General features: G+C 39.1%; 2 protein-coding genes across 8 annotated transcripts; both read right to left on the reverse strand.

Annotated features, from left to right (window-relative positions):
- Positions 1 to 26,433: 26,433 nt before the first annotated feature.
- On the reverse strand, positions 26,434 to 29,038 carry LOC140110388 (uncharacterized). Of its 4 annotated transcripts, XR_011851446.1 has the most exons (5): positions 28,668 to 29,038; positions 28,407 to 28,596; positions 28,054 to 28,187; positions 26,995 to 27,973; positions 26,434 to 26,680 (listed from the first exon to the last, which is right to left on the reverse strand). XR_011851446.1 is itself a non-coding variant. In XM_072132215.1 (4 exons), exons 2-3 carry the CDS (start codon positions 28,591 to 28,593, stop codon positions 27,052 to 27,054), a joined length of 1,323 nt encoding a protein of 440 aa, XP_071988316.1. In that variant the 5' UTR covers positions 28,594 to 28,596; positions 28,668 to 29,038; the 3' UTR covers positions 26,434 to 26,680; positions 26,995 to 27,051. The 4 variants fall into 4 exon arrangements, 3 of the variants coding, with proteins under 3 accessions (XP_071988316.1, XP_071988314.1, XP_071988315.1); XM_072132215.1 differs by having other exon boundaries at positions 26,995 to 28,187; XM_072132213.1 differs by having other exon boundaries at positions 26,995 to 28,596.
- Positions 29,039 to 39,987: 10,949 nt separating this feature from the next.
- Positions 39,988 to 42,594, reverse strand: LOC140110387 (uncharacterized). Of its 4 annotated transcripts, XR_011851445.1 has the most exons (5): positions 42,224 to 42,594; positions 41,963 to 42,152; positions 41,610 to 41,743; positions 40,551 to 41,529; positions 39,988 to 40,236 (listed from the first exon to the last, which is right to left on the reverse strand). XR_011851445.1 is itself a non-coding variant. In XM_072132212.1 (4 exons), exons 2-3 carry the CDS (start codon positions 42,147 to 42,149, stop codon positions 40,608 to 40,610), a joined length of 1,323 nt encoding a protein of 440 aa, XP_071988313.1. In that variant the 5' UTR covers positions 42,150 to 42,152; positions 42,224 to 42,594; the 3' UTR covers positions 39,988 to 40,236; positions 40,551 to 40,607. The 4 variants fall into 4 exon arrangements, 3 of the variants coding, with proteins under 3 accessions (XP_071988313.1, XP_071988311.1, XP_071988312.1); XM_072132212.1 differs by having other exon boundaries at positions 40,551 to 41,743; XM_072132210.1 differs by having other exon boundaries at positions 40,551 to 42,152.
- Between the last annotated feature and the right edge of the window lie 28,525 nt (positions 42,595 to 71,119).

Consider the following 71,119-nt stretch of genomic DNA (forward strand, 5'->3'; position numbering starts at 1 on the left):
TATCCTGCATGTATGTGTATATATGGTCAGTGTATACTGTATTTGTGTATGTATGTATATATATATTTGTGTGTGTATTGTAAATGTATTATATGTATATAATGTGTATACTGTATGAGTTTGTATATACTCTGTGTATTAGTGTATAAATGTATATGAGTGTATAAATGTGTGTATAAGTGAATGCTTGTATGTATAAGGGTGTGAGTATACGAGAGTAGAACTTTATGTGTGTATAAAGGTGTGTATATATCAGTGTATAAATGTGTGTAATTGTATAAACATGTCTGTATAGGGGTACCTTCCCAAGAACATATGGGGGACGTATATCTGGCCGCAGATTTGCTGCCGGATATACTTCCCCCATAAGCTTCTATACGCCAGGGCTCGGCACGGTGAGCACAACGAGTACTCACTGTTTTGAGCAAAAGAGATAGAGCGTGCTCCATCTATGGCCGTAAGAACGACCATGCGGCTCTATTCTCTATGGAGAGGGGAGGGGTGAGCCGCGCTCACCTCTCCTCCTCTCCAGCGCGCCCGACGTGTGCCTGCCATATATATATATATTTTAAGGGGTAGGGGGGCCCCATGCAGAAATCTGCTATGGGGCCCAGCCTCTCCTAGTTACGCCCCTGGTTGTCTTGTTAGGAAAATGAGTTAGGAGACAAAGTAACGGTGTTCCTACATGAAGTTAGTGAGTCTCTCATAGATTAGAGTTGAATAGCGTCCTAGCTCATTCAGCAACAGAGACAATCACGATCTTAGCTCTTTTAGCAAGAAATGCATTGAAAACAGTGTGCGTCTTATCATTGAGGTTGTCTTGTTAGGAAAATGAGTTAGGAGACAAAGTTACGGTGTTCCTACATGAAGTTAGTGAGTCTCTCATAGATTAGAGTTGAATAGCGTCCTAGCTCATTCAGCAACAGAGACAATCACGATCTTAGCTCTTTTAGCAAGAAATGCATTGAAAACAGTGTGCGTCTTATCATTGAGGTTGTCTTGTTAGGAAAATGAGTTAGGAGACAAAGTAACGGTGTTCCTACATGAAGTTAGTGAGTCTCTCATAGATTAGAGTTGAATAGCGTCCTAGCTCATTCAGCAACAGAGACAATCACGATCTTAGCTCTTTTAGCAAGAAATGCATTGAAAACAGTGTGCGTCTTATCCTTGAGGTTGTCTTGTTAGGAAAATGAGTTAGGAGACAAAGTAACGGTGTTCCTACATGAAGTTAGCGAGTCTCTCTTAGATTAGAGTTGAATAGCGTCCTAGCTCATTCAGCAACAGAGACAATCACGATCTTAGCTCTTTTAGCAAGAAATGCATTGAAAACAGTGTGCGTCTTATCATTGAGGTTGTCTTGTTAGGAAAATGAGTTAGGAGACAAAGTAACGGTGTTCCTACATGAAGTTAGTGAGTCTCTCATAGAATAGAGATGAATAGCGTCCTAGCTCATTCAGCAACAGAGACAATCACGATCTTAGCTCTTTTAGCAAGAAATGCATTGAAAACAGTGTGCGTCTTGTCATCGAGGTTGTCTTGTTAGGAAAATGAGTTAGGAGACAAAGTTACGGTGTTCCTACATGAAGTTAGTGAGTCTCTCATAGATTAGAGTTGAATAGCGTCCTAGCTCATTCAGCAACAGAGACAATCACGATCTTAGCTCTTTTAGCAAGAAATGCATTGAAAACAGTGTGCGTCTTATCATTGAGGTTGTCTTGTTAGGAAAATGAGTTAGGAGACAAAGTAACGGTGTTCCTACATGAAGTTAGTGAGTCTCTCATAGATTAGAGTTGAATAGCGTCCTAGCTCATTCAGCAACAGAGACAATCACGATCTTAGCTCTTTTAGCAAGAAATGCATTGAAAACAGTGTGCGTCTTATCATTGAGGTTGTCTTGTTAGGAAAATGAGTTAGGAGACAAAGTAACGGTGTTCCTACATGAAGTTAGTGAGTCTCTCTTAGATTAGAGTTGAATAGCGTCCTAGCTCATTCAGCAACAGAGACAATCACGATCTTAGCTCTTTTAGCAAGAAATGCATTGAAAACAGTGTGCGTCTTATCATTGAGGTTGTCTTGTTAGGAAAATGAGTTAGGAGACAAAGTAACGGTGTTCCTACATGAAGTTAGTGAGTCTCTCATAGATTAGAGTTGAATAGCGTCCTAGCTCATTCAGCAACAGAGACAATCACGATCTTAGCTCTTTTAGCAAGAAATGCATTGAAAACAGTGTGCGTCTTATCATTGAGCTTGTCTTGTTCGGAAAATGAGTTAGGAGACAAAGTAACGGTGTTCCTACATGAAGTTAGTGAGTCTCTCATAGATTAGAGTTGAATAGCGTCCTAGCTCATTCAGCAACAGAGACAATCACGATCTTAGCTCTTTTAGCAAGAAATGCATTGAAAACAGTGTGCGTCTTATCATTGAGGTTGTCTTGTTAGGAAAATGAGTTAGGAGACAAAGTAACGGTGTTCCTACATGAAGTTAGTGAGTCTCTCATAGAATAGAGTTGAATAGCGTCCTAGCTCATTCAGCAACAGAGACAATCACGATCTTAGCTCTTTTAGCAAGAAATGCATTGAAAACAGTGTGCGTCTTATCATTGAGGTTGTCTTGTTAGGAAAATGAGTTAGGAGACAAAGTAACGGTGTTTCTACATGAAGTTAGTGAGTCTCTCATAGATTAGAGTTGAATAGCGTCCTAGCTCATTCAGCAACAGAGACAATTACGATCTTAGCTCTTTTAGCAAGAAATGCATTGAAAACAGTGTGCGTCTTATCATGGAGGTTGTCTTGTTAGGAAAATGAGTTGGGAGACAAAGTAACGGTGTTCCTACATGAAGTTAGTGAGTCTCTCATAGATTAGAGTTGAATAGCGTCCTAGCTCATTCAGCAACAGAGACAATTACGATCTTAGCTCTTTTAGCAAGAAATGCATTGAAAACAGTGTGCGTCTTATCATGGAGGTTGTCTTGTTAGGAAAATGAGTTGGGAGACAAAGTAACGGTGTTCCTACATGAAGTTAGTGAGTCTCTCATAGATTAGAGTTGAATAGCGTCCTAGCTCATTCAGCAACAGAGACAATCACGATCTTAGCTCTTTTAGCAAGAAATGCATTGAAAACAGTGTGCGTCTTATCATTGAGGTTGTCTTGTTAGGAAAATGAGTTAGGAGACAAAGTAACGCTGTTCCTACATGAAGTTAGTGAGTCTCTCTTAGATTAGAGTTGAATAGCGTCCTAGCTCATTCAGCAACAGAGACAATCACGATCTTAGCTCTTTTAGCAAGAAATGCATTGAAAACAGTGTGCGTCTTATCATTGAGGTTGTCTTGTTAGGAAAATGAGTTAGGAGACAAAGTAACGGTGTTCCTACATGAAGTTAGTGAGTCTCTCATAGATTAGAGTTGAATAGCGTCCTAGCTCATTCAGCAACAGAGACAATCACGATCTTAGCTCTTTTAGCAAGAAATGCATTGAAAACAGTGTGCGTCTTATCATTGAGGTTGTCTTGTTAGGAAAATGAGTTAGGAGACAAAGTAACGCTGTTCCTACATGAAGTTAGTGAGTCTCTCTTAGATTAGAGTTGAATAGCGTCCTAGCTCATTCAGCAACAGAGACAATCACGATCTTAGCTCTTTTAGCAAGAAATGCATTGAAAACAGTGTGCGTCTTATCATTGAGCTTGTCTTGTTCGGAAAATGAGTTAGGAGACAAAGTAACGGTGTTCCTACAAGAAGTTAGTGAGTCTCTCTTAGATTAGAGTTGAATAGCGTTCTAGCTCATTCAGCAACAGAGACAATCACGATCTTAGCTCTTTTAGCAAGAAATGCATTGAAAACAGTGTGCGTCTTATCATTGAGGTTGTCTTGTTAGGAAAATGAGTTAGGAGACAAAGTAACGGTGTTCCTACATGAAGTTAGTGAGTCTCTCATAGATTAGAGTTGAATAGCGTCCTAGCTCATTCAGCAACAGAGACAATCACGATCTTAGCTCTTTTAGCAAGAAATGCATTGAAAACAGTGTGCGTCTTATCATTGAGGTTGTCTTGTTAGGAAAATGAGTTAGGAGACAAAGTAACGGTGTTCCTACATGAAGTTAGTGAGTCTCTCATAGATTAGAGTTGAATAGCGTCCTAGCTCATTCAGCAACAGAGACAATCACGATCTTAGCTCTTTTAGCAAGAAATGCATTGAAAACAGTGTGCGTCTTATCATTGAGGTTGTCTTGTTAGAAAAATGAGTTAGGAGACAAAGTTACGGTGTTCCTACATGAAGTTAGTGAGTCTCTCTTAGATTAGAGTTGAATAGTGTCCTAGCTCATTCAGCAACAGAGACAATCACGATCTTAGCTCTTTTAGCAAGAAATGCATTGAAAACAGTGTGCGTCTTATCATTGAGGTTGTCTTGTTAGGAAAATGAGTTAGGAGACAAAGTAACGGTGTTTCTACATGAAGTTAGTGAGTCTCTCATAGATTAGAGTTGAATAGCGTCCTAGCTCATTCAGCAACAGAGACAATTACGATCTTAGCTCTTTTAGCAAGAAATGCATTGAAAACAGTGTGCGTCTTATCATGGAGGTTGTCTTGTTAGGAAAATGAGTTGGGAGACAAAGTAACGGTGTTCCTACATGAAGTTAGTGAGTCTCTCATAGATTAGAGTTGAATAGCGTCCTAGCTCATTCAGCAACAGAGACAATCACGATCTTAGCTCTTTTAGCAAGAAATGCATTGAAAACAGTGTGCGTCTTATCATTGAGGTTGTCTTGTTAGGAAAATGAGTTAGGAGACAAAGTAACGCTGTTCCTACATGAAGTTAGTGAGTCTCTCTTAGATTAGAGTTGAATAGCGTCCTAGCTCATTCAGCAACAGAGACAATCACGATCTTAGCTCTTTTAGCAAGAAATGCATTGAAAACAGTGTGCGTCTTATCATTGAGGTTGTCTTGTTAGGAAAATGAGTTAGGAGACAAAGTAACGGTGTTCCTACATGAAGTTAGTGAGTCTCTCATAGATTAGAGTTGAATAGCGTCCTAGCTCATTCAGCAACAGAGACAATCACGATCTTAGCTCTTTTAGCAAGAAATGCATTGAAAACAGTGTGCGTCTTATCATTGAGGTTGTCTTGTTAGGAAAATGAGTTAGGAGACAAAGTAACGCTGTTCCTACATGAAGTTAGTGAGTCTCTCTTAGATTAGAGTTGAATAGCGTCCTAGCTCATTCAGCAACAGAGACAATCACGATCTTAGCTCTTTTAGCAAGAAATGCATTGAAAACAGTGTGCGTCTTATCATTGAGCTTGTCTTGTTCGGAAAATGAGTTAGGAGACAAAGTAACGGTGTTCCTACAAGAAGTTAGTGAGTCTCTCTTAGATTAGAGTTGAATAGCGTTCTAGCTCATTCAGCAACAGAGACAATCACGATCTTAGCTCTTTTAGCAAGAAATGCATTGAAAACAGTGTGCGTCTTATCATTGAGGTTGTCTTGTTAGGAAAATGAGTTAGGAGACAAAGTAACGGTGTTCCTACATGAAGTTAGTGAGTCTCTCTTAGATTAGAGTTGAATAGCGTCCTAGCTCATTCAGCAACAGAGACAATCACGATCTTAGCTCTTTTATCAAGAAATGCATTGAAAACAGTGTGCGTCTTATCATTGAGGTTGTCTTCAGTGGCGTAACTACCGCCGTAGCAGCCGTAGCGGTTGCTACGGGGCCCGTGAGGTTCAGGGGCCCGGGGATGCACGCTCCCTGCAGTGCTTTGCCACGGCCTGGGGTAAGTGGTCCGGGGCTGCAGTGCCGGATCGTGCCCCCGGGCCCCTTCCTCTCTGTGCATCTACACGTCTCCTGAGCCCGCCCGCCTCTTTCCGGGATCCCTGCCTGCTCATATCCTTGACCCGCCCCCCAGCCACCTCTCTGACCCGCCCCCCTCATCTCCCTGACCTGCCCGCTCATCAGCCTGCAGGGCGGCACAGTTGATTCTCTGCCCCCCCCCTTCCCCCGCTCGGCCCCCCCCTTTCCCCCGCTCGCCCCCCCCCGCTCGCGCCCCCCCCTTCCCCCGCTCGGCCCCCCCTTCCCCCGCTCGCCCCCCCCCTTCCCCCGCTCGGCCCCCCCCGCTCGCGCCCCCCCCCCCCCCCCCGCCGTCTGAATGCATCTGGACACCTGCCTGAACACCCATACAGCCCCCAAACTTCCTAAAAGGTAAGTATATACAGATGTATTTATCTGTATGTATATATGTATTTATCTGTATGTATATATGTATTTATATGCATATACTGTGTACATATGTATATACAGTGTATATACAGTGTGTATATGTGTATATATTGTATATATACTGTGTATATGTGTGTATATACTGTGTATATGTGTATATATTGTATATATACTGTGTATATGTGTGTATATACTGTGTATATGTGTGTATATACTGTGTATGTGTGTATATACTGTGTATATGTGTATATGTGTATATACTGTGTATATGTGTATATATTGTATATATACTGTGTATATGTGTATATATTGTATATATACTGTGTATATGTGTGTATATATTGTATATATACTGTGTATATGTGTGTATATATTGTATATATACTGTGTATATGTGTGTATATACTGTGTATATGTGTATATATTGCATATATACTGTGAATATGTGTGTATATGTGTATATATTGTATATATACTGTGTATATATACTGTGTATATGTGTATATACTGTGTATATGTGTATATACTGTGTATATGTGTATATATTGCATATATACTGTGAATATGTGTGTATATGTGTATATATTGTATATATACTGTGTATATATACTGTGTATATGTGTATATATTGCATATATACTGTGTATATGTGTGTATATGTGTATGTATTGTATATATACTGTGTGTATATACTGTGTATATGTGTATATATTGTATATATACTGTGTATATGTGTATATATTGTATATATACTGTGTATATGTGTATATATTGTATATATACTGTGTATATGTGTATATATTGTATATATACTGTGTATATGTGTATATATTGTATATATACTGTGTATATGTGTATATATTGTATATATACTGTGTATATGTGTATATATTGTATATATACTGTGTATATGTGTATATATTGTATATATACTGTGTATATGTGTATATATTGTATATATACTGTGTATATGTGTATATATTGTATATATACTGTGTATATGTGTATATATTGTATATATACTGTGTATATGTGTATATATTGTATATATACTGTGTATATGTGTATATATTGTATATATACTGTGTATATGTGTATATATTGTATATATACTGTGTATATGTGTGTATATACTGTGTATATGTGTATATATTGTGTATATGTGTATATATTGTGTATATACTGTGTATACATAAATATATATATATATATATAAATCCTATGTATATGTATATATGCATCTACTATGTATACATGTATATACTGTGTATAAATGCATTGAAGCAAATACTGTATTTTTACATGCATGTATTTATATTAGCATATATATATATATGATGTGTGTTTTTGTATGTGGTAAGTATGAATGCTGTATATACTGAATGTATGTTTATATTCTGTATGTATAGCAGCATGTGTGTATATGGTGTTTTTATCCTGCATGTATGTGTATATATGGTCAGTGTATACTGTATTTGTGTATGTATGTATATATATATTTGTGTGTGTATTGTAAATGTATTATATGTATATAATGTGTATACTGTATGAGTTTGTATATACTCTGTGTATTAGTGTATAAATGTATATGAGTGTATAAATGTGTGTATAAGTGAATGCTTGTATGTATAAGGGTGTGAGTATACGAGAGTAGAACTTTATGTGTGTATAAAGGTGTGTATATATCAGTGTATAAATGTGTGTAATTGTATAAACATGTCTGTATAGGGGTACCTTCCCAAGAACATATGGGGGACGTATATCTGGCCGCAGATTTGCTGCCGGATATACTTCCCCCATAAGCTTCTATACGCCAGGGCTCGGCACGGTGAGCACAACGAGTACTCACTGTTTTGAGCAAAAGAGATAGAGCGTGCTCCATCTATGGCCGTAAGAACGACCATGCGGCTCTATTCTCTATGGAGAGGGGAGGGGTGAGCCGCGCTCACCTCTCCTCCTCTCCAGCGCGCCCGACGTGTGCCTGCCATATATATATATATTTTAAGGGGTAGGGGGGCCCCATGCAGAAATCTGCTATGGGGCCCAGCCTCTCCTAGTTACGCCCCTGGTTGTCTTGTTAGGAAAATGAGTTAGGAGACAAAGTAACGGTGTTCCTACATGAAGTTAGTGAGTCTCTCATAGATTAGAGTTGAATAGCGTCCTAGCTCATTCAGCAACAGAGACAATCACGATCTTAGCTCTTTTAGCAAGAAATGCATTGAAAACAGTGTGCGTCTTATCATTGAGGTTGTCTTGTTAGGAAAATGAGTTAGGAGACAAAGTTACGGTGTTCCTACATGAAGTTAGTGAGTCTCTCATAGATTAGAGTTGAATAGCGTCCTAGCTCATTCAGCAACAGAGACAATCACGATCTTAGCTCTTTTAGCAAGAAATGCATTGAAAACAGTGTGCGTCTTATCATTGAGGTTGTCTTGTTAGGAAAATGAGTTAGGAGACAAAGTAACGGTGTTCCTACATGAAGTTAGTGAGTCTCTCATAGATTAGAGTTGAATAGCGTCCTAGCTCATTCAGCAACAGAGACAATCACGATCTTAGCTCTTTTAGCAAGAAATGCATTGAAAACAGTGTGCGTCTTATCCTTGAGGTTGTCTTGTTAGGAAAATGAGTTAGGAGACAAAGTAACGGTGTTCCTACATGAAGTTAGCGAGTCTCTCTTAGATTAGAGTTGAATAGCGTCCTAGCTCATTCAGCAACAGAGACAATCACGATCTTAGCTCTTTTAGCAAGAAATGCATTGAAAACAGTGTGCGTCTTATCATTGAGGTTGTCTTGTTAGGAAAATGAGTTAGGAGACAAAGTAACGGTGTTCCTACATGAAGTTAGTGAGTCTCTCATAGAATAGAGATGAATAGCGTCCTAGCTCATTCAGCAACAGAGACAATCACGATCTTAGCTCTTTTAGCAAGAAATGCATTGAAAACAGTGTGCGTCTTGTCATCGAGGTTGTCTTGTTAGGAAAATGAGTTAGGAGACAAAGTTACGGTGTTCCTACATGAAGTTAGTGAGTCTCTCATAGATTAGAGTTGAATAGCGTCCTAGCTCATTCAGCAACAGAGACAATCACGATCTTAGCTCTTTTAGCAAGAAATGCATTGAAAACAGTGTGCGTCTTATCATTGAGGTTGTCTTGTTAGGAAAATGAGTTAGGAGACAAAGTAACGGTGTTCCTACATGAAGTTAGTGAGTCTCTCATAGATTAGAGTTGAATAGCGTCCTAGCTCATTCAGCAACAGAGACAATCACGATCTTAGCTCTTTTAGCAAGAAATGCATTGAAAACAGTGTGCGTCTTATCATTGAGGTTGTCTTGTTAGGAAAATGAGTTAGGAGACAAAGTAACGGTGTTCCTACATGAAGTTAGTGAGTCTCTCTTAGATTAGAGTTGAATAGCGTCCTAGCTCATTCAGCAACAGAGACAATCACGATCTTAGCTCTTTTAGCAAGAAATGCATTGAAAACAGTGTGCGTCTTATCATTGAGGTTGTCTTGTTAGGAAAATGAGTTAGGAGACAAAGTAACGGTGTTCCTACATGAAGTTAGTGAGTCTCTCATAGATTAGAGTTGAATAGCGTCCTAGCTCATTCAGCAACAGAGACAATCACGATCTTAGCTCTTTTAGCAAGAAATGCATTGAAAACAGTGTGCGTCTTATCATTGAGCTTGTCTTGTTCGGAAAATGAGTTAGGAGACAAAGTAACGGTGTTCCTACATGAAGTTAGTGAGTCTCTCATAGATTAGAGTTGAATAGCGTCCTAGCTCATTCAGCAACAGAGACAATCACGATCTTAGCTCTTTTAGCAAGAAATGCATTGAAAACAGTGTGCGTCTTATCATTGAGGTTGTCTTGTTAGGAAAATGAGTTAGGAGACAAAGTAACGGTGTTCCTACATGAAGTTAGCGAGTCTCTCTTAGATTAGAGTTGAATAGCGTCCTAGCTCATTCAGCAACAGAGACAATCACGATCTTAGCTCTTTTAGCAAGAAATGCATTGAAAACAGTGTGCGTCTTATCATTGAGGTTGTCTTGTTAGGAAAATGAGTTAGGAGACAAAGTAACGGTGTTCCTACATGAAGTTAGTGAGTCTCTCATAGAATAGAGATGAATAGCGTCCTAGCTCATTCAGCAACAGAGACAATCACGATCTTAGCTCTTTTAGCAAGAAATGCATTGAAAACAGTGTGCGTCTTGTCATCGAGGTTGTCTTGTTAGGAAAATGAGTTAGGAGACAAAGTTACGGTGTTCCTACATGAAGTTAGTGAGTCTCTCATAGATTAGAGTTGAATAGCGTCCTAGCTCATTCAGCAACAGAGACAATCACGATCTTAGCTCTTTTAGCAAGAAATGCATTGAAAACAGTGTGCGTCTTATCATTGAGGTTGTCTTGTTAGGAAAATGAGTTAGGAGACAAAGTAACGGTGTTCCTACATGAAGTTAGTGAGTCTCTCATAGATTAGAGTTGAATAGCGTCCTAGCTCATTCAGCAACAGAGACAATCACGATCTTAGCTCTTTTAGCAAGAAATGCATTGAAAACAGTGTGCGTCTTATCATTGAGGTTGTCTTGTTAGGAAAATGAGTTAGGAGACAAAGTAACGGTGTTCCTACATGAAGTTAGTGAGTCTCTCTTAGATTAGAGTTGAATAGCGTCCTAGCTCATTCAGCAACAGAGACAATCACGATCTTAGCTCTTTTAGCAAGAAATGCATTGAAAACAGTGTGCGTCTTATCATTGAGGTTGTCTTGTTAGGAAAATGAGTTAGGAGACAAAGTAACGGTGTTCCTACATGAAGTTAGTGAGTCTCTCATAGATTAGAGTTGAATAGCGTCCTAGCTCATTCAGCAACAGAGACAATCACGATCTTAGCTCTTTTAGCAAGAAATGCATTGAAAACAGTGTGCGTCTTATCATTGAGCTTGTCTTGTTCGGAAAATGAGTTAGGAGACAAAGTAACGGTGTTCCTACATGAAGTTAGTGAGTCTCTCATAGATTAGAGTTGAATAGCGTCCTAGCTCATTCAGCAACAGAGACAATCACGATCTTAGCTCTTTTAGCAAGAAATGCATTGAAAACAGTGTGCGTCTTATCATTGAGGTTGTCTTGTTAGGAAAATGAGTTAGGAGACAAAGTAACGGTGTTCCTACATGAAGTTAGTGAGTCTCTCATAGAATAGAGTTGAATAGCGTCCTAGCTCATTCAGCAACAGAGACAATCACGATCTTAGCTCTTTTAGCAAGAAATGCATTGAAAACAGTGTGCGTCTTATCATTGAGGTTGTCTTGTTAGGAAAATGAGTTAGGAGACAAAGTAACGGTGTTCCTACATGAAGTTAGTGAGTCTCTCATAGATTAGAGTTGAATAGCGTCCTAGCTCATTCAGCAACAGAGACAATTACGATCTTAGCTCTTTTAGCAAGAAATGCATTGAAAACAGTGTGCGTCTTATCATTGAGGTTGTCTTGTTAGGAAAATGAGTTAGGAGAAAAAGTTACGGTGTTCCTACATGAAGTTAGTGAGTCTCTCTTAGATTAGAGTTGAATAGCGTCCTAGCTCATTCAGCAACAGAGACAATCACGATCTTAGCTCTTTTAGCAAGAAATGCATTGAAAACAGTGTGCGTCTTATCATTGAGGTTGTCTTGTTAGGAAAATGAGTTAGGAGACAAAGTAACGGTGTTCCTACATGAAGTTAGTGAGTCTCTCATAGATTAGAGTTGAATAGCGTCCTAGCTCATTCAACAACAGAGACAATCACGATCTTAGCTCTTTTAGCAAGAAATGCATTGAAAACAGTGTGCGTCTTATCATTGAGGTTGTCTTGTTAGAAAAATGAGTTAGGAGACAAAGTTACGGTGTTCCTACATGAAGTTAGTGAGTCTCTCTTAGATTAGAGTTAAATAGCGTCCTAGCTCATTCAGCAACAGAGACAATCACGATCTTAGCTCTTTTAGCAAGAAATGCATTGAAAACAGTGTGCGTCTTATCATTGAGGTTGTCTTGTTAGGAAAATGAGTTAGGAGACAAAGTAACGGTGTTCCTATATGAAGTTAGTGAGTCTCTCATAGATTAGAGTTGAATAGCGTCCTAGCTCATTCAGCAACAGAGACAATCACGATCTTAGCTCTTTTAGCAAGAAATGCATTGAAAACAGTGTGCGTCTTATCATTAAGGTTGTCTTGTTAGGAAAATGAGTTAGGAGACAAAGTAACGGTGTTCCTACATGAAGTTAGTGAGTCTCTCATAGATTAGAGTTGAATAGCGTCCTAGCTCATTCAGCAACAGAGACAATCACGATCTTAGCTCTTTTAGCAAGAAATGCATTGAAAACAGTGTGCGTCTTATCATTGAGGTTGTCTTGTTAGGAAAATGAGTTAGGAGACAAAGTAACGCTGTTCCTACATGAAGTTAGTGAGTCTCTCTTAGATTAGAGTTGAATAGCGTCCTAGCTCATTCAGCAACAGAGACAATTACGATCTTAGCTCTTTTAGCAAGAAATGCATTGAAAACAGTGTGCGTCTTATCATTGAGGTTGTCTTGTTAGGAAAATGAGTTAGGAGAAAAAGTTACGGTGTTCCTACATGAAGTTAGTGAGTCTCTCATAGATTAGAGTTGAATAGCGTCCTAGCTCATTCAGCAACAGAGACAATCACGATCTTAGCTCTTTTAGCAAGAAATGCATTGAAAACAGTGTGCGTCTTATCATTAAGGTTTTCTTGTTAGGAAAATGAGTTAGGAGACAAAGTAACGGTGTTCCTACATGAAGTTAGTGAGTCTCTCATAGATTAGAGTTGAATAGCGTCCTAGCTCATTCAACAACAGAGACAATCAGGATCTTAGCTCTTTTAGCAAGAAATGCATTGAAAACAGTGTGCGTCTTATCATTGAGGTTGTCTTGTTAGGAAAATGAGTTAGGAGACAAAGTAACGGTGTTCCTACATGAAGTTAGTGAGTCTCTCATAGATTAGAGTTGAATAGCGTCCTAGCTCATTCAGCAACAGAGACAATCACGATCTTAGCTCTTTTAGCAAGAAATGCATTGAAAGCAGTGTGCGTCTTATTATTGAGGTTGTCTTGTTAGGAAAATGAGTTAGGAGACAAAGTAACGGTGTTCCTACATGAAGTTAGTGAGTCTCTCTTAGATTAGAGTTGAATAGCGTCCTAGCTCATTCAGCAACAGAGACAATCACGATCTTAGCTCTTTTAGCAAGAAATGCATTGAAAACAGTGTGCGTCTTATCATTGAGGTTGTCTTGTTAGGAAAATGAGTTAGGAGACAAAGTAACGGTGTTCCTACATGAAGTTAGTGAGTCTCTCATAGATTAGAGTTGAATAGCGTCCTAGCTCATTCAGCAACAGAGACAATCACGATCTTAGCTCTTTTAGCAAGAAATGCATTGAAAACAGTGTGCGTCTTATCATTGAGCTTGTCTTGTTCGGAAAATGAGTTAGGAGACAAAGTAACGGTGTTCCTACATGAAGTTAGTGAGTCTCTCATAGATTAGAGTTGAATAGCGTCCTAGCTCATTCAGCAACAGAGACAATCACGATCTTAGCTCTTTTAGCAAGAAATGCATTGAAAACAGTGTGCGTCTTATCATTGAGGTTGTCTTGTTAGGAAAATGAGTTAGGAGACAAAGTAACGGTGTTCCTACATGAAGTTAGTGAGTCTCTCATAGAATAGAGATGAATAGCGTCCTAGCTCATTCAGCAACAGAGACAATCACGATCTTAGCTCTTTTAGCAAGAAATGCATTGAAAACAGTGTGCGTCTTATCATTGAGGTTGTCTTGTTAGGAAAATGAGTTAGGAGACAAAGTAACGGTGTTCCTACATGAAGTTAGTGAGTCTCTCATAGATTAGAGTTGAATAGCGTCCTAGCTCATTCAGCAACAGAGACAATCACGATCTTAGCTCTTTTAGCAAGAAATGCATTGAAAACAGTGTGCGTCTTATCATTGAGGTTGTCTTGTTAGGAAAATGAGTTAGGAGACAAAGTAACGGTGTTCCTACATGAAGTTAGTGAGTCTCTCATAGATTAGAGTTGAATAGCGTCCTAGCTCATTCAGCAACAGAGACAATTACGATCTTAGCTCTTTTAGCAAGAAATGCATTGAAAACAGTGTGCGTCTTATCATTGAGGTTGTCTTGTTAGGAAAATGAGTTAGGAGAAAAAGTTACGGTGTTCCTACATGAAGTTAGTGAGTCTCTCTTAGATTAGAGTTGAATAGCGTCCTAGCTCATTCAGCAACAGAGACAATCACGATCTTAGCTCTTTTAGCAAGAAATGCATTGAAAACAGTGTGCGTCTTATCATTGAGGTTGTCTTGTTAGGAAAATGAGTTAGGAGACAAAGTAACGGTGTTCCTACATGAAGTTAGTGAGTCTCTCATAGATTAGAGTTGAATAGCGTCCTAGCTCATTCAACAACAGAGACAATCACGATCTTAGCTCTTTTAGCAAGAAATGCATTGAAAACAGTGTGCGTCTTATCATTGAGGTTGTCTTGTTAGAAAAATGAGTTAGGAGACAAAGTTACGGTGTTCCTACATGAAGTTAGTGAGTCTCTCTTAGATTAGAGTTAAATAGCGTCCTAGCTCATTCAGCAACAGAGACAATCACGATCTTAGCTCTTTTAGCAAGAAATGCATTGAAAACAGTGTGCGTCTTATCATTGAGGTTGTCTTGTTAGGAAAATGAGTTAGGAGACAAAGTAACGGTGTTCCTATATGAAGTTAGTGAGTCTCTCATAGATTAGAGTTGAATAGCGTCCTAGCTCATTCAGCAACAGAGACAATCACGATCTTAGCTCTTTTAGCAAGAAATGCATTGAAAACAGTGTGCGTCTTATCATTAAGGTTGTCTTGTTAGGAAAATGAGTTAGGAGACAAAGTAACGGTGTTCCTACATGAAGTTAGTGAGTCTCTCATAGATTAGAGTTGAATAGCGTCCTAGCTCATTCAGCAACAGAGACAATCACGATCTTAGCTCTTTTAGCAAGAAATGCATTGAAAACAGTGTGCGTCTTATCATTGAGGTTGTCTTGTTAGGAAAATGAGTTAGGAGACAAAGTAACGCTGTTCCTACATGAAGTTAGTGAGTCTCTCTTAGATTAGAGTTGAATAGCGTCCTAGCTCATTCAGCAACAGAGACAATTACGATCTTAGCTCTTTTAGCAAGAAATGCATTGAAAACAGTGTGCGTCTTATCATTGAGGTTGTCTTGTTAGGAAAATGAGTTAGGAGAAAAAGTTACGGTGTTCCTACATGAAGTTAGTGAGTCTCTCATAGATTAGAGTTGAATAGCGTCCTAGCTCATTCAGCAACAGAGACAATCACGATCTTAGCTCTTTTAGCAAGAAATGCATTGAAAACAGTGTGCGTCTTATCATTAAGGTTTTCTTGTTAGGAAAATGAGTTAGGAGACAAAGTAACGGTGTTCCTACATGAAGTTAGTGAGTCTCTCATAGATTAGAGTTGAATAGCGTCCTAGCTCATTCAACAACAGAGACAATCAGGATCTTAGCTCTTTTAGCAAGAAATGCATTGAAAACAGTGTGCGTCTTATCATTGAGGTTGTCTTGTTAGGAAAATGAGTTAGGAGACAAAGTAACGGCTTTTCTACATGAAGTTAGTGAGTCTCTCATAGATTAGAGTTGAATAGCGTCCTAGCTCATTCAGCAACAGAGACAATTACGATCTTAGCTCTTTTAGCAAGAAATGCATTGAAAACAGTGTGCGTCTTATCATTGAGGTTGTCTTGTTATGAAAATGAGTTGGGAGACAAAGTAACGGTGTTCCTACATGAAGTTAGTGAGTCTCTCATAGATTAGAGTTGAATAGCGTCCTAGCTCATTCAGCAACAGAGACAATCACGATCTTAGCTCTTTTAGCAAGAAATGCATTGAAAACAGTGTGCGTCTTATCATTGAGGTTGTCTTGTTAGGAAAATGAGTTAGGAGACAAAGTAACGGTGTTCCTACATGAAGTTAGTGAGTCTCTCTTAGATTAGAGTTGAATAGCGTCCTAGCTCATTCAGCAACAGAGACAATCACGATCTTAGCTCTTTTAGCAAGAAATGCATTGAAAACAGTGTGCGTCTTATCATTGAGGTTGTCTTGTTAGGAAAATGAGTTGGGAGACAAAGTAACGGTGTTCCTACATGAAGTTAGTGAGTCTCTCATAGATTAGAGTTGAATAGCGTCCTAGCTCATTCAGCAACAGAGACAATCACGATCTTAGCTCTTTTAGCAAGAAATGCATTGAAAACAGTGTGCGTCTTATCATTGAGGTTGTCTTGTTAGGAAAATGAGTTAGGAGACAAAGTAACGGTGTTCCTACATGAAGTTAGTGAGTCTCTCTTAGATTAGCGTTGAATAGCGTCCTAGCTCATTCAGCAACAGAGACAATCACGATCTTAGCTCTTTTAGCAAGAAATGCATTGAAATCAGTGTGCGTCTTATCATTGAGGTTGTCTTGTTAGGAAAATGAGTTAGGAGACAAAGTAACGGTGTTCCTACATGAAGTTAGTGAGTCTCTCATAGATTAGAGTTGAATAGCGTCCTAGCTCATTCAGCAACAGAGACAATCACGATCTTAGCTCTTTTAGCAAGAAATGCATTGAAAACAGTGTGCGTCTTATCATTGAGGTTGTCTTGTTAGGAAAATGAGTTAGGAGACAAAGTAACGGTGTTCCTACATGAAGTTAGTGAGTCTCTCATAGATTAGAGTTGAATAGCGTCCTAGCTCATTCAGCAACAGAGACAATCACGATCTTAGCTCTTTTAGCAAGAAATGCATTGAAAACAGTGTGCGTCTTATCATTGAGGTTGTCTTGTTAGGAAAATGAGTTAGGAGACAAAGTAACGGTGTTCCTACATGAAGTTAGTGAGTCTCTCATAGATTAGAGTTGAATAGCGTCCTAGCTCATTCAGCAACAGAGACAATCACGATCTTAGCTCTTTTAGCAAGAAATGCATTGAAAACAGTGTGCGTCTTATCATTGAGGTTGTCTTGTTAGAAAAATGAGTTAGGAGACAAAGTTACGGTGTTCCTACATGAAGTTAGTGAGTCTCTCTTAGATTAGAGTTGAATAGTGTCCTAGCTCATTCAGCAACAGAGACAATCACGATCTTAGTTCTTTTAGCAAGAAATGCATTGAAAACAGTGTGCGTCTTATCATTGAGGTTGTCTTGTTAGGAAAATGAGTTAGGAGACAAAGTAACGCTGTTCCTACATGAAGTTAGTGAGTCTCTCTTAGATTAGAGTTGAATAGCGTCCTAGCTCATTCAGCAACAGAGACAATCACGATCTTAGCTCTTTTAGCAAGAAATGCATTGAAAACAGTGTGCGTCTTATCATTGAGGTTGTCTTGTTAGGAAAATGAGTTAGGAGACAAAGTAACGGTGTTCCTACATGAAGTTAGTGAGTCTCTCATAGATTAGAGTTGAATAGCGTCCTAGCTCATTCAGCAACAGAGACAATCACGATCTTAGCTCTTTTAGCAAGAAATGCATTGAAAACAGTGTGCGTCTTATCATTGAGGTTGTCTTGTTAGGAAAATGAGTTAGGAGACAAAGTAACGGTGTTCCTACATGAAGTTAGTGAGTCTCTCATAGATTAGAGTTGAATAGCGTCCTAGCTCATTCAGCAACAGAGACAATTACGATCTTAGCTCTTTTAGCAAGAAATGCATTGAAAACAGTGTGCGTCTTATCATGGAGGTTGTCTTGTTAGGAAAATGAGTTGGGAGACAAAGTAACGGTGTTCCTACATGAAGTTAGTGAGTCTCTCATAGATTAGAGTTGAATAGCGTCCTAGCTCATTCAGCAACAGAGACAATCACGATCTTAGCTCTTTTAGCAAGAAATGCATTGAAAACAGTGTGCGTCTTATCATTGAGGTTGTCTTGTTAGGAAAATGAGTTAGGAGACAAAGTAACGCTGTTCCTACATGAAGTTAGTGAGTCTCTCTTAGATTAGAGTTGAATAGCGTCCTAGCTCATTCAGCAACAGAGACAATCACGATCTTAGCTCTTTTAGCAAGAAATGCATTGAAATCAGTGTGCGTCTTATCATTGAGGTTGTCTTGTTAGGAAAATGAGTTAGGAGACAAAGTAACGGTGTTCCTACATGAAGTTAGTGAGTCTCTCATAGATTAGAGTTGAATAGCGTCCTAGCTCATTCAGCAACAGAGACAATCACGATCTTAGCTCTTTTAGCAAGAAATGCATTGAAAACAGTGTGCGTCTTATCATTGAGGTTGTCTTGTTAGGAAAATGAGTTAGGAGACAAAGTAACGGTGTTCCTACATGAAGTTAGTGAGTCTCTCATAGATTAGAGTTGAATAGCGTCCTAGCTCATTCAGCAACAGAGACAATCACGATCTTAGCTCTTTTAGCAAGAAATGCATTGAAAACAGTGTGCGTCTTATCATTGAGGTTGTCTTGTTAGGAAAATGAGTTAGGAGACAAAGTAACGGTGTTCCTACATGAAGTTAGTGAGTCTCTCATAGATTAGAGTTGAATAGCGTCCTAGCTCATTCAGCAACAGAGACAATCACGATCTTAGCTCTTTTAGCAAGAAATGCATTGAAAACAGTGTGCGTCTTATCATTGAGGTTGTCTTGTTAGAAAAATGAGTTAGGAGACAAAGTTACGGTGTTCCTACATGAAGTTAGTGAGTCTCTCTTAGATTAGAGTTGAATAGTGTCCTAGCTCATTCAGCAACAGAGACAATCACGATCTTAGCTCTTTTAGCAAGAAATGCATTGAAAACAGTGTGCGTCTTATCATTGAGGTTGTCTTGTTAGGAAAATGAGTTAGGAGACAAAGTAACGGTGTTTCTACATGAAGTTAGTGAGTCTCTCATAGATTAGAGTTGAATAGCGTCCTAGCTCATTCAGCAACAGAGACAATTACGATCTTAGCTCTTTTAGCAAGAAATGCATTGAAAACAGTGTGCGTCTTATCATGGAGGTTGTCTTGTTAGGAAAATGAGTTGGGAGACAAAGTAACGGTGTTCCTACATGAAGTTAGTGAGTCTCTCATAGATTAGAGTTGAATAGCGTCCTAGCTCATTCAGCAACAGAGACAATCACGATCTTAGCTCTTTTAGCAAGAAATGCATTGAAAACAGTGTGCGTCTTATCATTGAGGTTGTCTTGTTAGGAAAATGAGTTAGGAGACAAAGTAACGCTGTTCCTACATGAAGTTAGTGAGTCTCTCTTAGATTAGAGTTGAATAGCGTCCTAGCTCATTCAGCAACAGAGACAATCACGATCTTAGCTCTTTTAGCAAGAAATGCATTGAAAACAGTGTGCGTCTTATCATTGAGGTTGTCTTGTTAGGAAAATGAGTTAGGAGACAAAGTAACGGTGTTCCTACATGAAGTTAGTGAGTCTCTCATAGATTAGAGTTGAATAGCGTCCTAGCTCATTCAGCAACAGAGACAATCACGATCTTAGCTCTTTTAGCAAGAAATGCATTGAAAACAGTGTGCGTCTTATCATTGAGGTTGTCTTGTTAGGAAAATGAGTTAGGAGACAAAGTAACGCTGTTCCTACATGAAGTTAGTGAGTCTCTCTTAGATTAGAGTTGAATAGCGTCCTAGCTCATTCAGCAACAGAGACAATCACGATCTTAGCTCTTTTAGCAAGAAATGCATTGAAAACAGTGTGCGTCTTATCATTGAGCTTGTCTTGTTCGGAAAATGAGTTAGGAGACAAAGTAACGGTGTTCCTACAAGAAGTTAGTGAGTCTCTCTTAGATTAGAGTTGAATAGCGTTCTAGCTCATTCAGCAACAGAGACAATCACGATCTTAGCTCTTTTAGCAAGAAATGCATTGAAAACAGTGTGCGTCTTATCATTGAGGTTGTCTTGTTAGGAAAATGAGTTAGGAGACAAAGTAACGGTGTTCCTACATGAAGTTAGTGAGTCTCTCTTAGATTAGAGTTGAATAGCGTCCTAGCTCATTCAGCAACAGAGACAATCACGATCTTAGCTCTTTTATCAAGAAATGCATTGAAAACAGTGTGCGTCTTATCATTGAGGTTGTCTTGTTAGGAAAATGAGTTAGGAGACAAAGTAACGGTGTTCCTACATGAAGTTAGTGAGTCTCTCATAGATTAGAGTTGAATAGCGTCCTAGCTCATTCAGCAACAGAGACAATCACGATCTTAGCTCTTTTAGCAAGAAATGCATTGAAAACAGTGTGCGTCTTATCATTGAGGTTGTCTTGTTAGGAAAATGAGTTAGGAGACAAAGTTACGGTGTTCCTACATGAAGTTAGTGAGTCTCTCATAGATTAGAGTTGAATAGCGTCCTAGCTCATTCAGCAACAGAGACAATCACGATCTTAGCTCTTTTAGCAAGAAATGCATTGAAAACAGTGTGCGTCTTATCATTGAGGTTGTCTTGTTAGGAAAATGAGTTAGGAGACAAAGTAACGGTGTTCCTACATGAAGTTAGTGAGTCTCTCATAGATTAGAGTTGAATAGCGTCCTAGCTCATTCAGCAACAGAGACAATCACGATCTTAGCTCTTTTAGCAAGAAATGCATTGAAAACAGTGTGCGTCTTATCCTTGAGGTTGTCTTGTTAGGAAAATGAGTTAGGAGACAAAGTAACGGTGTTCCTACATGAAGTTAGCGAGTCTCTCTTAGATTAGAGTTGAATAGCGTCCTAGCTCATTCAGCAACAGAGACAATCACGATCTTAGCTCTTTTAGCAAGAAATGCATTGAAAACAGTGTGCGTCTTATCATTGAGGTTGTCTTGTTAGGAAAATGAGTTAGGAGACAAAGTAACGGTGTTCCTACATGAAGTTAGTGAGTCTCTCATAGAATAGAGATGAATAGCGTCCTAGCTCATTCAGCAACAGAGACAATCACGATCTTAGCTCTTTTAGCAAGAAATGCATTGAAAACAGTGTGCGTCTTGTCATCGAGGTTGTCTTGTTAGGAAAATGAGTTAGGAGACAAAGTTACGGTGTTCCTACATGAAGTTAGTGAGTCTCTCATAGATTAGAGTTGAATAGCGTCCTAGCTCATTCAGCAACAGAGACAATCACGATCTTAGCTCTTTTAGCAAGAAATGCATTGAAAACAGTGTGCGTCTTATCATTGAGGTTGTCTTGTTAGGAAAATGAGTTAGGAGACAAAGTAACGGTGTTCCTACATGAAGTTAGTGAGTCTCTCATAGATTAGAGTTGAATAGCGTCCTAGCTCATTCAGCAACAGAGACAATCACGATCTTAGCTCTTTTAGCAAGAAATGCATTGAAAACAGTGTGCGTCTTATCATTGAGGTTGTCTTGTTAGGAAAATGAGTTAGGAGACAAAGTAACGGTGTTCCTACATGAAGTTAGTGAGTCTCTCTTAGATTAGAGTTGAATAGCGTCCTAGCTCATTCAGCAACAGAGACAATCACGATCTTAGCTCTTTTAGCAAGAAATGCATTGAAAACAGTGTGCGTCTTATCATTGAGGTTGTCTTGTTAGGAAAATGAGTTAGGAGACAAAGTAACGGTGTTCCTACATGAAGTTAGTGAGTCTCTCATAGATTAGAGTTGAATAGCGTCCTAGCTCATTCAGCAACAGAGACAATCACGATCTTAGCTCTTTTAGCAAGAAATGCATTGAAAACAGTGTGCGTCTTATCATTGAGCTTGTCTTGTTCGGAAAATGAGTTAGGATACAAAGTAACGGTGTTCCTACATGAAGTTAGTGAGTCTCTCATAGATTAGAGTTGAATAGCGTCCTAGCTCATTCAGCAACAGAGACAATCACGATCTTAGCTCTTTTAGCAAGAAATGCATTGAAAACAGTGTGCGTCTTATCATTGAGGTTGTCTTGTTAGGAAAATGAGTTAGGAGACAAAGTAACGGTGTTCCTACATGAAGTTAGTGAGTCTCTCATAGAATAGAGATGAATAGCGTCCTAGCTCATTCAGCAACAGAGACAATCACGATCTTAGCTCTTTTAGCAAGAAATGCATTGAAAACAGTGTGCGTCTTATCATTGAGGTTGTCTTGTTAGGAAAATGAGTTAGGAGACAAAGTAACGGTGTTCCTACATGAAGTTAGTGAGTCTCTCATAGATTAGAGTTGAATAGCGTCCTAGCTCATTCAGCAACAGAGACAATCACGATCTTAGCTCTTTTAGCAAGAAATGCATTGAAAACAGTGTGCGTCTTATCATTGAGGTTGTCTTGTTAGGAAAATGAGTTAGGAGACAAAGTAACGGTGTTCCTACATGAAGTTAGTGAGTCTCTCATAGATTAGAGTTGAATAGCGTCCTAGCTCATTCAGCAACAGAGACAATTACGATCTTAGCTCTTTTAGCAAGAAATGCATTGAAAACAGTGTGCGTCTTATCATTGAGGTTGTCTTGTTAGGAAAATGAGTTAGGAGAAAAAGTTACGGTGTTCCTACATGAAGTTAGTGAGTCTCTCTTAGATTAGAGTTGAATAGCGTCCTAGCTCATTCAGCAACAGAGACAATCACGATCTTAGCTCTTTTAGCAAGAAATGCATTGAAAACAGTGTGCGTCTTATCATTGAGGTTGTCTTGTTAGGAAAATGAGTTAGGAGACAAAGTAACGGTGTTCCTACATGAAGTTAGTGAGTCTCTCATAGATTAGAGTTGAATAGCGTCCTAGCTCATTCAACAACAGAGACAATCAGGATCTTAGCTCTTTTAGCAAGAAATGCATTGAAAACAGTGTGCGTCTTATCATTGAGGTTGTCTTGTTAGGAAAATGAGTTAGGAGACAAAGTAACGGCTTTTCTACATGAAGTTAGTGAGTCTCTCATAGATTAGAGTTGAATAGCGTCCTAGCTCATTCAGCAACAGAGACAATCACGATCTTAGCTCTTTTAGCAAGAAATGCATTGAAAACAGTGTGCGTCTTATCATTGAGGTTGTCTTGTTAGGAAAATGAGTTAGGAGACAAAGTAACGGTGTTCCTACATGAAGTTAGTGAGTCTCTCATAGATTAGAGTTGAATAGCGTCCTAGCTCATTCAGCAACAGAGACAATTACGATCTTAGCTCTTTTAGCAAGAAATGCATTGAAAACAGTGTGCGTCTTATCATTGAGGTTGTCTTGTTAGGAAAATGAGTTAGGAGAAAAAGTTACGGTGTTCCTACATGAAGTTAGTGAGTCTCTCATAGATTAGAGTTGAATAGCGTCCTAGCTCATTCAGCAACAGAGACAATCACGATCTTAGCTCTTTTAGCAAGAAATGCATTGAAAACAGTGTGCGTCTTATCATTGAGGTTGTCTTGTTAGAAAAATGAGTTAGGAGACAAAGTTACGGTGTTCCTACATGAAGTTAGTGAGTCTCTCTTAGATTAGAGTTGAATAGCGTCCTAGCTCATTCAGCAACAGAGACAATCACGATCTTAGCTCTTTTAGCAAGAAATGCATTGAAAACAGTGTGCGTCTTATCATTGAGGTTGACTTGTTAGGAAAATGAGTTGGGAGACAAAGTAACGGTGTTCCTACATGAAGTTAGTGAGTCTCTCATAGATTAGAGTTGAATAGCGTCCTAGCTCATTCAGCAACAGAGACAATCACGATCTTAGCTCTTTTAGCAAGAAATGCATTGAAAACAGTGTGCGTCTTATCATTAAGGTTTTCTTGTTAGGAAAATGAGTTAGGAGACAAAGTAACGGTGTTCCTACATGAAGTTAGTGAGTCTCTCATAGATTAGAGTTGAATAGCGTCCTAGCTCATTCAACAACAGAGACAATCAGGATCTTAGCTCTTTTAGCAAGAAATGCATTGAAAACAGTGTGCGTCTTATCATTGAGGTTGTCTTGTTAGGAAAATGAGTTAGGAGACAAAGTAACGGCTTTTCTACATGAAGTTAGTGAGTCTCTCATAGATTAGAGTTGAATAGCGTCCTAGCTCATTCAGCAACAGAGACAATTACGATCTTAGCTCTTTTAGCAAGAAATGCATTGAAAACAGTGTGCGTCTTATCATTGAGGTTGTCTTGTTATGAAAATGAGTTGGGAGACAAAGTAACGGTGTTCCTACATGAAGTTAGTGAGTCTCTCATAGATTAGAGTTGAATAGCGTCCTAGCTCATTCAGCAACAGAGACAATCACGATCTTAGCTCTTTTAGCAAGAAATGCATTGAAAACAGTGTGCGTCTTATCATTGAGGTTGTCTTGTTAGGAAAATGAGTTAGGAGACAAAGTAACGGTGTTCCTACATGAAGTTAGTGAGTCTCTCTTAGATTAGAGTTGAATAGCGTCCTAGCTCATTCAGCAACAGAGACAATCACGATCTTAGCTCTTTTAGCAAGAAATGCATTGAAAACAGTGTGCGTCTTATCATTGAGGTTGTCTTGTTAGGAAAATGAGTTGGGAGACAAAGTAACGGTGTTCCTACATGAAGTTAGTGAGTCTCTCATAGATTAGAGTTGAATAGCGTCCTAGCTCATTCAGCAACAGAGACAATCACGATCTTAGCTCTTTTAGCAAGAAATGCATTGAAAACAGTGTGCGTCTTATCATTGAGGTTGTCTTGTTAGGAAAATGAGTTAGGAGACAAAGTAACGGTGTTCCTACATGAAGTTAGTGAGTCTCTCTTAGATTAGAGTTGAATAGCGTCCTAGCTCATTCAGCAACAGAGACAATCACGATCTTAGCTCTTTTAGCAAGAAATGCATTGAAAACAGTGTGCGTCTTATCATTGAGGTTGTCTTGTTAGGAAAATGAGTTAGGAGACAAAGTAACGGTGTTCCTACATGAAGTTAGTGAGTCTCTCATAGATTAGAGTTGAATAGCGTCCTAGCTCATTCAGCAACAGAGACAATCACGATCTTAGCTCTTTTAGCAAGAAATGCATTGAAAACAGTGTGCGTCTTATCATTGAGGTTGTCTTGTTAGGAAAATGAGTTAGGAGACAAAGTAACGGTGTTCCTACATGAAGTTAGTGAGTCTCTCTTATATTAGAGTTAAATAGCGTCCTAGCTCATTCAGCAACAGAGACAATCACGATCTTAGCTCTTTTAGCAAGAAATGCATTGAAAACAGTGTGCGTCTTATCATTGAGGTTGTCTTGTTAGGAAAATGAGTTAGGAGACAAAGTAACGGTGTTCCTACATGAAGTTAGTACTATACGAATATGGGCAACTCTAGATGCCTCACATCCCTGTTCATATAAATCTCTTGAGTAAGAAGGTGGGATGTGCAAAGAGGTTTAAATCACAACTGTTTTAGATAGTGCAGATAAATTTTATTATAAAGTACAGAAACACTAACATTTAAAAACACTTAAAAACATCACAACCAAGTGTTGTGTTGCATACAGTGCATGAGGATAACATGCTCTGAGCTAACTCCCCCTCTTTTTGCAAATCTGAGTAAATCTCTACTTGGTCTCTGAAAGTAAATGAGTATTCTGTAAACATTGACTGACTGTAAACATATATGTGTTGCGTGCTAAACAAGAATCCCGAGATCAATATACAATTTACAATGCACAAATTCAGAGATAGCACAATATGGCAATTGGTCAATGTAAAAAAATAGAGTAATATCACCAAGTTCGATAGGGGGGAGATGCAGTGCCCCACGCGTTCCGCCTCAAGTGTGGCTTCCTCAGGGGTATATGGTAGAGTGTTTCCATGGAATATATATATATGTTGTCATTATTGGGCAAGTAATCTCACCTGTCTGAGTATGTGTCGCGCACTGGCTGGATACAGGAAGTGTATGTTGCCGGCGTGGGACGCCGCGCGCGCGCGCACACCCGGGCGCCGCGCGGCCGACACAATCCTCCGCCTCCAGCTTGCGTCAGCCGCGCGTCACCCGGTGGGCACGCCCCCAGCGCCCCGCCCGCCAGTTGTTGATGAAACTTACATGAATGTAATGGAGTGAGTACATTGCATGAGTGTAATAGAGGTGAGTATATGCCACCCAATAATGGTGCATTTAGATTTGGGTAATTTTAGACTGGCCAAAGTTGATTAAACTATATGGGCTATTGTATGTTCTGTGTAGTGGTGCTTGCAGATAAATGATGTTAATAACAAAAAATGAATGTCTCTGGTAGATGGATATGTTGTGGGGGCAAACAGACATGAAATATAGAAATATATAGTATAATATAAAATAGAGAAAAAAATAGAGAAAAAAAAAAAAAAAAAAAAAAAAAAAAAAAAAAATTAAAAAAAAAAAAAAAATTATAAAAGTGAGTCTCTGTGTGATACTGTGAAAAACCTTTCATTTCTTTCTTGCTTTCTGTCCTTTGTGTTATTGTTCTTCTTTAATTTATCTTTAATTTTCTCCTTGTGATGCGTGAATATTGGGTCCGAATTTTAGATTCTTCATGGTTACTAGTGTTCTTAGTGGTTCTATGGTGAGATTAGTTGAAGAAGTCCCATTTTCAGTGCTGGAAGGTGTTCCTGAAGTCAAGGAATCGTTAGTTATTCGAATGGTATTCTGGTGAAAGTGCTGTGTGATAGGTGGAGAAAAGAAAAAATTAATAATTGCATATAAAACTGTGATCACTCGTGCAGATACTATATTTATGACTCTAGCCCCTAATGTTAATTATACCTAGAGAAAGTATTTGTTTATTTATGTGACTCTAGACCTCAATATGAATCCGCATAGGTTAATGTTTTCCATATTATTTCATAGCAAGCTCTAGGTGTTGATAAACCAGTTGTTGTTCTAACCCATAGTCTAAATTATCAAGAATAGGTATTGCTCCTATTTTTTCTATATCTAATAGTTGATACTGGTAGATAGAAGATAGTACTCACCACTGGATGTCTCCAACTGTTCGCAATGTAAAATAGTTTCATCCTGTGATGTCATTATTATGTTTTTCTGTAGAATCCTGAGAACAAGAGCTCTTCGTTTAGTCCTGTTGGTGTCATAGAGTTGAGATTGTATATCCATCTGGATTCCCTTTGTAGTAGGATGGGGGTAGTATCTCCCCCTCTGATGTTGGTGACTATCTTCTCCAGACCAAAAATCTTGACTCCTTTGCATTGACTTCCGTGGAAGTTCATGAAGTGTGTTGCTACCGATGTTAGGTTTTTGTCCTGTTTAAAATGTTTCTTGGCCATATTTATGGAGGAAAAGTGTTGCTGAATTCTCTTTTTTAGTGGTTGTGATGTTTGTCCCACATAGATTTTAGGGCACGTGCAGGTTAGGAGATATATTACATTTCTTGTTTTACAATTTATGTAATCTCTTGGTTTGTATTCCTTTTTGTCAATTGGATTGATAAATGTATCTCTGTTTGCCATGTATTGGCAGATGTTGCATTCACCACAGGCATATGTTCCTTTTATTCGGTGGCCTCCTGTAGTGTTGGAAATGGGTCGGATGAAATGACTCCTTGTGAGGTGATCTTTGAGATTTTTTGCTCTTCTGGCCGTGATTGTGGGTCTTGTGTTTATGAGGTTCCTTAGTCTAGGTTCACTCTTTAGTATGTTCCAATTTTTTCCTAGAATTTGGTAAAGATCCTGCCATTGGTTGTTATAGGTGGTTATGAGTCTAACCTCATTGTCTTTCTTTGATATTTTGGGTTTGGGTGTTAGTAGCGTATCCCTGCTGATTTTGGTGACTCGCATGTATGCCTGGGAGATCACTTTTTTGGGGTAACCTCTTGCCCTCAGTCTGTTTGTCAATTCTCTTGCCTCTGTTTTAAAGTCTTGGGGGTCACTACAGTTCCTCTTGAGTCTTAGCATTTGGCTATAGGGTATCCCCTTCTTTAAATGCTGCGGATGAAAGCTGTTGTAATGTAAGATATTATTGGTAGCTGTTTTTTTACGAAATAATGAAGTAGTTATTTTTTCTTTGTTTGTTAGTACCTTTAAATCCAGAAATTCCACAGAAGTGTTGGAAATGTAAGGCGTCAGTTTTACATTGATGGTATTGGTGTTCAGTTCTTCTATGAAGTCCAGACATTCACCTGTTGTACCTTGCCACAAGAAGATGATATCATCTATAAAGCGATACCATTTAAGAACTTTAGCTTGGAAATGGGGCAAGGGGTGCACGTGTGTCTCCTCCCACCATCCCAAAAAGAGATTAGCGTAGGAGGGGGCACACCGTGCACCCATCGCTGTGCCTGATATTTGTCTGTAATAGACTTGATCAAATATAAAGTAGTTGTGGTTTAATGCAAAATGCAATAGATCTAAAATAAAGGAATCATGCTTACGTTCGGAGTTGACTTGTTTGTTCAGGTGGTAGGCCACTGCTTTGAGTCCTATGTCATGGGCAATATTTGTATACAACGATTCAACATCCATTGTTACTAGGAGGGTATCTGAATGGATTTCGATGTCTTGTAGTTGTTCTATGAGATGCATAGAATCTCGTATGTATGATTCCAATTGCAGAACCATGGGCTGCAAGAAAAAATCAAGGTAAATGCACACTCGTTCACAAAGCCCACCTATTCCTGCTACAATCGGCCTACCTGGCGGTTTTGACATGGATTTGTGTATTTTTGGAACCAGATAGAAAGTTGGCGTTACCGGTGCGTCCACTTTTAGATATGTAGCTTCTTTTTTGCTGATTACATTTTGACTTAAGGCCTCAGAAATCAGTCGATCAAGTTTGTTTTTGAAGATGGTTGTCGGATTCGATGGGAGTCTGAAATAGAATTTTTGGTTATTTAATTGATTTTTTGCTTCTTCAATGTAGTCCTCTACTGCCCATAAAACCACATTACCTCCTTTGTCCGCCTCTCTAATTATGAATGTTTTGTTGAGGCTGAGTGCTTTCAATGCTTCCTCCTCTTGTTTAGAAATATTTTTGTTTCGATTCTTGTCTGTGCGTAATTGGTTAATGTCCTGTAGGACTGTGTGAAAGAACACATTAATAGCCGGACATAGGCTATATTTCATGTCTGTTTGCCCCCACAACATATCCATCTACCAGAGACATTCATTTTTTGTTATTAACATCATTTATCTGCAAGCACCACTACACAGAACATACAATAGCCCATATAGTTTAATCAACTTTGGCCAGTCTAAAATTACCCAAATCTAAATGCACCATTATTGGGTGGCATATACTCACCTCTATTACACTCATGCAATGTACTCACTCCATTACATTCATGTAAGTTTCATCAACAACTGGCGGGCGGGGCGCTGGGGGCGTGCCCACCGGGTGACGCGCGGCTGACGCAAGCTGGAGGCGGAGGATTGTGTCGGCCGCGCGGCGCCCGGGTGTGCGCGCGCGCGCGGCGTCCCACGCCGGCAACATACACTTCCTGTATCCAGCCAGTGCGCGACACATACTCAGACAGGTGAGATTACTTGCCCAATAATGACAACATATATATATATTCCATGGAAACACTCTACCATATACCCCTGAGGAAGCCACACTTGAGGCGGAACGCGTGGGGCACTGCATCTCCCCCCTATCGAACTTGGTGATATTACTCTATTTTTTTACATTGACCAATTGCCATATTGTGCTATCTCTGAATTTGTGCATTGTAAATTGTATATTGATCTCGGGATTCTTGTTTAGCACGCAACACATATATGTTTACAGTCAGTCAATGTTTACAGAATACTCATTTACTTTCAGAGACCAAGTAGAGATTTACTCAGATTTGCAAAAAGAGGGGGAGTTAGCTCAGAGCATGTTATCCTCATGCACTGTATGCAACACAACACTTGGTTGTGATGTTTTTAAGTGTTTTTAAATGTTAGTGTTTCTGTACTTTATAATAAAATTTATCTGCACAACCTACATGAAGTTAGTGACTCTCTTTTAGATTAGAGTTGAATAGCGTCCTAGCTCATTCAGCAACAGAGACAATCACGATCTTAGCTCTTTTAGCAAGAAATGCATTGAAAACAGTGTGCGTCTTATCATTGAGGTTGTCTTGTTAGGAAAATGAGTTAGGAGACAAAGTAACGGTGTTCCTACATGAAGTTAGTGAGTCTCTCATAGATTAGAGTTGAATAGCGTCCTAGCTCATTCAGCAACAGAGACAATCACGATCTTAGCTCTTTTAGCAAGAAATGCATTGAAAACAGTGTGCGTCTTATCATTGAGGTTGTCTTGTTAGGAAAATGAGTTAGGAGACAAAGTAACGGTGTTCCTACATGAAGTTAGTGAGTCTCTCATAGATTAGAGTTGAATAGCGTCCTAGCTCATTCAGCAACAGAGACAATCACGATCTTAGCTCTTTTAGCAAGAAATGCATTGAAAACAGTGTGCGTCTTATCATTGAGGTTGTCTTGTTAGAAAAATGAGTTAGGAGACAAAGTTACGGTGTTCCTACATGAAGTTAGTGAGTCTCTCTTAGATTAGAGTTGAATAGTGTCCTAGCTCATTCAGCAACAGAGACAATCACGATCTTAGCTCTTTTAGCAAGAAATGCATTGAAAACAGTGTGCGTCTTATCATTGAGGTTGTCTTGTTAGGAAAATGAGTTAGGAGACAAAGTAACGGTGTTTCTACATGAAGTTAGTGAGTCTCTCATAGATTAGAGTTGAATAGCGTCCTAGCTCATTCAGCAACAGAGACAATTACGATCTTAGCTCTTTTAGCAAGAAATGCATTGAAAACAGTGTGCGTCTTATCATGGAGGTTGTCTTGTTAGGAAAATGAGTTGGGAGACAAAGTAACGGTGTTCCTACATGAAGTTAGTGAGTCTCTCATAGATTAGAGTTGAATAGCGTCCTAGCTCATTCAGCAACAGAGACAATCACGATCTTAGCTCTTTTAGCAAGAAATGCATTGAAAACAGTGTGCGTCTTATCATTGAGGTTGTCTTGTTAGGAAAATGAGTTAGGAGACAAAGTAACGCTGTTCCTACATGAAGTTAGTGAGTCTCTCTTAGATTAGAGTTGAATAGCGTCCTAGCTCATTCAGCAACAGAGACAATCACGATCTTAGCTCTTTTAGCAAGAAATGCATTGAAAACAGTGTGCGTCTTATCATTGAGGTTGTCTTGTTAGGAAAATGAGTTAGGAGACAAAGTAACGGTGTTCCTACATGAAGTTAGTGAGTCTCTCATAGATTAGAGTTGAATAGCGTCCTAGCTCATTCAGCAACAGAGACAATCACGATCTTAGCTCTTTTAGCAAGAAATGCATTGAAAACAGTGTGCGTCTTATCATTGAGGTTGTCTTGTTAGGAAAATGAGTTAGGAGACAAAGTAACGGTGTTCCTACATGAAGTTAGTGAGTCTCTCATAGATTAGAGTTGAATAGCGTCCTAGCTCATTCAGCAACAGAGACAATTACGATCTTAGCTCTTTTAGCAAGAAATGCATTGAAAACAGTGTGCGTCTTATCATGGAGGTTGTCTTGTTAGGAAAATGAGTTGGGAGACAAAGTAACGGTGTTCCTACATGAAGTTAGTGAGTCTCTCATAGATTAGAGTTGAATAGCGTCCTAGCTCATTCAGCAACAGAGACAATCACGATCTTAGCTCTTTTAGCAAGAAATGCATTGAAAACAGTGTGCGTCTTATCATTGAGGTTGTCTTGTTAGGAAAATGAGTTAGGAGACAAAGTAACGCTGTTCCTACATGAAGTTAGTGAGTCTCTCTTAGATTAGAGTTGAATAGCGTCCTAGCTCATTCAGCAACAGAGACAATCACGATCTTAGCTCTTTTAGCAAGAAATGCATTGAAATCAGTGTGCGTCTTATCATTGAGGTTGTCTTGTTAGGAAAATGAGTTAGGAGACAAAGTAACGGTGTTCCTACATGAAGTTAGTGAGTCTCTCATAGATTAGAGTTGAATAGCGTCCTAGCTCATTCAGCAACAGAGACAATCACGATCTTAGCTCTTTTAGCAAGAAATGCATTGAAAACAGTGTGCGTCTTATCATTGAGGTTGTCTTGTTAGGAAAATGAGTTAGGAGACAAAGTAACGGTGTTCCTACATGAAGTTAGTGAGTCTCTCATAGATTAGAGTTGAATAGCGTCCTAGCTCATTCAGCAACAGAGACAATCACGATCTTAGCTCTTTTAGCAAGAAATGCATTGAAAACAGTGTGCGTCTTATCATTGAGGTTGTCTTGTTAGGAAAATGAGTTAGGAGACAAAGTAACGGTGTTCCTACATGAAGTTAGTGAGTCTCTCATAGATTAGAGTTGAATAGCGTCCTAGCTCATTCAGCAACAGAGACAATCACGATCTTAGCTCTTTTAGCAAGAAATGCATTGAAAACAGTGTGCGTCTTATCATTGAGGTTGTCTTGTTAGAAAAATGAGTTAGGAGACAAAGTTACGGTGTTCCTACATGAAGTTAGTGAGTCTCTCTTAGATTAGAGTTGAATAGTGTCCTAGCTCATTCAGCAACAGAGACAATCACGATCTTAGCTCTTTTAGCAAGAAATGCATTGAAAACAGTGTGCGTCTTATCATTGAGGTTGTCTTGTTAGGAAAATGAGTTAGGAGACAAAGTAACGGTGTTTCTACATGAAGTTAGTGAGTCTCTCATAGATTAGAGTTGAATAGCGTCCTAGCTCATTCAGCAACAGAGACAATTACGATCTTAGCTCTTTTAGCAAGAAATGCATTGAAAACAGTGTGCGTCTTATCATGGAGGTTGTCTTGTTAGGAAAATGAGTTGGGAGACAAAGTAACGGTGTTCCTACATGAAGTTAGTGAGTCTCTCATAGATTAGAGTTGAATAGCGTCCTAGCTCATTCAGCAACAGAGACAATCACGATCTTAGCTCTTTTAGCAAGAAATGCATTGAAAACAGTGTGCGTCTTATCATTGAGGTTGTCTTGTTAGGAAAATGAGTTAGGAGACAAAGTAACGCTGTTCCTACATGAAGTTAGTGAGTCTCTCTTAGATTAGAGTTGAATAGCGTCCTAGCTCATTCAGCAACAGAGACAATCACGATCTTAGCTCTTTTAGCAAGAAATGCATTGAAAACAGTGTGCGTCTTATCATTGAGGTTGTCTTGTTAGGAAAATGAGTTAGGAGACAAAGTAACGGTGTTCCTACATGAAGTTAGTGAGTCTCTCATAGATTAGAGTTGAATAGCGTCCTAGCTCATTCAGCAACAGAGACAATCACGATCTTAGCTCTTTTAGCAAGAAATGCATTGAAAACAGTGTGCGTCTTATCATTGAGGTTGTCTTGTTAGGAAAATGAGTTAGGAGACAAAGTAACGCTGTTCCTACATGAAGTTAGTGAGTCTCTCTTAGATTAGAGTTGAATAGCGTCCTAGCTCATTCAGCAACAGAGACAATCACGATCTTAGCTCTTTTAGCAAGAAATGCATTGAAAACAGTGTGCGTCTTATCATTGAGCTTGTCTTGTTCGGAAAATGAGTTAGGAGACAAAGTAACGGTGTTCCTACAAGAAGTTAGTGAGTCTCTCTTAGATTAGAGTTGAATAGCGTTCTAGCTCATTCAGCAACAGAGACAATCACGATCTTAGCTCTTTTAGCAAGAAATGCATTGAAAACAGTGTGCGTCTTATCATTGAGGTTGTCTTGTTAGGAAAATGAGTTAGGAGACAAAGTAACGGTGTTCCTACATGAAGTTAGTGAGTCTCTCTTAGATTAGAGTTGAATAGCGTCCTAGCTCATTCAGCAACAGAGACAATCACGATCTTAGCTCTTTTATCAAGAAATGCATTGAAAACAGTGTGCGTCTTATCATTGAGGTTGTCTTGTTAGGAAAATGAGTTAGGAGACAAAGTAACGGTGTTCCTACATGAAGTTAGTGAGTCTCTCATAGATTAGAGTTGAATAGCGTCCTAGCTCATTCAGCAACAGAGACAATCACGATCTTAGCTCTTTTAGCAAGAAATGCATTGAAAACAGTGTGCGTCTTATCATTGAGGTTGTCTTGTTAGGAAAATGAGTTAGGAGACAAAGTTACGGTGTTCCTACATGAAGTTAGTGAGTCTCTCATAGATTAGAGTTGAATAGCGTCCTAGCTCATTCAGCAACAGAGACAATCACGATCTTAGCTCTTTTAGCAAGAAATGCATTGAAAACAGTGTGCGTCTTATCATTGAGGTTGTCTTGTTAGGAAAATGAGTTAGGAGACAAAGTAACGGTGTTCCTACATGAAGTTAGTGAGTCTCTCATAGATTAGAGTTGAATAGCGTCCTAGCTCATTCAGCAACAGAGACAATCACGATCTTAGCTCTTTTAGCAAGAAATGCATTGAAAACAGTGTGCGTCTTATCCTTGAGGTTGTCTTGTTAGGAAAATGAGTTAGGAGACAAAGTAACGGTGTTCCTACATGAAGTTAGCGAGTCTCTCTTAGATTAGAGTTGAATAGCGTCCTAGCTCATTCAGCAACAGAGACAATCACGATCTTAGCTCTTTTAGCAAGAAATGCATTGAAAACAGTGTGCGTCTTATCATTGAGGTTGTCTTGTTAGGAAAATGAGTTAGGAGACAAAGTAACGGTGTTCCTACATGAAGTTAGTGAGTCTCTCATAGAATAGAGATGAATAGCGTCCTAGCTCATTCAGCAACAGAGACAATCACGATCTTAGCTCTTTTAGCAAGAAATGCATTGAAAACAGTGTGCGTCTTGTCATCGAGGTTGTCTTGTTAGGAAAATGAGTTAGGAGACAAAGTTACGGTGTTCCTACATGAAGTTAGTGAGTCTCTCATAGATTAGAGTTGAATAGCGTCCTAGCTCATTCAGCAACAGAGACAATCACGATCTTAGCTCTTTTAGCAAGAAATGCATTGAAAACAGTGTGCGTCTTATCATTGAGGTTGTCTTGTTAGGAAAATGAGTTAGGAGACAAAGTAACGGTGTTCCTACATGAAGTTAGTGAGTCTCTCATAGATTAGAGTTGAATAGCGTCCTAGCTCATTCAGCAACAGAGACAATCACGATCTTAGCTCTTTTAGCAAGAAATGCATTGAAAACAGTGTGCGTCTTATCATTGAGGTTGTCTTGTTAGGAAAATGAGTTAGGAGACAAAGTAACGGTGTTCCTACATGAAGTTAGTGAGTCTCTCTTAGATTAGAGTTGAATAGCGTCCTAGCTCATTCAGCAACAGAGACAATCACGATCTTAGCTCTTTTAGCAAGAAATGCATTGAAAACAGTGTGCGTCTTATCATTGAGGTTGTCTTGTTAGGAAAATGAGTTAGGAGACAAAGTAACGGTGTTCCTACATGAAGTTAGTGAGTCTCTCATAGATTAGAGTTGAATAGCGTCCTAGCTCATTCAGCAACAGAGACAATCACGATCTTAGCTCTTTTAGCAAGAAATGCATTGAAAACAGTGTGCGTCTTATCATTGAGCTTGTCTTGTTCGGAAAATGAGTTAGGATACAAAGTAACGGTGTTCCTACATGAAGTTAGTGAGTCTCTCATAGATTAGAGTTGAATAGCGTCCTAGCTCATTCAGCAACAGAGACAATCACGATCTTAGCTCTTTTAGCAAGAAATGCATTGAAAACAGTGTGCGTCTTATCATTGAGGTTGTCTTGTTAGGAAAATGAGTTAGGAGACAAAGTAACGGTGTTCCTACATGAAGTTAGTGAGTCTCTCATAGAATAGAGATGAATAGCGTCCTAGCTCATTCAGCAACAGAGACAATCACGATCTTAGCTCTTTTAGCAAGAAATGCATTGAAAACAGTGTGCGTCTTATCATTGAGGTTGTCTTGTTAGGAAAATGAGTTAGGAGACAAAGTAACGGTGTTCCTACATGAAGTTAGTGAGTCTCTCATAGATTAGAGTTGAATAGCGTCCTAGCTCATTCAGCAACAGAGACAATCACGATCTTAGCTCTTTTAGCAAGAAATGCATTGAAAACAGTGTGCGTCTTATCATTGAGGTTGTCTTGTTAGGAAAATGAGTTAGGAGACAAAGTAACGGTGTTCCTACATGAAGTTAGTGAGTCTCTCATAGATTAGAGTTGAATAGCGTCCTAGCTCATTCAGCAACAGAGACAATTACGATCTTAGCTCTTTTAGCAAGAAATGCATTGAAAACAGTGTGCGTCTTATCATTGAGGTTGTCTTGTTAGGAAAATGAGTTAGGAGAAAAAGTTACGGTGTTCCTACATGAAGTTAGTGAGTCTCTCTTAGATTAGAGTTGAATAGCGTCCTAGCTCATTCAGCAACAGAGACAATCACGATCTTAGCTCTTTTAGCAAGAAATGCATTGAAAACAGTGTGCGTCTTATCATTGAGGTTGTCTTGTTAGGAAAATGAGTTAGGAGACAAAGTAACGGTGTTCCTACATGAAGTTAGTGAGTCTCTCATAGATTAGAGTTGAATAGCGTCCTAGCTCATTCAACAACAGAGACAATCAGGATCTTAGCTCTTTTAGCAAGAAATGCATTGAAAACAGTGTGCGTCTTATCATTGAGGTTGTCTTGTTAGGAAAATGAGTTAGGAGACAAAGTAACGGCTTTTCTACATGAAGTTAGTGAGTCTCTCATAGATTAGAGTTGAATAGCGTCCTAGCTCATTCAGCAACAGAGACAATCACGATCTTAGCTCTTTTAGCAAGAAATGCATTGAAAACAGTGTGCGTCTTATCATTGAGGTTGTCTTGTTAGGAAAATGAGTTAGGAGACAAAGTAACGGTGTTCCTACATGAAGTTAGTGAGTCTCTCATAGATTAGAGTTGAATAGCGTCCTAGCTCATTCAGCAACAGAGACAATTACGATCTTAGCTCTTTTAGCAAGAAATGCATTGAAAACAGTGTGCGTCTTATCATTGAGGTTGTCTTGTTAGGAAAATGAGTTAGGAGAAAAAGTTACGGTGTTCCTACATGAAGTTAGTGAGTCTCTCATAGATTAGAGTTGAATAGCGTCCTAGCTCATTCAGCAACAGAGACAATCACGATCTTAGCTCTTTTAGCAAGAAATGCATTGAAAACAGTGTGCGTCTTATCATTGAGGTTGTCTTGTTAGAAAAATGAGTTAGGAGACAAAGTTACGGTGTTCCTACATGAAGTTAGTGAGTCTCTCTTAGATTAGAGTTGAATAGCGTCCTAGCTCATTCAGCAACAGAGACAATCACGATCTTAGCTCTTTTAGCAAGAAATGCATTGAAAACAGTGTGCGTCTTATCATTGAGGTTGACTTGTTAGGAAAATGAGTTGGGAGACAAAGTAACGGTGTTCCTACATGAAGTTAGTGAGTCTCTCATAGATTAGAGTTGAATAGCGTCCTAGCTCATTCAGCAACAGAGACAATCACGATCTTAGCTCTTTTAGCAAGAAATGCATTGAAAACAGTGTGCGTCTTATCATTAAGGTTTTCTTGTTAGGAAAATGAGTTAGGAGACAAAGTAACGGTGTTCCTACATGAAGTTAGTGAGTCTCTCATAGATTAGAGTTGAATAGCGTCCTAGCTCATTCAACAACAGAGACAATCAGGATCTTAGCTCTTTTAGCAAGAAATGCATTGAAAACAGTGTGCGTCTTATCATTGAGGTTGTCTTGTTAGGAAAATGAGTTAGGAGACAAAGTAACGGCTTTTCTACATGAAGTTAGTGAGTCTCTCATAGATTAGAGTTGAATAGCGTCCTAGCTCATTCAGCAACAGAGACAATTACGATCTTAGCTCTTTTAGCAAGAAATGCATTGAAAACAGTGTGCGTCTTATCATTGAGGTTGTCTTGTTATGAAAATGAGTTGGGAGACAAAGTAACGGTGTTCCTACATGAAGTTAGTGAGTCTCTCATAGATTAGAGTTGAATAGCGTCCTAGCTCATTCAGCAACAGAGACAATCACGATCTTAGCTCTTTTAGCAAGAAATGCATTGAAAACAGTGTGCGTCTTATCATTGAGGTTGTCTTGTTAGGAAAATGAGTTAGGAGACAAAGTAACGGTGTTCCTACATGAAGTTAGTGAGTCTCTCTTAGATTAGAGTTGAATAGCGTCCTAGCTCATTCAGCAACAGAGACAATCACGATCTTAGCTCTTTTAGCAAGAAATGCATTGAAAACAGTGTGCGTCTTATCATTGAGGTTGTCTTGTTAGGAAAATGAGTTGGGAGACAAAGTAACGGTGTTCCTACATGAAGTTAGTGAGTCTCTCATAGATTAGAGTTGAATAGCGTCCTAGCTCATTCAGCAACAGAGACAATCACGATCTTAGCTCTTTTAGCAAGAAATGCATTGAAAACAGTGTGCGTCTTATCATTGAGGTTGTCTTGTTAGGAAAATGAGTTAGGAGACAAAGTAACGGTGTTCCTACATGAAGTTAGTGAGTCTCTCTTAGATTAGAGTTGAATAGCGTCCTAGCTCATTCAGCAACAGAGACAATCACGATCTTAGCTCTTTTAGCAAGAAATGCATTGAAAACAGTGTGCGTCTTATCATTGAGGTTGTCTTGTTAGGAAAATGAGTTAGGAGACAAAGTAACGGTGTTCCTACATGAAGTTAGTGAGTCTCTCATAGATTAGAGTTGAATAGCGTCCTAGCTCATTCAGCAACAGAGACAATCACGATCTTAGCTCTTTTAGCAAGAAATGCATTGAAAACAGTGTGCGTCTTATCATTGAGGTTGTCTTGTTAGGAAAATGAGTTAGGAGACAAAGTAACGGTGTTCCTACATGAAGTTAGTGAGTCTCTCTTATATTAGAGTTAAATAGCGTCCTAGCTCATTCAGCAACAGAGACAATCACGATCTTAGCTCTTTTAGCAAGAAATGCATTGAAAACAGTGTGCGTCTTATCATTGAGGTTGTCTTGTTAGGAAAATGAGTTAGGAGACAAAGTAACGGTGTTCCTACATGAAGTTAGTACTATACGAATATGGGCAACTCTAGATGCCTCACATCCCTGTTCATATAAATCTCTTGAGTAAGAAGGTGGGATGTGCAAAGAGGTTTAAATCACAACTGTTTTAGATAGTGCAGATAAATTTTATTATAAAGTACAGAAACACTAACATTTAAAAACACTTAAAAACATCACAACCAAGTGTTGTGTTGCATACAGTGCATGAGGATAACATGCTCTGAGCTAACTCCCCCTCTTTTTGCAAATCTGAGTAAATCTCTACTTGGTCTCTGAAAGTAAATGAGTATTCTGTAAACATTGACTGACTGTAAACATATATGTGTTGCGTGCTAAACAAGAATCCCGAGATCAATATACAATTTACAATGCACAAATTCAGAGATAGCACAATATGGCAATTGGTCAATGTAAAAAAATAGAGTAATATCACCAAGTTCGATAGGGGGGAGATGCAGTGCCCCACGCGTTCCGCCTCAAGTGTGGCTTCCTCAGGGGTATATGGTAGAGTGTTTCCATGGAATATATATATATGTTGTCATTATTGGGCAAGTAATCTCACCTGTCTGAGTATGTGTCGCGCACTGGCTGGATACAGGAAGTGTATGTTGCCGGCGTGGGACGCCGCGCGCGCGCGCACACCCGGGCGCCGCGCGGCCGACACAATCCTCCGCCTCCAGCTTGCGTCAGCCGCGCGTCACCCGGTGGGCACGCCCCCAGCGCCCCGCCCGCCAGTTGTTGATGAAACTTACATGAATGTAATGGAGTGAGTACATTGCATGAGTGTAATAGAGGTGAGTATATGCCACCCAATAATGGTGCATTTAGATTTGGGTAATTTTAGACTGGCCAAAGTTGATTAAACTATATGGGCTATTGTATGTTCTGTGTAGTGGTGCTTGCAGATAAATGATGTTAATAACAAAAAATGAATGTCTCTGGTAGATGGATATGTTGTGGGGGCAAACAGACATGAAATATAGAAATATATAGTATAATATAAAATAGAGAAAAAAATAGAGAAAAAAAAAAAAAAAAAAAAAAATTATAAAAGTGAGTCTCTGTGTGATACTGTGAAAAACCTTTCATTTCTTTCTTGCTTTCTGTCCTTTGTGTTATTGTTCTTCTTTAATTTATCTTTAATTTTCTCCTTGTGATGCGTGAATATTGGGTCCGAATTTTAGATTCTTCATGGTTACTAGTGTTCTTAGTGGTTCTATGGTGAGATTAGTTGAAGAAGTCCCATTTTCAGTGCTGGAAGGTGTTCCTGAAGTCAAGGAATCGTTAGTTATTCGAATGGTATTCTGGTGAAAGTGCTGTGTGATAGGTGGAGAAAAGAAAAAATTAATAATTGCATATAAAACTGTGATCACTCGTGCAGATACTATATTTATGACTCTAGCCCCTAATGTTAATTATACCTAGAGAAAGTATTTGTTTATTTATGTGACTCTAGACCTCAATATGAATCCGCATAGGTTAATGTTTTCCATATTATTTCATAGCAAGCTCTAGGTGTTGATAAACCAGTTGTTGTTCTAACCCATAGTCTAAATTATCAAGAATAGGTATTGCTCCTATTTTTTCTATATCTAATAGTTGATACTGGTAGATAGAAGATAGTACTCACCACTGGATGTCTCCAACTGTTCGCAATGTAAAATAGTTTCATCCTGTGATGTCATTATTATGTTTTTCTGTAGAATCCTGAGAACAAGAGCTCTTCGTTTAGTCCTGTTGGTGTCATAGAGTTGAGATTGTATATCCATCTGGATTCCCTTTGTAGTAGGATGGGGGTAGTATCTCCCCCTCTGATGTTGGTGACTATCTTCTCCAGACCAAAAATCTTGACTCCTTTGCATTGACTTCCGTGGAAGTTCATGAAGTGTGTTGCTACCGATGTTAGGTTTTTGTCCTGTTTAAAATGTTTCTTGGCCATATTTATGGAGGAAAAGTGTTGCTGAATTCTCTTTTTTAGTGGTTGTGATGTTTGTCCCACATAGATTTTAGGGCACGTGCAGGTTAGGAGATATATTACATTTCTTGTTTTACAATTTATGTAATCTCTTGGTTTGTATTCCTTTTTGTCAATTGGATTGATAAATGTATCTCTGTTTGCCATGTATTGGCAGATGTTGCATTCACCACAGGCATATGTTCCTTTTATTCGGTGGCCTCCTGTAGTGTTGGAAATGGGTCGGATGAAATGACTCCTTGTGAGGTGATCTTTGAGATTTTTTGCTCTTCTGGCCGTGATTGTGGGTCTTGTGTTTATGAGGTTCCTTAGTCTAGGTTCACTCTTTAGTATGTTCCAATTTTTTCCTAGAATTTGGTAAAGATCCTGCCATTGGTTGTTATAGGTGGTTATGAGTCTAACCTCATTGTCTTTCTTTGATATTTTGGGTTTGGGTGTTAGTAGCGTATCCCTGCTGATTTTGGTGACTCGCATGTATGCCTGGGAGATCACTTTTTTGGGGTAACCTCTTGCCCTCAGTCTGTTTGTCAATTCTCTTGCCTCTGTTTTAAAGTCTTGGGGGTCACTACAGTTCCTCTTGAGTCTTAGCATTTGGCTATAGGGTATCCCCTTCTTTAAATGCTGCGGATGAAAGCTGTTGTAATGTAAGATATTATTGGTAGCTGTTTTTTTACGAAATAATGAAGTAGTTATTTTTTCTTTGTTTGTTAGTACCTTTAAATCCAGAAATTCCACAGAAGTGTTGGAAATGTAAGGCGTCAGTTTTACATTGATGGTATTGGTGTTCAGTTCTTCTATGAAGTCCAGACATTCACCTGTTGTACCTTGCCACAAGAAGATGATATCATCTATAAAGCGATACCATTTAAGAACTTTAGCTTGGAAATGGGGCAAGGGGTGCACGTGTGTCTCCTCCCACCATCCCAAAAAGAGATTAGCGTAGGAGGGGGCACACCGTGCACCCATCGCTGTGCCTGATATTTGTCTGTAATAGACTTGATCAAATATAAAGTAGTTGTGGTTTAATGCAAAATGCAATAGATCTAAAATAAAGGAATCATGCTTACGTTCGGAGTTGACTTGTTTGTTCAGGTGGTAGGCCACTGCTTTGAGTCCTATGTCATGGGCAATATTTGTATACAACGATTCAACATCCATTGTTACTAGGAGGGTATCTGAATGGATTTCGATGTCTTGTAGTTGTTCTATGAGATGCATAGAATCTCGTATGTATGATTCCAATTGCAGAACCATGGGCTGCAAGAAAAAATCAAGGTAAATGCACACTCGTTCACAAAGCCCACCTATTCCTGCTACAATCGGCCTACCTGGCGGTTTTGACATGGATTTGTGTATTTTTGGAACCAGATAGAAAGTTGGCGTTACCGGTGCGTCCACTTTTAGATATGTAGCTTCTTTTTTGCTGATTACATTTTGACTTAAGGCCTCAGAAATCAGTCGATCAAGTTTGTTTTTGAAGATGGTTGTCGGATTCGATGGGAGTCTGAAATAGAATTTTTGGTTATTTAATTGATTTTTTGCTTCTTCAATGTAGTCCTCTACTGCCCATAAAACCACATTACCTCCTTTGTCCGCCTCTCTAATTATGAATGTTTTGTTGAGGCTGAGTGCTTTCAATGCTTCCTCCTCTTGTTTAGAAATATTTTTGTTTCGATTCTTGTCTGTGCGTAATTGGTTAATGTCCTGTAGGACTGTGTGAAAGAACACATTAATAGCCGGACATAGGCTATATTTCATGTCTGTTTGCCCCCACAACATATCCATCTACCAGAGACATTCATTTTTTGTTATTAACATCATTTATCTGCAAGCACCACTACACAGAACATACAATAGCCCATATAGTTTAATCAACTTTGGCCAGTCTAAAATTACCCAAATCTAAATGCACCATTATTGGGTGGCATATACTCACCTCTATTACACTCATGCAATGTACTCACTCCATTACATTCATGTAAGTTTCATCAACAACTGGCGGGCGGGGCGCTGGGGGCGTGCCCACCGGGTGACGCGCGGCTGACGCAAGCTGGAGGCGGAGGATTGTGTCGGCCGCGCGGCGCCCGGGTGTGCGCGCGCGCGCGGCGTCCCACGCCGGCAACATACACTTCCTGTATCCAGCCAGTGCGCGACACATACTCAGACAGGTGAGATTACTTGCCCAATAATGACAACATATATATATATTCCATGGAAACACTCTACCATATACCCCTGAGGAAGCCACACTTGAGGCGGAACGCGTGGGGCACTGCATCTCCCCCCTATCGAACTTGGTGATATTACTCTATTTTTTTACATTGACCAATTGCCATATTGTGCTATCTCTGAATTTGTGCATTGTAAATTGTATATTGATCTCGGGATTCTTGTTTAGCACGCAACACATATATGTTTACAGTCAGTCAATGTTTACAGAATACTCATTTACTTTCAGAGACCAAGTAGAGATTTACTCAGATTTGCAAAAAGAGGGGGAGTTAGCTCAGAGCATGTTATCCTCATGCACTGTATGCAACACAACACTTGGTTGTGATGTTTTTAAGTGTTTTTAAATGTTAGTGTTTCTGTACTTTATAATAAAATTTATCTGCACAACCTACATGAAGTTAGTGACTCTCTTTTAGATTAGAGTTGAATAGCGTCCTAGCTCATTCAGCAACAGAGACAATCACGATCTTAGCTCTTTTAGCAAGAAATGCATTGAAAACAGTGTGCGTCTTATCATTGAGGTTGTCTTGTTAGGAAAATGAGTTAGGAGACAAAGTAACGGTGTTCCTACATGAAGTTAGTGAGTCTCTCATAGATTAGAGTTGAATAGCGTCCTAGCTCATTCAGCAACAGAGACAATCACGATCTTAGCTCTTTTAGCAAGAAATGCATTGAAAACAGTGTGCGTCTTATCATTGAGGTTGTCTTGTTAGGAAAATGAGTTAGGAGACAAAGTAACGGTGTTCCTACATGAAGTTAGTGAGTCTCTCATAGATTAGAGTTGAATAGCGTCCTAGCTCATTCAGCAACAGAGACAATCACGATCTTAGCTCTTTTAGCAAGAAATGCATTGAAAACAGTGTGCGTCTTATCATTGAGGTTGTCTTGTTAGAAAAATGAGTTAGGAGACAAAGTTACGGTGTTCCTACATGAAGTTAGTGAGTCTCTCTTAGATTAGAGTTGAATAGCGTCCTAGCTCATTCAGCAACAGAGACAATCACGATCTTAGCTCTTTTAGCAAGAAATGCATTGAAAACAGTGTGCGTCTTATCATTGAGGTTGTCTTGTTAGGAAAATGAGTTAGGAGACAAAGTAACGGTGTTTCTACATGAAGTTAGTGAGTCTCTCATAGATTAGAGTTGAATAGCGTCCTAGCTCATTCAGCAACAGAGACAATTACGATCTTAGCTCTTTTAGCAAGAAATGCATTGAAAACAGTGTGCGTCTTATCATGGAGGTTGTCTTGTTAGGAAAATGAGTTGGGAGACAAAGTAACGGTGTTCCTACATGAAGTTAGTGAGTCTCTCATAGATTAGAGTTGAATAGCGTCCTAGCTCATTCAGCAACAGAGACAATCACGATCTTAGCTCTTTTAGCAAGAAATGCATTGAAAACAGTGTGCGTCTTATCATTGAGGTTGTCTTGTTAGGAAAATGAGTTAGGAGACAAAGTAACGCTGTTCCTACATGAAGTTAGTGAGTCTCTCTTAGATTAGAGTTGAATAGCGTCCTAGCTCATTCAGCAACAGAGACAATCACGATCTTAGCTCTTTTAGCAAGAAATGCATTGAAAACAGTGTGCGTCTTATCATTGAGGTTGTCTTGTTAGGAAAATGAGTTAGGAGACAAAGTAACGGTGTTCCTACATGAAGTTAGTGAGTCTCTCATAGATTAGAGTTGAATAGCGTCCTAGCTCATTCAGCAACAGAGACAATCACGATCTTAGCTCTTTTAGCAAGAAATGCATTGAAAACAGTGTGCGTCTTATCATTGAGGTTGTCTTGTTAGGAAAATGAGTTAGGAGACAAAGTAACGCTGTTCCTACATGAAGTTAGTGAGTCTCTCTTAGATTAGAGTTGAATAGCGTCCTAGCTCATTCAGCAACAGAGACAATCACGATCTTAGCTCTTTTAGCAAGAAATGCATTGAAAACAGTGTGCGTCTTATCATTGAGGTTGTCTTGTTAGGAAAATGAGTTAGGAGACAAAGTAACGGTGTTCCTACATGAAGTTAGTGAGTCTCTCTTAGATTAGAGTTGAATAGCGTCCTAGCTCATTCAGCAACAGAGACAATCACGATCTTAGCTCTTTTAGCAAGAAATGCATTGAAAACAGTGTGCGTCTTATCATTGAGGTTGTCTTGTTAGGAAAATGAGTTAGGAGACAAAGTAACGGTGTTCCTACATGAAGTTAGTGAGTCTCTCATAGATTAGAGTTGAATAGCGTCCTAGCTCATTCAGCAACAGAGACAATCACGATCTTAGCTCTTTTAGCAAGAAATGCATTGAAAACAGTGTGCGTCTTATCATTGAGGTTGTCTTGTTAGGAAAATGAGTTAGGAGACAAAGTAACGGTGTTCCTACATGAAGTTAGTGAGTCTCTCATAGATTAGAGTTGAATAGCGTCCTAGCTCATTCAGCAACAGAGACAATTACGATCTTAGCTCTTTTAGCAAGAAATGCATTGAAAACAGTGTGCGTCTTATCATTGAGGTTGTCTTGTTAGGAAAATGAGTTAGGAGAAAAAGTTACGGTGTTCCTACATGAAGTTAGTGAGTCTCTCATAGATTAGAGTTGAATAGCGTCCTAGCTCATTCAGCAACAGAGACAATCACGATCTTAGCTCTTTTAGCAAGAAATGCATTGAAAACAGTGTGCGTCTTATCATTGAGGTTGTCTTGTTAGAAAAATGAGTTAGGAGACAAAGTTACGGTGTTCCTACATGAAGTTAGTGAGTCTCTCATAGATTAGAGTTGAATAGCGTCCTAGCTCATTCAGCAACAGAGACAATCACGATCTTAGCTCTTTTAGCAAGAAATGCATTGAAAACAGTGTGCGTCTTATCATTAAGGTTGTCTTGTTAGGAAAATGAGTTAGGAGACAAAGTAACGGTGTTCCTTTATGAAGTTAGTGAGTCTCTCATAGATTAGAGTTGAATAGCGTCCTAGCTCATTCAACAACAGAGACAATCACGATCTTAGCTCTTTTAGCAAGAAATGCATTGAAAACAGTGTGCGTCTTATCATTGAGGTTGTCTTGTTAGGAAAATGAGTTGGGAGACAAAGTAACGGTGTTCCTACATGAAGTTAGTGAGTCTCTCATAGATTAGAGTTGAATAGCGTCCTAGCTCATTCAGCAACAGAGACAATCACGATCTTAGCTCTTTTAGCAAGAAGTGCATTGAAAACAGTGTGCGTCTTATCATTGAGGTTGTCTTGTTAGAAAAATGAGTTAGGAGACAAAGTTACGGTGTTCCTACATGAAGTTAGTGAGTCTCTCTTAGATTAGAGTTGAATAGCGTCCTAGCTCATTCAGCAACAGAGACAATCACGATCTTAGCTCTTTTAGCAAGAAATGCATTGAAAACAGTGTGCGTCTTATCATTGAGGTTGTCTTGTTAGGAAAATGAGTTAGGAGACAAAGTAACGGTGTTCCTACATGAAGTTAGTGAGTCTCTCTTAGATTAGAGTTGAATAGCGTCCTAGCTCATTCAGCAACAGAGACAATCACGATCTTAGCTCTTTTAGCAAGAAATGCATTGAAAACAGTGTGCGTCTTATCATTAAGGTTGTCTTGTTAGGAAAATGAGTTAGGAGACAAAGTTACGGTGTTCCTACATGAAGTTAGTGAGTCTCTCATAGAATAGAGATGAATAGCGTCCTAGCTCATTCAGCAACAGAGACAATCACGATCTTAGCTCTTTTAGCAAGAAATGCATTGAAAACAGTGTGCGTCTTGTCATCGAGGTTGTCTTGTTAGGAAAATGAGTTAGGAGACAAAGTTACGGTGTTCCTACATGAAGTGAGTGAGTCTCTCTTATATTAGAGTTAAATAGCGTCCTAGCTCATTCAGCAACAGAGACAATCACGATCTTAGCTCTTTTAGCAAGAAATGCATTGAAAACAGTGTGCGTCTTATCATTGAGGTTGTCTTGTTAGGAAAATGAGTTAGGAGACAAAGTAACGGTGTTCCTACATGAAGTTAGTGACTCTCTTTTAGATTAGAGTTGAATAGCGTCCTAGCTCATTCAGCAACAGAGACAATCACGATCTTAACTCTTTTAGCAAGAAATGCATTGAAAACAGTGTGCGTCTTATCATTGAGGTTGTCTTGTTAGGAAAATGAGTTAGGAGACAAAGTAACGGTGTTCCTACATGAAGTTAGTGAGTCTCTCATAGATTAGAGTTGAATAGCGTCCTAGCTCATTCAGCAACAGAGACAATCACGATCTTAGCTCTTTTAGCAAGAAATGCATTGAAAACAGTGTGCGTCTTATCATTGAGGTTGTCTTGTTAGGAAAATGAGTTAGGAGACAAAGTAACGGTGTTCCTACATGAAGTTAGTGAGTCTCTCATAGATTAGAGTTGAATAGCGTCCTAGCTCATTCAGCAACAGAGACAATCACGATCTTAGCTCTTTTAGCAAGAAATGCATTGAAAACAGTGTGCGTCTTATCATTGAGGTTGTCTTGTTAGAAAAATGAGTTAGGAGACAAAGTTACGGTGTTCCTACATGAAGTTAGTGAGTCTCTCTTAGATTAGAGTTGAATAGCGTCCTAGCTCATTCAGCAACAGAGACAATCACGATCTTAGCTCTTTTAGCAAGAAATGCATTGAAAACAGTGTGCGTCTTATCATTGAGGTTGTCTTGTTAGGAAAATGAGTTAGGAGACAAAGTAACGGTGTTTCTACATGAAGTTAGTGAGTCTCTCATAGATTAGAGTTGAATAGCGTCCTAGCTCATTCAGCAACAGAGACAATTACGATCTTAGCTCTTTTAGCAAGAAATGCATTGAAAACAGTGTGCGTCTTATCATGGAGGTTGTCTTGTTAGGAAAATGAGTTGGGAGACAAAGTAACGGTGTTCCTACATGAAGTTAGTGAGTCTCTCATAGATTAGAGTTGAATAGCGTCCTAGCTCATTCAGCAACAGAGACAATCACGATCTTAGCTCTTTTAGCAAGAAATGCATTGAAAACAGTGTGCGTCTTATCATTGAGGTTGTCTTGTTAGGAAAATGAGTTAGGAGACAAAGTAACGCTGTTCCTACATGAAGTTAGTGAGTCTCTCTTAGATTAGAGTTGAATAGCGTCCTAGCTCATTCAGCAACAGAGACAATCACGATCTTAGCTCTTTTAGCAAGAAATGCATTGAAAACAGTGTGCGTCTTATCATTGAGGTTGTCTTGTTAGGAAAATGAGTTAGGAGACAAAGTAACGGTGTTCCTACATGAAGTTAGTGAGTCTCTCATAGATTAGAGTTGAATAGCGTCCTAGCTCATTCAGCAACAGAGACAATCACGATCTTAGCTCTTTTAGCAAGAAATGCATTGAAAACAGTGTGCGTCTTATCATTGAGGTTGTCTTGTTAGGAAAATGAGTTAGGAGACAAAGTAACGCTGTTCCTACATGAAGTTAGTGAGTCTCTCTTAGATTAGAGTTGAATAGCGTCCTAGCTCATTCAGCAACAGAGACAATCACGATCTTAGCTCTTTTAGCAAGAAATGCATTGAAAACAGTGTGCGTCTTATCATTGAGGTTGTCTTGTTAGGAAAATGAGTTAGGAGACAAAGTAACGGTGTTCCTACATGAAGTTAGTGAGTCTCTCTTAGATTAGAGTTGAATAGCGTCCTAGCTCATTCAGCAACAGAGACAATCACGATCTTAGCTCTTTTAGCAAGAAATGCATTGAAAACAGTGTGCGTCTTATCATTGAGGTTGTCTTGTTAGGAAAATGAGTTAGGAGACAAAGTAACGGTGTTCCTACATGAAGTTAGTGAGTCTCTCATAGATTAGAGTTGAATAGCGTCCTAGCTCATTCAGCAACAGAGACAATCACGATCTTAGCTCTTTTAGCAAGAAATGCATTGAAAACAGTGTGCGTCTTATCATTGAGGTTGTCTTGTTAGGAAAATGAGTTAGGAGACAAAGTAACGGTGTTCCTACATGAAGTTAGTGAGTCTCTCATAGATTAGAGTTGAATAGCGTCCTAGCTCATTCAGCAACAGAGACAATTACGATCTTAGCTCTTTTAGCAAGAAATGCATTGAAAACAGTGTGCGTCTTATCATTGAGGTTGTCTTGTTAGGAAAATGAGTTAGGAGAAAAAGTTACGGTGTTCCTACATGAAGTTAGTGAGTCTCTCATAGATTAGAGTTGAATAGCGTCCTAGCTCATTCAGCAACAGAGACAATCACGATCTTAGCTCTTTTAGCAAGAAATGCATTGAAAACAGTGTGCGTCTTATCATTGAGGTTGTCTTGTTAGAAAAATGAGTTAGGAGACAAAGTTACGGTGTTCCTACATGAAGTTAGTGAGTCTCTCATAGATTAGAGTTGAATAGCGTCCTAGCTCATTCAGCAACAGAGACAATCACGATCTTAGCTCTTTTAGCAAGAAATGCATTGAAAACAGTGTGCGTCTTATCATTAAGGTTGTCTTGTTAGGAAAATGAGTTAGGAGACAAAGTAACGGTGTTCCTTTATGAAGTTAGTGAGTCTCTCATAGATTAGAGTTGAATAGCGTCCTAGCTCATTCAACAACAGAGACAATCACGATCTTAGCTCTTTTAGCAAGAAATGCATTGAAAACAGTGTGCGTCTTATCATTGAGGTTGTCTTGTTAGGAAAATGAGTTGGGAGACAAAGTAACGGTGTTCCTACATGAAGTTAGTGAGTCTCTCATAGATTAGAGTTGAATAGCGTCCTAGCTCATTCAGCAACAGAGACAATCACGATCTTAGCTCTTTTAGCAAGAAGTGCATTGAAAACAGTGTGCGTCTTATCATTGAGGTTGTCTTGTTAGAAAAATGAGTTAGGAGACAAAGTTACGGTGTTCCTACATGAAGTTAGTGAGTCTCTCTTAGATTAGAGTTGAATAGCGTCCTAGCTCATTCAGCAACAGAGACAATCACGATCTTAGCTCTTTTAGCAAGAAATGCATTGAAAACAGTGTGCGTCTTATCATTGAGGTTGTCTTGTTAGGAAAATGAGTTAGGAGACAAAGTAACGGTGTTCCTACATGAAGTTAGTGAGTCTCTCTTAGATTAGAGTTGAATAGCGTCCTAGCTCATTCAGCAACAGAGACAATCACGATCTTAGCTCTTTTAGCAAGAAATGCATTGAAAACAGTGTGCGTCTTATCATTAAGGTTGTCTTGTTAGGAAAATGAGTTAGGAGACAAAGTAACGGTGTTCCTACATGAAGTTAGTGAGTCTCTCATAGATTAGAGTTGAATAGCGTCCTAGCTCATTCAGCAACAGAGACAATCACGATCTTAGCTCTTTTAGCAAGAAATGCATTGAAAACAGTGTGCGTCTTATCATTGAGGTTGTCTTGTTAGAAAAATGAGTTAGGAGACAAAGTTACGGTGTTCCTACATGAAGTTAGTGAGTCTCTCTTAGATTAGAGTTGAATAGCGTCCTAGCTCATTCAGCAACAGAGACAATCACGATCTTAGCTCTTTTAGCAAGAAATGCATTGAAAACAGTGTGCGTCTTATCATTGAGGTTGACTTGTTAGGAAAATGAGTTGGGAGACAAAGTAACGGTGTTCCTACATGAAGTTAGTGAGTCTCTCATAGATTAGAGTTGAATAGCGTCCTAGCTCATTCAGCAACAGAGACAATCACGATCTTAGCTCTTTTAGCAAGAAATGCATTGAAAACAGTGTGCGTCTTATCATTAAGGTTTTCTTGTTAGGAAAATGAGTTAGGAGACAAAGTAACGGTGTTCCTACATGAAGTTAGTGAGTCTCTCATAGATTAGAGTTGAATAGCGTCCTAGCTCATTCAACAACAGAGACAATCACGATCTTAGCTCTTTTAGCAAGAAATGCATTGAAAACAGTGTGCGTCTTATCATTGAGGTTGTCTTGTTAGGAAAATGAGTTAGGAGACAAAGTAACGGCTTTTCTACATGAAGTTAGTGAGTCTCTCATAGATTAGAGTTGAATAGCGTCCTAGCTCATTCAGCAACAGAGACAATTACGATCTTAGCTCTTTTAGCAAGAAATGCATTGAAAACAGTGTGCGTCTTATCATTGAGGTTGTCTTGTTAGGAAAATGAGTTGGGAGACAAAGTAACGGTGTTCCTACATGAAGTTAGTGAGTCTCTCATAGATTAGAGTTGAATAGCGTCCTAGCTCATTCAGCAACAGAGACAATCACGATCTTAGCTCTTTTAGCAAGAAATGCATTGAAAACAGTGTGCGTCTTATCATTGAGGTTGTCTTGTTAGGAAAATGAGTTAGGAGACAAAGTAACGGTGTTCCTACATGAAGTTAGTGAGTCTCTCTTAGATTAGAGTTGAATAGCGTCCTAGCTCATTCAGCAACAGAGACAATCACGATCTTAGCTCTTTTAGCAAGAAATGCATTGAAAACAGTGTGCGTCTTATCATTGAGGTTGTCTTGTTAGGAAAATGAGTTAGGAGACAAAGTAACGGTGTTCCTACATGAAGTTAGTGAGTCTCTCATAGATTAGAGTTGAATAGCGTCCTAGCTCATTCAGCAACAGAGACAATCACGATCTTAGCTCTTTTAGCAAGAAATGCATTGAAAACAGTGTGCGTCTTATCATTGAGGTTGTCTTGTTAGGAAAATGAGTTAGGAGACAAAGTAACGGTGTTCCTACATGAAGTTAGTGAGTCTCTCTTATATTAGAGTTAAATAGCGTCCTAGCTCATTCAGCAACAGAGACAATCACGATCTTAGCTCTTTTAGCAAGAAATGCATTGAAAACAGTGTGCGTCTTATCATTGAGGTTGTCTTGTTAGGAAAATGAGTTAGGAGACAAAGTAACGGTGTTCCTACATGAAGTTAGCGACTCTCTTTTAGATTAGAGTTGAATAGCGTCCTAGCTCATTCAGCAACAGAGACAATCACGATCTTAGCTCTTTTAGCAAGAAATGCATTGAAAACAGTGTGCGTCTTATCATTGAGGTTGTCTTGTTAGGAAAATGAGTTAGGAGACAAAGTAACGGTGTTCCTACATGAAGTTAGTGAGTCTCTCATAGATTAGAGTTGAATAGCGTCCTAGCTCATTCAGCAACAGAGACAATCACGATCTTAGCTCTTTTAGCAAGAAATGCATTGAAAACAGTGTGCGTCTTATCATTGAGGTTGTCTTGTTAGGAAAATGAGTTAGGAGACAAAGTAACGGTGTTCCTACATGAAGTTAGTGAGTCTCTCATAGATTAGAGTTGAATAGCGTCCTAGCTCATTCAGCAACAGAGACAATTACGATCTTAGCTCTTTTAGCAAGAAATGCATTGAAAACAGTGTGCGTCTTATCATTGAGGTTGTCTTGTTAGGAAAATGAGTTAGGAGAAAAAGTTACGGTGTTCCTACATGAAGTTAGTGAGTCTCTCATAGATTAGAGTTGAATAGCGTCCTAGCTCATTCAGCAACAGAGACAATCACGATCTTAGCTCTTTTAGCAAGAAATGCATTGAAAACAGTGTGCGTCTTATCATTGAGGTTGTCTTGTTAGAAAAATGAGTTAGGAGACAAAGTTACGGTGTTCCTACATGAAGTTAGTGAGTCTCTCTTAGATTAGAGTTGAATAGCGTCCTAGCTCATTCAGCAACAGAGACAATCACGATCTTAGCTCTTTTAGCAAGAAATGCATTGAAAACAGTGTGCGTCTTATCATTGAGGTTGTCTTGTTAGGAAAATGAGTTAGGAGACAAAGTAACGGTGTTTCTACATGAAGTTAGTGAGTCTCTCTTAGATTAGAGTTGAATAGCGTCCTAGCTCATTCAGCAACAGAGACAATTACGATCTTAGCTCTTTTAGCAAGAAATGCATTGAAAACAGTGTGCGTCTTATCATTGAGGTTGTCTTGTTAGGAAAATGAGTTAGGAGAAAAAGTTACGGTGTTCCTACATGAAGTTAGTGAGTCTCTCATAGATTAGAGTTGAATAGCGTCCTAGCTCATTCAGCAACAGAGACAATCACGATCTTAGCTCTTTTAGCAAGAAATGCATTGAAAACAGTGTGCGTCTTATCATTGAGGTTGTCTTGTTAGAAAAATGAGTTAGGAGACAAAGTTACGGTGTTCCTACATGAAGTTAGTGAGTCTCTCATAGATTAGAGTTGAATAGCGTCCTAGCTCATTCAGCAACAGAGACAATCACGATCTTAGCTCTTTTAGCAAGAAATGCATTGAAAACAGTGTGCGTCTTATCATTAAGGTTGTCTTGTTAGGAAAATGAGTTAGGAGACAAAGTAACGGTGTTCCTTTATGAAGTTAGTGAGTCTCTCATAGATTAGAGTTGAATAGCGTCCTAGCTCATTCAACAACAGAGACAATCACGATCTTAGCTCTTTTAGCAAGAAATGCATTGAAAACAGTGTGCGTCTTATCATTGAGGTTGTCTTGTTAGGAAAATGAGTTGGGAGACAAAGTAACGGTGTTCCTACATGAAGTTAGTGAGTCTCTCATAGATTAGAGTTGAATAGCGTCCTAGCTCATTCAGCAACAGAGACAATCACGATCTTAGCTCTTTTAGCAAGAAGTGCATTGAAAACAGTGTGCGTCTTATCATTGAGGTTGTCTTGTTAGGAAAATGAGTTAGGAGACAAAGTAACGGTGTTCCTACATGAAGTTAGTGAGTCTCTCATAGAATAGAGATGAATAGCGTCCTAGCTCATTCAGCAACAGAGACAATCACGATCTTAGCTCTTTTAGCAAGAAATGCATTGAAAACAGTGTGCGTCTTATCATTGAGCATGTCTTGTTCGAAAAATGTGTTAGGAGACAAAGTAACGGTGTTCCTACATGAAGTTAGTGAGTCTCTCATAGATTAGAGTTGAATAGCGGCCTAGCTCATTCAGCAACAGAGACAATCACGATCTTAGCTCTTTTAGCAAGAAATGCATTGAAAACAGTGTTCGTCTTATCATTGAGGTTGTCTTGTTAGGAAAATGAGTTAGGAGACAAAGTAACGGTGTTCCTACATGAAGTTAGTGAGTCTCTCATAGAATAGAGATGAATAGCGTCCTAGCTCATTCAGCAACAGAGACAATCACGATCTTAGCTCTTTTAGCAAGAAATGCATTGAAAACAGTGTGCGTCTTATCATTGAGCTTGTCTTGTTCGGAAAATGAGTTAGGAGACAAAGTAACGGTGTTCCTACATGAAGTTAGTGAGTCTCTCATAGATTAGAGTTGAATAGCGTCCTAGCTCATTCAGCAACAGAGACAATCACGATCTTAGCTCTTTTAGCAAGAAATGCATTGAAAACAGTGTGCGTCTTATCATTGAGGTTGTCTTGTTAGGAAAATGAGTTAGGAGACAAAGTAACGGTGTTCCTACATGAAGTTAGTGAGTCTCTCATAGATTAGAGTTGAATAGCGTCCTAGCTCATTCAGCAACAGAGACAATCACGATCTTAGCTCTTTTAGCAAGAAATGCATTGAAAACAGTGTGCGTCTTATCATTGAGGTTGTCTTGTTAGGAAAATGAGTTAGGAGACAAAGTAACGGTGTTCCTACATGAAGTTAGTGAGTCTCTCATAGATTAGAGTTGAATAGCGTCCTAGCTCATTCAGCAACAGAGACAATCACGATCTTAGCTCTTTTAGCAAGAAATGCATTAAAAACAGTGTGCGTCTTATCATTGAGGTTGTCTTGTTAGGAAAATGAGTTAGGAGACAAAGTAACGGTGTTCCTACATGAAGTTAGTGAGTCTCTCATAGATTAGAGTTGAATAGCGTCCTAGCTCATTCAGCAACAGAGACAATTACGATCTTAGCTCTTTTAGCAAGAAATGCATTGAAAACAGTGTGCGTCTTATCATTGAGGTTGTCTTGTTAGGAAAATGAGTTAGGAGAAAAAGTTACGGTGTTCCTACATGAAGTTAGTGAGTCTCTCATAGATTAGAGTTGAATAGCGTCCTAGCTCATTCAGCAACAGAGACAATCACGATCTTAGCTCTTTTAGCAAGAAATGCATTGAAAACAGTGTGCGTCTTATCATTGAGGTTGTCTTGTTAGAAAAATGAGTTAGGAGACAAAGTTACGGTGTTCCTACATGAAGTTAGTGAGTCTCTCTTAGATTAGAGTTGAATAGCGTCCTAGCTCATTCAGCAACAGAGACAATCACGATCTTAGCTTTTTTAGCAAGAAATGCATTGAAAACAGTGTGCGTCTTATCATTAAGGTTGTCTTGTTAGGAAAATGAGTTAGGAGACAAAGTAACGGTGTTCCTACATGAAGTTAGTGAGTCTCTCTTAGATTAGAGTTGAATAGCGTCCTAGCTCATTCAGCAACAGAGACAATCACGATCTTAGCTCTTTTAGCAAGAAATGCATTGAAAACAGTGTGCGTCTTATCATTGAGGTTGTCTTGCTAGGAAAATGAGTTAGGAGACAAAGTAACGGTGTTTCTACATGAAGTTAGTGAGTCTCTCATAGATTAGAGTTGAATAGCGTCCTAGCTCATTCAGCAACAGAGACAATCACGATCTTAGCTCTTTTAGCAAGAAATGCATTGAAAACAGTGTGCGTCTTATCATTGAGGTTGTCTTGTTAGGAAAATGAGTTAGGAGACAAAGTAACGGTGTTCCTACATGAAGTTAGTGAGTCTCTCATAGTTTAGAGTTGAATAGCGTCCTAGCTCATTCAGCAACAGAGACAATCACGATCTTAGCTCTTTTAGCAAGAAATGCATTGAAAACAGTGTGCGTCTTATCATTAAGGTTGTCTTGTTAGGAAAATGAGTTAGGAGACAAAGTAACGGTGTTCCTACATGAAGTTAGTGAGTCTCTCTTAGATTAGCGTTGAATAGCGTCCTAGCTTATTCAGCAACAGAGACAATCACGATCTTAGCTCTTTTAGCAAGAAATGCATTGAAAACAGTGTGCGTCTTATCATTGAGGTTGTCTTGTTAGGAAAATGAGTTAGGAGACAAAGTAACGGTGTTCCTACATGAAGTTAGTGAGTCTCTCATAGATTAGAGTTGAATAGCGTCCTAGCTCATTCAGCAACAGAGACAATCACGATCTTAGCTCTTTTAGCAAGAAATGCATTGAAAACAGTGTGCGTCTTATCATTGAGGTTGTCTTGTTAGGAAAATGAGTTAGGAGACAAAGTAACGGTGTTCCTACATGAAGTTAGTGAGTCTCTCATAGATTAGAGTTGAATAGCGTCCTAGCTCATTCAGCAACAGAGACAATTACGATCTTAGCTCTTTTAGCAAGAAATGCATTGAAAACAGTGTGCGTCTTATCATTGAGGTTGTCTTGTTAGGAAAATGAGTTAGGAGAAAAAGTTACGGTGTTCCTACATGAAGTTAGTGAGTCTCTCATAGATTAGAGTTGAATAGCGTCCTAGCTCATTCAGCAACAGAGACAATCACGATCTTAGCTCTTTTAGCAAGAAATGCATTGAAAACAGTGTGCGTCTTATCATTAAGGTTGTCTTGTTAGGAAAATGAGTTAGGAGACAAAGTAACGGTGTTCCTACATGAAGTTAGTGAGTCTCTCTTAGATTAGCGTTGAATAGCGTCCTAGCTTATTCAGCAACAGAGACAATCACGATCTTAGCTCTTTTAGCAAGAAATGCATTGAAAACAGTGTGCGTCTTATCATTGAGGTTGTCTTGTTAGGAAAATGAGTTAGGAGACAAAGTAACGGTGTTCCTACATGAAGTTAGTGAGTCTCTCATAGATTAGAGTTGAATAGCGTCCTAGCTCATTCAGCAACAGAGACAATCACGATCTTAGCTCTTTTAGCAAGAAATGCATTGAAAACAGTGTGCGTCTTATCATTGAGGTTGTCTTGTTAGGAAAATGAGTTAGGAGACAAAGTAACGGTGTTCCTACATGAAGTTAGTGAGTCTCTCATAGATTAGAGTTGAATAGCGTCCTAGCTCATTCAGCAACAGAGACAATTACGATCTTAGCTCTTTTAGCAAGAAATGCATTGAAAACAGTGTGCGTCTTATCATTGAGGTTGTCTTGTTAGGAAAATGAGTTAGGAGAAAAAGTTACGGTGTTCCTACATGAAGTTAGTGAGTCTCTCATAGATTAGAGTTGAATAGCGTCCTAGCTCATTCAGCAACAGAGACAATCACGATCTTAGCTCTTTTAGCAAGAAATGCATTGAAAACAGTGTGCGTCTTATCATTGAGGTTGTCTTGTTAGAAAAATGAGTTAGGAGACAAAGTTACGGTGTTCCTACATGAAGTTAGTGAGTCTCTCTTAGATTAGAGTTGAATAGCGTCCTAGCTTATTCAGCAACAGAGACAATCACGATCTTAGCTCTTTTAGCAAGAAATGCATTGAAAACAGTGTGCGTCTTATCATTGAGGTTGTCTTGTTAGGAAAATGAGTTAGGAGACAAAGTAACGGTGTTTCTACATGAAGTTAGTGAGTCTCTCATAGATTAGAGTTGAATAGCGTCCTAGCTCATTCAGCAACAGAGACAATTACGATCTTAGCTCTTTTAGCAAGAAATGCATTGAAAACAGTGTGCGTCTTATCATTGAGGTTGTCTTGTTAGGAAAATGAGTTGGGAGACAAAGTAACGGTGTTCCTACATGAAGTTAGTGAGTCTCTCATAGATTAGAGTTGAATAGCGTCCTAGCTCATTCAGCAACAGAGACAATCACGATCTTAGCTCTTTTAGCAAGAAGTGCATTGAAAACAGTGTGCGTCTTATCATTGAGGTTGTCTTGTTAGGAAAATGAGTTAGGAGACAAAGTAACGGTGTTCCTACATGAAGTTAGTGAGTCTCTCTTAGATTAGAGTTGAATAGCGTCCTAGCTCATTCAGCAACAGAGACAATCACGATCTTAGCTCTTTTAGCAAGAAATGCATTGAAAACAGTGTGCGTCTTATCATTAAGGTTGTCTTGTTAGGAAAATGAGTTAGGAGACAAAGTAACGGTGTTCCTACATGAAGTTAGTGAGTCTCTCTTAGATTAGAGTTGAATAGCGTCCTAGCTCATTCAGCAACAGAGACAATCACGATCTTAGCTCTTTTAGCAAGAAATGCATTGAAAACAGTGTGCGTCTTATCATTGAGGTTGTCTTGCTAGGAAAATGAGTTAGGAGACAAAGTAACGGTGTTTCTACATGAAGTTAGTGAGTCTCTCATAGATTAGAGTTGAATAGCGTCCTAGCTCATTCAGCAACAGAGACAATTACGATCTTAGCTCTTTTAGCAAGAAATGCATTGAAAACAGTGTGCGTCTTATCATTGAGGTTGTCTTGTTAGGAAAATGAGTTGGGAGACAAAGTAACGGTGTTCCTACATGAAGTTAGTGAGTCTCTCATAGATTAGAGTTGAATAGCGTCCTAACTCATTCAGCAACAGAGACAATCACGATCTTAGCTCTTTTAGCAAGAAGTGCATTGAAAACAGTGTGCGTCTTATCATTGAGGTTGTCTTGTTAGGAAAATGAGTTAGTAGACAAAGTAACGGTGTTCCTACATGAAGTTAGTGAGTCTCTCTTAGATTAGAGTTGAATAGCGTCCTAGCTCATTCAGCAACAGAGACAATCACGATCTTAGCTCTTTTAGCAAGAAATGCATTGAAAACAGTGTGCGTCTTATCATTAAGGTTGTCTTGTTAGGAAAATGAGTTAGGAGACAAAGTAACGGTGTTCCTACATGAAGTTAGTGAGTCTCTCTTAGATTAGAGTTGAATAGCGTCCTAGCTCATTCAGCAACAGAGACAATCAAGTGAGTCTCTCTTAGATTAGAGTTGAATAGGTCCTGCTCATTCAGCAACAGAGACAATTCCACGGATCTTGCTTTTAGCAAGAAATGCATGAGAGAGATCACTTCACATGAAGTTAGTGAGTCTCTCATAGATTAGAGTTGAATAGCGTCCTAGCTCATTCAGCAACAGAGACAATCACGATCTTAGCTCTTTTAGCAAGAAATGCATTGAAAACAGTGTGCGTCTTATCATTGAGGTTGTCTTGTTAGGAAAATGAGTTAGGAGACAAAGTAACGGTGTTCCTACATGAAGTTAGTGAGTCTCTCATAGATTAGAGTTGAATAGCGTCCTAGCTCATTCAGCAACAGAGACAATCACGATCTTAGCTCTTTTAGCAAGAAATGCATTGAAAACAGTGTGCGTCTTATCCTTGAGGTTGTCTTGTTAGGAAAATGAGTTAGGAGACAAAGTAACGGTGTTCCTACATGAAGTTAGTGAGTCTCTCTTAGATTAGAGTTGAATAGCGTCCTAGCTCATTCAGCAACAGAGACAATCACGATCTTAGCTCTTTTAGCAAGAAATGCATTGAAAACAGTGTGCGTCTTATCATTGAGGTTGTCTTGTTAGGAAAATGAGTTAGGAGACAAAGTAACGGTGTTCCTACATGAAGTTAGTGAGTCTCTCATAGATTAGAGTTGAATAGCGTCCTAGCTCATTCAGCAACAGAGACAATCACGATCTTAGCTCTTTTAGCAAGAAATGCATTGAAAACAGTGTGCGTCTTATCATTGAGGTTGTCTTGTTAGGAAAATGAGTTAGGAGACAAAGTTACGGTGTTCCTACATGAAGTTAGTGAGTCTCTCATAGATTAGAGTTGAATAGCGTCCTAGCTCATTCAGCAACAGAGACAATCACGATCTTAGCTCTTTTAGCAAGAAATGCATTGAAAACAGTGTGCGTCTTATCCTTGAGGTTGTCTTGTTAGGAAAATGAGTTAGGAGACAAAGTAACGGTGTTCCTACATGAAGTTAGCGAGTCTCTCTTAGATTAGAGTTGAATAGCGTCCTAGCTCATTCAGCAACAGAGACAATCACGATCTTAGCTCTTTTAGCAAGAAATGCATTGAAAACAGTGTGCGTCTTATCATTGAGGTTGTCTTGTTAGGGTGTTCCTACATGAAGTTAGTGAGTCTCTCATAGAATAGAGATGAATAGCGTCCTAGCTCATTCAGCAACAGAGACAATCACGATCTTAGCTCTTTTAGCAAGAAATGCATTGAAAACAGTGTGCGTCTTGTCATCGAGGTTGTCTTGTTAGGAAAATGAGTTAGGAGACAAAGTTACGGTGTTCCTACATGAAGTTAGTGAGTCTCTCATAGATTAGAGTTGAATAGCGTCCTAGCTCATTCAGCAACAGAGACAATCACGATCTTAGCTCTTTTAGCAAGAAATGCATTGAAAACAGTGTGCGTCTTATCATTGAGGTTGTCTTGTTAGGAAAATGAGTTAGGAGACAAAGTAACGGTGTTCCTACATGAAGTTAGTGAGTCTCTCATAGATTAGAGTTGAATAGCGTCCTAGCTCATTCAGCAACAGAGACAATCACGATCTTAGCTCTTTTAGCAAGAAATGCATTGAAAACAGTGTGCGTCTTATCATTGAGGTTGTCTTGTTAGGAAAATGAGTTAGGAGACAAAGTAACGGTGTTCCTACATGAAGTTAGTGAGTCTCTCATAGATTAGAGTTGAATAGCGTCCTAGCTCATTCAGCAACAGAGACAATTACGATCTTAGCTCTTTTAGCAAGAAATGCATTGAAAACAGTGTGCGTCTTATCATTGAGGTTGTCTTGTTAGGAAAATGAGTTAGGAGAAAAAGTTACGGTGTTCCTACATGAAGTTAGTGAGTCTCTCATAGATTAGAGTTGAATAGCGTCCTAGCTCATTCAGCAACAGAGACAATCACGATCTTAGCTCTTTTAGCAAGAAATGCATTGAAAACAGTGTGCGTCTTATCATTGAGGTTGTCTTGTTAGAAAAATGAGTTAGGAGACAAAGTTACGGTGTTCCTACATGAAGTTAGTGAGTCTCTCTTAGATTAGAGTTGAATAGCGTCCTAGCTCATTCAGCAACAGAGACAATCACGATCTTAGCTCTTTTAGCAAGAAATGCATTGAAAACAGTGTGCGTCTTATCATTGAGGTTGTCTTGTTAGGAAAATGAGTTAGGAGACAAAGTAACGGTGTTTCTACATGAAGTTAGTGAGTCTCTCATAGATTAGAGTTGAATAGCGTCCTAGCTCATTCAGCAACAGAGACAATTACGATCTTAGCTCTTTTAGCAAGAAATGCATTGAAAACAGTGTGCGTCTTATCATTGAGGTTGTCTTGTTAGGAAAATGAGTTGGGAGACAAAGTAACGGTGTTCCTACATGAAGTTAGTGAGTCTCTCATAGATTAGAGTTGAATAGCGTCCTAGCTCATTCAGCAACAGAGACAATCACGATCTTAGCTCTTTTAGCAAGAAGTGCATTGAAAACAGTGTGCGTCTTATCATTGAGGTTGTCTTGCTAGGAAAATGAGTTAGGAGACAAAGTAACGGTGTTCCTACATGAAGTTAGTGAGTCTCTCATAGATTAGAGTTGAATAGCGTCCTAGCTCATTCAGCAACAGAGACAATCACGATCTTAGCTCTTTTAGCAAGAAATGCATTGAAAACAGTGTGCGTCTTATCATTGAGGTTGTCTTGTTAGGAAAATGAGTTAGGAGACAAAGTTACGGTGTTCCTACATGAAGTTAGTGAGTCTCTCATAGATTAGAGTTGAATAGCGTCCTAGCTCATTCAGCAACAGAGACAATCACGATCTTAGCTCTTTTAGCAAGAAATGCATTGAAAACAGTGTGCGTCTTATCATTGAGGTTGTCTTGTTAGGAAAATGAGTTAGGAGACAAAGTAACGGTGTTCCTACATGAAGTTAGTGAGTCTCTCATAGATTAGAGTTGAATAGCGTCCTAGCTCATTCAGCAACAGAGACAATCACGATCTTAGCTCTTTTAGCAAGAAATGCATTGAAAACAGTGTGCGTCTTATCCTTGAGGTTGTCTTGTTAGGAAAATGAGTTAGGAGACAAAGTAACGGTGTTCCTACATGAAGTTAGCGAGTCTCTCTTAGATTAGAGTTGAATAGCGTCCTAGCTCATTCAGCAACAGAGACAATCACGATCTTAGCTCTTTTAGCAAGAAATGCATTGAAAACAGTGTGCGTCTTATCATTGAGGTTGTCTTGTTAGGAAAATGAGTTAGGAGACAAAGTAACGGTGTTCCTACATGAAGTTAGTGAGTCTCTCATAGAATAGAGATGAATAGCGTCCTAGCTCATTCAGCAACAGAGACAATCACGATCTTAGCTCTTTTAGCAAGAAATGCATTGAAAACAGTGTTCGTCTTGTCATCGAGGTTGTCTTGTTAGGAAAATGAGTTAGGAGACAAAGTTACGGTGTTCCTACATGAAGTTAGTGAGTCTCTCATAGATTAGAGTTGAATAGCGTCCTAGCTCATTCAGCAACAGAGACAATCACGATCTTAGCTCTTTTAGCAAGAAATGCATTGAAAACAGTGTGCGTCTTATCATTGAGGTTGTCTTGTTAGGAAAATGAGTTAGGAGACAAAGTAACGGTGTTCCTACATGAAGTTAGTGAGTCTCTCATAGATTAGAGTTGAATAGCGTCCTAGCTCATTCAGCAACAGAGACAATCACGATCTTAGCTCTTTTAGCAAGAAATGCATTGAAAACAGTGTGCGTCTTATCATTGAGGTTGTCTTGTTAGGAAAATGAGTTAGGAGACAAAGTAACGGTGTTCCTACATGAAGTTAGTGAGTCTCTCTTAGATTAGAGTTGAATAGCGTCCTAGCTCATTCAGCAACAGAGACAATCACGATCTTAGCTCTTTTAGCAAGAAATGCATTGAAAACAGTGTGCGTCTTATCATTGAGGTTGTCTTGTTAGGAAAATGAGTTAGGAGACAAAGTAACGGTGTTCCTACATGAAGTTAGTGAGTCTCTCATAGATTAGAGTTGAATAGCGTCCTAGCTCATTCAGCAACAGAGACAATCACGATCTTAGCTCTTTTAGCAAGAAATGCATTGAAAACAGTGTGCGTCTTATCATTGAGCTTGTCTTGTTCGGAAAATGAGTTAGGAGACAAAGTAACGGTGTTCCTACATGAAGTTAGTGAGTCTCTCATAGATTAGAGTTGAATAGCGTCCTAGCTCATTCAGCAACAGAGACAATCACGATCTTAGCTCTTTTAGCAAGAAATGCATTGAAAACAGTGTGCGTCTTATCATTGAGGTTGTCTTGTTAGGAAAATGAGTTAGGAGACAAAGTAACGGTGTTCCTACATGAAGTTAGTGAGTCTCTCATAGAATAGAGATGAATAGCGTCCTAGCTCATTCAGCAACAGAGGCAATCACGATCTTAGCTCTTTTAGCAAGAAATGCATTGAAAACAGTGTGCGTCTTATCATTGAGGTTGTCTTGTTAGGAAAATGAGTTAGGAGACAAAGTAACGGTGTTCCTACATGAAGTTAGTGAGTCTCTCATAGATTAGAGTTGAATAGCGTCCTAGCTCATTCAGCAACAGAGACAATCACGATCTTAGCTCTTTTAGCAAGAAATGCATTGAAAACAGTGTGCGTCTTATCATTGAGGTTGTCTTGTTAGGAAAATGAGTTAGGAGACAAAGTAACGGTGTTCCTACATGAAGTTAGTGAGTCTCTCATAGATTAGAGTTGAATAGCGTCCTAGCTCATTCAGCAACAGAGACAATTACGATCTTAGCTCTTTTAGCAAGAAATGCATTGAAAACAGTGTGCGTCTTATCATTGAGGTTGTCTTGTTAGGAAAATGAGTTAGGAGAAAAAGTTACGGTGTTCCTACATGAAGTTAGTGAGTCTCTCATAGATTAGAGTTGAATAGCGTCCTAGCTCATTCAGCAACAGAGACAATCACGATCTTAGCTCTTTTAGCAAGAAATGCATTGAAAACAGTGTGCGTCTTATCATTGAGGTTGTCTTGTTAGAAAAATGAGTTAGGAGACAAAGTTACGGTGTTCCTACATGAAGTTAGTGAGTCTCTCTTAGATTAGAGTTGAATAGCGTCCTAGCTCATTCAGCAACAGAGACAATCACGATCTTAGCTCTTTTAGCAAGAAATGCATTGAAAACAGTGTGCGTCTTATCATTGAGGTTGACTTGTTAGGAAAATGAGTTGGGAGACAAAGTAACGGTGTTCCTACATGAAGTTAGTGAGTCTCTCATAGATTAGAGTTGAATAGCGTCCTAGCTCATTCAGCAACAGAGACAATCACGATCTTAGCTCTTTTAGCAAGAAATGCATTGAAAACAGTGTGCGTCTTATCATTGAGGTTGTCTTGTTAGAAAAATGAGTTAGGAGACAAAGTTACGGTGTTCCTACATGAAGTTAGTGAGTCTCTCTTAGATTAGAGTTGAATAGCGTCCTAGCTCATTCAGCAACAGAGACAATCACGATCTTAGCTCTTTTAGCAAGAAATGCATTGAAAACAGTGTGCGTCTTATCATTGAGGTTGACTTGTTAGGAAAATGAGTTGGGAGACAAAGTAACGGTGTTCCTACATGAAGTTAGTGAGTCTCTCATAGATTAGAGTTGAATAGCGTCCTAGCTCATTCAGCAACAGAGACAATCACGATCTTAGCTCTTTTAGCAAGAAATGCATTGAAAACAGTGTGCGTCTTATCATTAAGGTTTTCTTGTTAGGAAAATGAGTTAGGAGACAAAGTAACGGTGTTCCTACATGAAGTTAGTGAGTCTCTCATAGATTAGAGTTGAATAGCGTCCTAGCTCATTCAACAACAGAGACAATCAGGATCTTAGCTCTTTTAGCAAGAAATGCATTGAAAACAGTGTGCGTCTTATCATTGAGGTTGTCTTGTTAGGAAAATGAGTTAGGAGACAAAGTAACGGCTTTTCTACATGAAGTTAGTGAGTCTCTCATAGATTAGAGTTGAATAGCGTCCTAGCTCATTCAGCAACAGAGACAATTACGATCTTAGCTCTTTTAGCAAGAAATGCATTGAAAACAGTGTGCGTCTTATCATTGAGGTTGTCTTGTTAGGAAAATGAGTTGGGAGACAAAGTAACGGTGTTCCTACATGAAGTTAGTGAGTCTCTCATAGATTAGAGTTGAATAGCGTCCTAGCTCATTCAGCAACAGAGACAATCACGATCTTAGCTCTTTTAGCAAGAAATGCATTGAAAACAGTGTGCGTCTTATCATTGAGGTTGTCTTGTTAGGAAAATGAGTTGGGAGACAAAGTAACGGTGTTCCTACATGAAGTTAGTGAGTCTCTCATAGATTAGAGTTGAATAGCGTCCTAGCTCATTCAGCAACAGAGACAATCACGATCTTAGCTCTTTTAGCAAGAAATGCATTGAAAACAGTGTGCGTCTTATCATTGAGGTTGTCTTGTTAGGAAAATGAGTTAGGAGACAAAGTAACGGTGTTCCTACATGAAGTTAGTGAGTCTCTCTTAGATTAGAGTTGAATAGCGTCCTAGCTCATTCAGCAACAGAGACAATCACGATCTTAGCTCTTTTAGCAAGAAATGCATTGAAAACAGTGTGTGTCTTATCATTGAGGTTGTCTTGTTAGGAAAATGAGTTAGGAGACAAAGTAACGGTGTTCCTACATGAAGTTAGTGAGTCTCTCATAGATTAGAGTTGAATAGCGTCCTAGCTCATTCAGCAACAGAGACAATCACGATCTTAGCTCTTTTAGCAAGAAATGCATTGAAAACAGTGTGCGTCTTATCATTGAGGTTGTCTTGTTAGGAAAATGAGTTAGGAGACAAAGTAACGGTGTTCCTACATGAAGTTAGTGAGTCTCTCTTATATTAGAGTTAAATAGCGTCCTAGCTCATTCAGCAACAGAGACAATCACGATCTTAGCTCTTTTAGCAAGAAATGCATTGAAAACAGTGTGCGTCTTATCATTAAGGTTGTCTTGTTAGGAAAATGAGTTAGGAGACAAAGTAACGGTGTTCCTACATGAAGTTAGTGAGTCTCTCTTAGATTAGAGTTGAATAGCGTCCTAGCTCATTCAGCAACAGAGACAATCACGATCTTAGCTCTTTTAGCAAGAAATGCATTGAAAACAGTGTGCGTCTTATCATTGAGGTTGTCTTGCTAGGAAAATGAGTTAGGAGACAAAGTAACGGTGTTTCCTACATGAAGTTAGTGAGTCTCTCATAGATTAGAGTTGAATAGCGTCCTAGCTCATTCAGCAACAGAGACAATCACGATCTTAGCTCTTTTAGCAAGAAATGCATTGAAAACAGTGTGCGTCTTATCATTGAGGTTGTCTTGTTAGGAAAATGAGTTAGGAGACAAAGTAACGGTGTTCCTACATGAAGTTAGTGAGTCTCTCATAGATTAGAGTTGAATAGCGTCCTAGCTCATTCAGCAACAGAGACAATCACGATCTTAGCTCTTTTAGCAAGAAATGCATTGAAAACAGTGTGCGTCTTATCCTTGAGGTTGTCTTGTTAGGAAAATGAGTTAGGAGACAAAGTAACGGTGTTCCTACATGAAGTTAGTGAGTCTCTCTTAGATTAGAGTTGAATAGCGTCCTAGCTCATTCAGCAACAGAGACAATCACGATCTTAGCTCTTTTAGCAAGAAATGCATTGAAAACAGTGTGCGTCTTATCATTGAGGTTGTCTTGTTAGGAAAATGAGTTAGGAGACAAAGTAACGGTGTTCCTACATGAAGTTAGTGAGTCTCTCATAGATTAGAGTTGAATAGCGTCCTAGCTCATTCAGCAACAGAGACAATCACGATCTTAGCTCTTTTAGCAAGAAATGCATTGAAAACAGTGTGCGTCTTATCATTGAGGTTGTCTTGTTAGGAAAATGAGTTAGGAGACAAAGTTACGGTGTTCCTACATGAAGTTAGTGAGTCTCTCATAGATTAGAGTTGAATAGCGTCCTAGCTCATTCAGCAACAGAGACAATCACGATCTTAGCTCTTTTAGCAAGAAATGCATTGAAAACAGTGTGCGTCTTATCCTTGAGGTTGTCTTGTTAGGAAAATGAGTTAGGAGACAAAGTAACGGTGTTCCTACATGAAGTTAGCGAGTCTCTCTTAGATTAGAGTTGAATAGCGTCCTAGCTCATTCAGCAACAGAGACAATCACGATCTTAGCTCTTTTAGCAAGAAATGCATTGAAAACAGTGTGCGTCTTATCATTGAGGTTGTCTTGTTAGGGTGTTCCTACATGAAGTTAGTGAGTCTCTCATAGAATAGAGATGAATAGCGTCCTAGCTCATTCAGCAACAGAGACAATCACGATCTTAGCTCTTTTAGCAAGAAATGCATTGAAAACAGTGTGCGTCTTGTCATCGAGGTTGTCTTGTTAGGAAAATGAGTTAGGAGACAAAGTTACGGTGTTCCTACATGAAGTTAGTGAGTCTCTCATAGATTAGAGTTGAATAGCGTCCTAGCTCATTCAGCAACAGAGACAATCACGATCTTAGCTCTTTTAGCAAGAAATGCATTGAAAACAGTGTGCGTCTTATCATTGAGGTTGTCTTGTTAGGAAAATGAGTTAGGAGACAAAGTAACGGTGTTCCTACATGAAGTTAGTGAGTCTCTCATAGATTAGAGTTGAATAGCGTCCTAGCTCATTCAGCAACAGAGACAATCACGATCTTAGCTCTTTTAGCAAGAAATGCATTGAAAACAGTGTGCGTCTTATCATTGAGGTTGTCTTGTTAGGAAAATGAGTTAGGAGACAAAGTAACGGTGTTCCTACATGAAGTTAGTGAGTCTCTCATAGATTAGAGTTGAATAGCGTCCTAGCTCATTCAGCAACAGAGACAATTACGATCTTAGCTCTTTTAGCAAGAAATGCATTGAAAACAGTGTGCGTCTTATCATTGAGGTTGTCTTGTTAGGAAAATGAGTTAGGAGAAAAAGTTACGGTGTTCCTACATGAAGTTAGTGAGTCTCTCATAGATTAGAGTTGAATAGCGTCCTAGCTCATTCAGCAACAGAGACAATCACGATCTTAGCTCTTTTAGCAAGAAATGCATTGAAAACAGTGTGCGTCTTATCATTGAGGTTGTCTTGTTAGAAAAATGAGTTAGGAGACAAAGTTACGGTGTTCCTACATGAAGTTAGTGAGTCTCTCTTAGATTAGAGTTGAATAGCGTCCTAGCTCATTCAGCAACAGAGACAATCACGATCTTAGCTCTTTTAGCAAGAAATGCATTGAAAACAGTGTGCGTCTTATCATTGAGGTTGTCTTGTTAGGAAAATGAGTTAGGAGACAAAGTAACGGTGTTTCTACATGAAGTTAGTGAGTCTCTCATAGATTAGAGTTGAATAGCGTCCTAGCTCATTCAGCAACAGAGACAATTACGATCTTAGCTCTTTTAGCAAGAAATGCATTGAAAACAGTGTGCGTCTTATCATTGAGGTTGTCTTGTTAGGAAAATGAGTTGGGAGACAAAGTAACGGTGTTCCTACATGAAGTTAGTGAGTCTCTCATAGATTAGAGTTGAATAGCGTCCTAGCTCATTCAGCAACAGAGACAATCACGATCTTAGCTCTTTTAGCAAGAAGTGCATTGAAAACAGTGTGCGTCTTATCATTGAGGTTGTCTTGCTAGGAAAATGAGTTAGGAGACAAAGTAACGGTGTTTCTACATGAAGTTAGTGAGTCTCTCATAGATTAGAGTTGAATAGCGTCCTAGCTCATTCAGCAACAGAGACAATTACGATCTTAGCTCTTTTAGCAAGAAATGCATTGAAAACAGTGTGCGTCTTATCATTGAGGTTGTCTTGTTAGGAAAATGAGTTGGGAGACAAAGTAACGGTGTTCCTACATGAAGTTAGTGAGTCTCTCATAGATTAGAGTTGAATAGCGTCCTAGCTCATTCAGCAACAGAGACAATCACGATCTTAGCTCTTTTAGCAAGAAGTGCATTGAAAACAGTGTGCGTCTTATCATTGAGGTTGTCTTGTTAGGAAAATGAGTTAGGAGACAAAGTAACGGTGTTCCTACATGAAGTTAGTGAGTCTCTCTTAGATTAGAGTTGAATAGCGTCCTAGCTCATTCAGCAACAGAGACAATCACGATCTTAGCTCTTTTAGCAAGAAATGCATTGAAAACAGTGTGCGTCTTATCATTAAGGTTGTCTTGTTAGGAAAATGAGTTAGGAGACAAAGTAACGGTGTTCCTACATGAAGTTAGTGAGTCTCTCTTAGATTAGAGTTGAATAGCGTCCTAGCTCATTCAGCAACAGAGACAATCACGATCTTAGCTCTTTTAGCAAGAAATGCATTGAAAACAGTGTGCGTCTTATCATTGAGGTTGTCTTGCTAGGAAAATGAGTTAGGAGACAAAGTAACGGTGTTTCTACATGAAGTTAGTGAGTCTCTCATAGATTAGAGTTGAATAGCGTCCTAGCTCATTCAGCAACAGAGACAATCACGATCTTAGCTCTTTTAGCAAGAAATGCATTGAAAACAGTGTGCGTCTTATCATTGAGGTTGTCTTGTTAGGAAAATGAGTTAGGAGACAAAGTAACGGTGTTCCTACATGAAGTTAGTGAGTCTCTCATAGATTAGAGTTGAATAGCGTCCTAGCTCATTCAGCAACAGAGACAATCACGATCTTAGCTCTTTTAGCAAGAAATGCATTGAAAACAGTGTGCGTCTTATCCTTGAGGTTGTCTTGTTAGGAAAATGAGTTAGGAGACAAAGTAACGGTGTTCCTACATGAAGTTAGTGAGTCTCTCTTAGACTAGAGTTGAATAGCGTCCTAGCTCATTCAGCAACAGAGACAATCACGATCTTAGCTCTTTTAGCAAGAAATGCATTGAAAACAGTGTGCGTCTTATCATTGAGGTTGTCTTGTTAGGAAAATGAGTTAGGAGACAAAGTAACGGTGTTCCTACATGAAGTTAGTGAGTCTCTCATAGATTAGAGTTGAATAGCGTCCTAGCTCATTCAGCAACAGAGACAATCACGATCTTAGCTCTTTTAGCAAGAAATGCATTGAAAACAGTGTGCGTCTTATCATTGAGGTTGTCTTGTTAGGAAAATGAGTTAGGAGACAAAGTTACGGTGTTCCTACATGAAGTTAGTGAGTCTCTCATAGATTAGAGTTGAATAGCGTCCTAGCTCATTCAGCAACAGAGACAATCACGATCTTAGCTCTTTTAGCAAGAAATGCATTGAAAACAGTGTGCGTCTTATCATTGAGGTTGTCTTGTTAGGAAAATGAGTTAGGAGACAAAGTAACGGTGTTCCTACATGAAGTTAGTGAGTCTCTCATAGATTAGAGTTGAATAGCGTCCTAGCTCATTCAGCAACAGAGACAATCACGATCTTAGCTCTTTTAGCAAGAAATGCATTGAAAACAGTGTGCGTCTTATCCTTGAGGTTGTCTTGTTAGGAAAATGAGTTAGGAGACAAAGTAACGGTGTTCCTACATGAAGTTAGCGAGTCTCTCTTAGATTAGAGTTGAATAGCGTCCTAGCTCATTCAGCAACAGAGACAATCACGATCTTAGCTCTTTTAGCAAGAAATGCATTGAAAACAGTATGCGTCTTATCATTGAGGTTGTCTTGTTAGGAAAATGAGTTAGGAGACAAAGTAACGGTGTTCCTACATGAAGTTAGTGAGTCTCTCATAGAATAGAGATGAATAGCGTCCTAGCTCATTCAGCAACAGAGACAATCACGATCTTAGCTCTTTTAGCAAGAAATGCATTGAAAACAGTGTTCGTCTTGTCATCGAGGTTGTCTTGTTAGGAAAATGAGTTAGGAGACAAAGTTACGGTGTTCCTACATGAAGTTAGTGAGTCTCTCATAGATTAGAGTTGAATAGCGTCCTAGCTCATTCAGCAACAGAGACAATCACGATCTTAGCTCTTTTAGCAAGAAATGCATTGAAAACAGTGTGCGTCTTATCATTGAGGTTGTCTTGTTAGGAAAATGAGTTAGGAGACAAAGTAACGGTGTTCCTACATGAAGTTAGTGAGTCTCTCATAGATTAGAGTTGAATAGCGTCCTAGCTCATTCAGCAACAGAGACAATCACGATCTTAGCTCTTTTAGCAAGAAATGCATTGAAAACAGTGTGCGTCTTATCATTGAGGTTGTCTTGTTAGGAAAATGAGTTAGGAGACAAAGTAACGGTGTTCCTACATGAAGTTAGTGAGTCTCTCTTAGATTAGAGTTGAATAGCGTCCTAGCTCATTCAGCAACAGAGACAATCACGATCTTAGCTCTT

Source organism: Engystomops pustulosus, unplaced genomic scaffold, assembly GCF_040894005.1.
Source record: "Engystomops pustulosus unplaced genomic scaffold, aEngPut4.maternal MAT_SCAFFOLD_270, whole genome shotgun sequence".
In the NCBI taxonomy this organism is placed as follows: domain Eukaryota; kingdom Metazoa; phylum Chordata; class Amphibia; order Anura; family Leptodactylidae; genus Engystomops; species Engystomops pustulosus.

Bases quoted from the DNA above. Each gene is read 5' to 3' on its own strand.
- LOC140110388 (XM_072132213.1), bottom strand. From the start codon at position 28,593: ATGGTTCTGCAATTGGAATCATACATACGAGATTCTATGCATCTCATA.
- LOC140110387 (XM_072132210.1), bottom strand. From the start codon at position 42,149: ATGGTTCTGCAATTGGAATCATACATACGAGATTCTATGCATCTCATA.